Genomic DNA, 72,089 nt, shown 5'->3' on the forward strand with positions numbered 1-72,089 from the left:
ACCCATTTGATATACTCGGCCCAGATGCACTGAGGTAGCATTTCAATTACACAGTTGTTGCATTTTCCGCCAATGAGAAAAAACTATTCTTCCTCCAGGTGGCATATCCATTGCAATTGGAATTATGGTATGGGACGTGTTTGAAGATTGGCATGCACATTTAATGAAGCTTTTGCTTTAATGTAATTTATTCGTGGATCGAATCCTATACGCCGCTGCAATTCTATACTCCACTGAATTCTGGGCTCTGAGAGGCATTATGATGTGAGGCTGTCTAGAATGCTCCCTGTGGAGTTCTGAAGAACTCTGGTTTTGTTTGTACTTTTGTTAAAGCGGAACAAGGTAGGATTTTTCTTTTTCTTTTTTAAAGAAAGCTTAAATTAAACTTTTAACGTAAAGAAAATCATCTGATCTTTTGTTTTAAGAAACAAACAAACAAACCACCCTGAGCTCTTCGGTAATCCATAGGCAATATTTCTGACAGCTGCACTTCTTACAAAGCTAAGAGAACCAAGAGAACTATAGAGAACCTGGTCTGACATGGGGTGGGGGGTATTGACATCATGCTTTAATTTGGGAGGGAGGAAAAGGCTGTGCTATCAGCCCAATTCCCCTTGTTATTCAGCCCCCATACAGAGTGATGTATGCCTCTAGAACACATGCTCTCCAGAGCAAGGTTATTCTTATAATCCATTATGTATCAACTGAAAATCGTGCTCTTTTCTTCCCATACATAGTTGTGGAATGGTGGCACAAAGGCCAAAATGCAGTTTGAACACATGTTCACCAGTAATCTGAAAAAGAGCCTTTAAATTATATTCTGTATACCTGAAGGAGCATCTTCGCCCCCATTGTTAAGTCTGGACACTGAGGTCCACCTCTCAGGGCCTTCTGGCGGGTCCCTCATTGCGAGAAGTGAGTTCACAGGGAAACAGGCAGAGGGCCTTCTCAGTAGTTGTGCCTGCCCTGTGGAATTGTCCTCCCGTCAGATGTCAAAGAGATAACCAATCATACGACCTTCTGTAGACATCTGATGTTAGCCCTGTACAGGGAGGTTTTTAATGTTTGAGACTTTTTTGTTTCAACATTTGGTTGCAAGCCACCCAGAGTGGCTGGGACAACCCAGTCAGGTGAGTGGCATATAAATAAATCATCATCATCATCATTCACACACACATTTCCTTACCACCAAGGTGTGAGTCTTTTAAGAGCTGACTGAGCAAAACAACAACATACACAGTAAAGTTAGTTACGACTAAGTCCAAATGAAACCAACGATATGGGACTTAGCAGAAACTTTTTTAGTCCTATGGATTTTAATGGGATTAGTCAAAAGAGCCCCCCCTCCCAAAAAAAACCCAGTACATCTAAGAAGGGGCACTAGGAGAAGGGGACGACAGAGAACGAGATGGTTGGACAATGTTCTCGAAGCTACGAACATGAGTTTGACCAAACTGCGGGAGGCAGTGCAAGACAGGAGTGCCTGGCGTGCTATGGTCCATGGGGTCACGAAGAGTCGGACATGACTAAACGACTAAACAACAACACATCTAATTCTACCTCCCTTGGAGATTTGTCCTTGTCAAAGAGCAGCCCAAGATGTCTTGTGGCAGAGCACTTTTGAACCAAGGGGACTTTCAAAGGCAGATTGTGACAAGGCACAGACCCTCACAGAACCATCTTAGGGGGAGGGAAGTAAAATACTCCAATGAACATTAAGAGAACTGGTCTACCATTTCTAGTAGATCTGTTGACTAAGCAGCTGTGAAGCCTGAGTACACCTGGCCTCTGAGAAACTACTACTCTCCAAGCACCCTCCAAGTGAGTGCACCTCCTGTTCATCTAGGGGCAGTGCTTGCATCCGTGTAGCGATGGAAAAGAAATTAGATGCAGTTAGCATTTTAAAGCCAAATCTAACAAATTTGCAGTTTCTGAAACAATATGAGAACTGGAACACAGCCATCCTTCAAAATTTGCACTTATCCGAATTTTGTAATGCAGTTCTCCAACCAGTGTTTACAAAAATATATATATGAGAGATGTGTAAAAATGAATATATTAGTGAAAATAACATACAAAAATGCACTGCATTAGGGCAAATGGCTTGCAAAAATAGTACATTTGTCAAAACTGCACACAAAAATACGTTCAATTGGAGAAATTTGCAGTAAAATGCTGGTGAATTTTCAGGATGATAAAAAAAAAAAAACACCCACAAATTTCTGAAGACCTGAATTTAAGATTGGAAAAATGAGACATGTGAGAGGACCAAAGCTGACAGATCCTTCCATCCTTACTTCCACCCACAGCCAAAACTCATTAATCGATTAAAAGTTTTAGGGAGATTAATAGTGAATTGTGATATGCCCTGTTGCCTCTGATTTTAGCCTAAGCTCTTGAACTGAGCTTGAAGGGACAGCAAAGTCATTCCCCACTTAAATATCTGGCAAAAGTTCCCCCTTATCTGGCACCTGTAAGCATCAAGGAACTATTCTTTCATTCATTCATTCATTTAATAAAATTATGAAATCATTCATTCATTTAATAAAATTATGAAATCAAGAGAAAATCACAGCCACATTTTAAAGCATACCAATGTTAAAATGCTAAAACAGATTACCTCAACTTTCTAAACATCTGAGTAGGCTTGTCTAAACAGGAATGTCTTTAGCAGGTGACAAAAAGCATACAGTGAAGAATTTCAGTCATAATAAATCTAAAACTACATTATATCATGTGAGTGAGAAATCACTGATACACACAAACACAAAGCATAATTTCTTGGCTCAATTTGAAAATGAAAGCATGATGGTGTTTGTAACCTTTAGCCATATTCTGCAAGATAACATGCTGAAAACAATGGGTTTTGTAAGCTAACCCAAATTTATTGGTGAGCATATTTCTACACAGGGACTCACAACGTATTTTACGTTAGAAGAAGAAAAGGTTTTCTTTGCACTGTCTAACCTAGAGGGGGGAAAAAGTGGTATACAATTGAGAAGTATACAATGCGCCAGTATAAATTACGGGCTTATTGTTCATTGCAATGTAAAGGGTATGTGCTGTGCACTTAACTATTGTATTAGAGAATTACAGAAACCGAATCCACCAAGCAGAAATGGCTTATGTCTGAATAAAAAAATATGTATCTTTAAGAGAGATACAATGTGTTTGGAACCCCGAGGGTTAATGAGAGGTAAGCTGGTGAAGGGGGAGATGAGATGAAGGGAATAAAAGAAGCTGAATAGATGAAAGAACTGATTCAATGGGAGGTATTGTTGGTCACAGCTAGGTGTCCGAAACAAACAGAAAAATTGGAACTGCTTTAACATTGGAGGGAAATAAAAAAAAAGAACTTATACCACATATTAAAAAGGGCGGGGAGGAGGAAATAAGTAATAAAAGGCTTTCAGGCTATTTCAGTAGAGCTCTCTCTCTCTCCCCCCCCCCCCGCCATATATATATATGAGAAAGAAAGCAGATAAATTGAATTCCTCTCTAACAGTATCTCATACAGAAAGGTTCATTGTCCCCCTTTTCACATCAAGAATTTAATTTTGCATTCCCTTTCTCCATCTGGAGATATGTTCCCAGTTTTCTTGCTCTAACTTCTATTACGCTCCCCCCACGGTGCCCTCTGTTTCAGATAGTCTGTATTGATGGATGTTCAGTTCAAATTTAGTGAGAATATCAGAGAAACATTATGCAGTCTGCTGCCTCTAATTTTCAGCTAAAGTCTTGAGCTGAGCTTGAAGAGACAGTAAAGGGTTTTTTGTGTGTGTGTTTTTGTTACTGGCAAAACTTTGGCTGATTTACTTCCCCTTCCCTTGAAACTGTAAGCATCAGGCAACACTTTCACTCATATTCACACCTAAACATAGGTTGTATCATGTGAGAATCACTTATTTTCCAAATCGTGTTCCTGGCAACCATATTTACTTGGAAGAAGTCCAAGTTTCATGTATAGAGGTTGTGCACCACTCCCAATCTCTGCTGAGCAGTAGCAAGATTCCAGGGGCGTTCCACGCACTCACTTAGGGCATAGCTGCCAAGTCTCCCGTATTCCCCGGGAAACCCCCGTTTTTCCAGCCGTTCCCAGCTGGAAAAACGGATTTTTTTGTTTTTTCCCGGTTTACTTACCGGCCGGGGGAGGCTCCTTCTGCACATGTCTGGAGTCTCTGGACATGTGCAGAAGCGATTTCTGGTGGGTGGCCATTTTGGAACTGGGCAGAGCAGCATCGAAAGTCGCTTCTGAGCATGCTCCGCCCAGTTCCAAAATGGCGGCAGCGCTACTTCCGGTCTGCCGATCCCTTATTTTTCCGGCAGGAACTTGGCAGGTATGACTTAGGGTTGTGTATCTCATTCATGTGTGTGTGTGTGTGTGGTTTTTCAGATTAAAATTTTACAGTCACATGTCTGTAAACAAGATTCCAAGGAATGTCTTGGATTTCCCTCCTCCGCTTTCTGGGTCCTATCGTTAATCATTTCCTCCTGCATCTTTTATTATAATCCAAATCTTTTATCTCTCCAATGTATCCAGAATTGATCATTAAGCTACAAGTGATATTCCAATCTTACTAATGATTTTAACTGTTTACAATGGTCTTTAAGATAAGTTATACATTTCCCCCATTCCTTATAAAAATTTTGGTCTCCCTGATTTCTGATTCTTTCGGACACTTAAGCCATTTTAGCACAATCCATCCACTTGATCTGCCATTTTTCTCTGATGGGGACTTTATCTTCTTTCCATCTCTGGGCCAATAACATCCGCACAGCCACGGTCGCATACATAAATAGTCATTTCTGCTCCCTTCACTCAGGGTTGAGTTTCCATTGGGAAACATAGCACAGTGGAGACTCATGTTTTTAAGAAATATGGCTTACTTACCCTCCAAGTGTCCTGATTTCCCAGGGACAGTCCTGGAATTACAAAAGTCTACCCTGGCTTCTGATTTGATCCCAGAACGTCCCTATTTCACCTGAAAGCAGATTTGGGTGTGGCAGAAGGGCTACAGAGAGGCAGAGATGAAGGAGAAGCCCCACTGTGTGTGCCTTAGAATTTCACTAACAGATTTAGGCCCCTGGGAGTCACAGATACCTGACCAAGCTATTCTTACGGGAGCAGAGTGGGTTGTCATTCCGCTGTGCCTACCCATCGTCCCGCTGCTTAAAACTAGGTATGTAATGAGAAGACCAATTCTTTTCTTTTTTAAAAACGAAGAGTGAAGAGATGTTTTAGAATAGGCATTGCTATCAAACTCAAGGATAGCAGTGCTTTCACACCTGCCCAAGAGTAAGCCCCACTGAACACAGTAGGAAAGGCTTCTCGTAAACATACATAGGGTTATGCTGTTAGTTCTGAACAAATGTGCGTAGGATTGGTGTGTTTATCTATTATGGGTAACTGGCAGTTTCTTCGTTGCTGACTCTGTGTCAACAGCTTTGGCTGACATAATTGTGTTGCCGCTTATCTGTACCAAAGATCTCCTCGGCTATTGAAATTTCATGTGGAATAATCAAAATGAGTGGCAAAGCTCAAGTGGCACAGGGTCAGGATTTGACAAGCTATACATTTACACATTTTAGAAACAGAGGGCCAGTGTTCTATAAACACTTGTCGTAGTTTTTTCCTTTAAACATCATGATATATATTTGTAATACTTTCACAATACAATACAGTGGAACCTCAGTTTATGAACACCTCGGTTTATGAATTTTCGGTTTATGAACGCCGCAGACCCATCTGGAACGGATTAAGTCACTTTCCATTACTTTCAATGTGAAAGTTTGCTTCAGTTTATGAACGCTTCAGTTTATGAACAGACTTCCGGAACCAATTACACCCATGCTTCGGGTTAAGTACACTTCAGGTTAAGTACTCCGCGGACCTGTCTGGAACGGATTAATCCACTTTCCATTACTTTCAATGGGAAAGTTCGCTTCAGTTTATGAACGCTTCAGTTTATGAACAGACTTCCGGAACCAATTGTGTTCATAAACCGAGGTACCACACTGTACAGTGGTACCTCTACTTACAAATAACTCTACTTACGAATATTTCTACTTACGAATGGAGCGCCGTCCGCCATCTTGGATGCTGTTTAGATAGGATTTTTTTCTACTTACGAATTTTTAGATAGGGTTGCTTCTACTTACGAATATTTCCTCCCAATGCATTCCTATGGGATTCAACTTACAAATTTTTCAACTTACAAATGTGTGTTCGGAACACATTAAATTCGTAAGTAGAGGTACCACTGTATTTGTAAATCAGAGGTGATTCATGCTAAATGATTTGGCTTGCATTGCTGCTGTTGTTGCTGTTTAAAAATATTTTAGCAATATGACTTAACAATAGCCTATGGTTCAAATCACCCTCTCTCCCTTGGTATGTTTTTTCCACAATCGTGGCTATTGCTGCTGACAACGCTCAGTTGGTGGTTGCACCATGAACTGGAGCCAAGCCCAATCACATCAGTAGGAGCAATATTTGCAACAGGATAGATTCACTGTAGCACCACTGTAGCACCACAGCAATTGTTTTGACAATGAAAGCACTCCTTAAATGTGCTTTTCTGGGGGTTCTCCTGACCTCCCAAAAACAATTTTGGGAAGTAGAGGCCTTCTTATGCTAATGGAAATCCTTGCACAGGCTTCAGCCAGATTCTTAGAGAATTGAGGCAATTTTAATCTGCTTCAGTATTTTAACTTTTGCATGTTTTAAAGTAGGGTTGTAATTTTTCTTTGATTTTCTTGTTTTATGTTTTGTAAACTGCTTTGTGATTCTCCAGAAGTTGGACTTCACCCCCAGAGGCACACTCCATTGTCTCTCAAGACAGACAGGTGTCAGCAACGACAAACCTCTTTGAGGGTTTTCCCCCACAATCAAGTAGGGGGACTTATGTGCCCGTTATTTACAGGGTATCAGGGGGAATCAGTCATACAAGGGCTAAAGAGATGAATAACATCATGTCTAATTTGACCCTCAAATAACTTTCAGCTCATATGTTTTCTTTTCCTGTCTGTCCACATGACTAGGAGGGCTAATTATATGCCCAACAACCATTTTTAAAGGAATGGGGAATGCCTTTGAACTGAGCAGCAGAGGAGGGGAGAGAAAAAAGTACTTAATCCTTTCTCCTATCCCACTACAACTTGCCTCCCCAGTTCTCACCCACAGGCTGCTTTTATCCCATGAGGTTATACTCATATGAAATAGTGCAAATAAAGTTTGCCTTATTTGTTCCTTTAAAAATAATAATCACTGAATGTCACAGATCATGGACAGAACCTGTTACAGCAAAGCCTCTCCTCCTACCAGAGGGGAGGAGTTGTGAGCGGAAGCCGGTTCCGGCGTCGGCAGGGGGGCATATTCGGCCCCCTGCGTCAGTTACCCTGGCTGCCGCGTCGCGCCCATCAGCCAGCCAATAGGGCTGGCTTGGGGGCGGGGTTTAGCCGCATTCAAGCGGCCATGACAGCTCCGTGCCCTCATTCTGCTTCCTGAAGTCGTCGTGTGTTGGAGGGCAGGTTGTGACCATCCCCTCCCCTTGTTGGGTATTCCATTAATCGGACAGGCCGTGGATCCTGTCCGATGCCCTGCTGGTGGCTAGGGGCATGGCACGACCCCCCCCCCGGTGACATCAGGGGAAGCTTCCAGTTGTATTTGCATCAACAAGTTCCTCCCACGGGTTGTTAACCTTCAGGTGACTCCCTGCTGAACAGGGTGGAGTCATGTATAGATTGATTCAATGCCTAAGCCAATACCACTCACATGCTGTAACCAATCAAGTTGTGGCCTTCTTTAGCCCATTAACATAAAATACATGTGTCCTTGTGTCTTATTTATTTCTAAACAGGTGGTGGGTCCTCTACTCACAAACACAGTTTTTTAAAAATCATTTCCAGATAATACCTTTCTAGAACATGAGGAATGCTCTTCTGGATCTGTCCAGCATCCTATTTTCCACAATGGCCCACCAACAAGACATGAGGGCAACACGACTTCTCCCCAGCAACTGGCATTCAGAGGCATGTAGTGTCCAATAGTATATAGTCATGACAGCCAGCAGTCCTTAGGAAGACACATCACCAAAAACAGAGGAAGTGCATTACCAAAAAAGAGAAAACAATGATTTGCACAGATTATACATATTTGTGAACACACCAGAGAGGGGGAGTGAGTGTGCCTGTGCCTGCAACCCCCCAAATTTCTCTGCAAGGAAGCTGTCAGCCACTCATGTCCAAAGGCTGCTTGAACTGTACACACCTCAGCTTAACCACAACTTGTCTTTTCAAATCAGATGGAAGTTGGTTTGCAGGAAAATGCAACAACAAGGAGCAGGATACAGATGGATTTCAGTCAGTGCTTTTTTCCAGGGGGGGGGGACACAGGGGTACGCATACCCCTAAACATTTTGTGAATCTTTGTACTTTTGTCCATCTGCTGTATTTATTTTTCTTGATCTGAACTATAAAATGATTATTTTCTTGAGTCAAAATGAGAGTACCCCTAAACATTTTTTTCTAGGGAAATAAGCACTGATTGCAGCTAATATCATGTGTAGACTACATCAGACACTAGCGGTGGGAATGCAGTGGAGCAGGAGTAAATGGCAATGTGGACATACCCTCTTCTCTCTCTCTTTGGCGATCACTCGTAGCCGAGTAAGATTGTCTTCCATAAACACGGTTTTAACAATGAGTCCGTAAGTGACTGTGAAGGCCAATTCTGGATCCACACGTCCTTCCACAGTGGGGACATTGGTTTCTGGGTGGGAGTTGATCACGGTGTGGATTTGCCAAGCATGCCTTCCTCTTAGCACGTTTCTCCCTTGCGTCCTGAGTTTGAGTGTCTTCAAAGCCCATGACACCTTTGGTAAAAGCTTTTCTCCAACTGGAGCGCTCACAGGCCAGTGTTTCCCAGTTGTCAGTGTTTATACTACATTTTTTTTATATAGATTTGCCTTAAGAGAGTCTTTAAACCTCTTTTGTTGACCACCAGCATTACGCTTTACATTTTTAAGTTCGGAATAGAGTAGTTGCTTTGGAAGACGATCATCAGGCATTCGCACAACATGACCAGTCAAACTAAGTTGATGTTGAAGAATCATTGCTTCAACACTGGTGATCTTTGCTTCTTCCAGTACACTGATATTAGTTTGCCTGTCTTCCCAAGTGATGTGTAAAAAATTTTTTGAGACACCATTGCTGGAATCTTTCGAGGAGTTGGAGATGGCGTTTATAAGTGGTCCATGTTTCACAAGCAAATAGTAAGGTTGGTAGTACAATAGGTTTGTAAACAAGCATTTTGGTTTCCCTGCGAATGTCCCTACTACTTATCTTTAAATTGGACTTGGACCAGACAGTCATTCAAATAAAGGACACCTTCAAACAGAGCACTGTGATGACCCTTCAAATGGAGAACTGTCCTCTGGATTTGGATTTGTTTAAGTTCCTTGTATAAAACCACCTACATTTTGGATTAGTGGATTCCATAGTTTAACTCTGTGCTATGCAAAGTCCTTCCTTAAATTTGTCCTGAAGTTCCCATGGTTCAGCTTCATTGGATAATCCCATGTTGTATTATTACGAGAGAGGTAGAACTTATCAATAATCACTTTCTCCAAACCATGTAGAATGTTATACAGTGGTACCTCGGTTTATGAACACAATTGGTTCCGGAAGTCTGTTCATAAACTGAAGCGTTCATAAACTGAAGCGAACTTTCCCATTGAAAGTAATGGAAAGTGGATTAATCCGTTCCAGACGGTCCGCGGAGTAACCGTTCATAAACTGAAGCGAACTTTTCCATTGAAAGTAATGGAAAGTGGATTAATCCGTTCCAGACGGGTCAGCGAAGTACTTAAACTGAAGCGTTCATAAACTGAAACATGGGTGTAATTGGTTCCGGAAGTCTGTTCATAAACTGAAGCGTTCATAAACTGAAGCGAACTTTCCCATTAAAAGTAATGGAAAGTGAATTAATCCGTTCCAGATGGGTCCGCGGTGTTCATAAACCGAAAATTCATAAACCGAGGTGTTCATAAACCGAGGTTCCACTGTACACCTCTATATGCCCCCTCTTACATGCCTGTTTTCCAAACTAAAAATAAATAATGAGTTTTGCCAGCCGCATGACCATTTTGCTTGCTCTTTACTGAGCTTTTCCAGTTTTGCAATATCCTTCTTGAGACATGGTGACCAGAAATGTACCCAATATTTCACTTGTGGCTCCATCATAGATTTGTAAAAAGACATTGCATGATATTGGCAGTTTTGTTTTCAATTCCCTTTCATAATGTACGCTAATCAGAATTCACCTTTTCACAGCTGCCAACACTGAAGAATTTCTTACAGACTTTGCAAGAAAACCAGTTTTCCTCCCCAGGAGATTTCCTCCTCATTCAAATCATGTTGGATCCGATAAATTAAAAAGGGAAAAACAATTTCCTATACTTTTGAAACTAACTTACACTAACAGCCTGATCATGTTTACTTTCTGCCAAGTAAGTCCCACGATGAGTTCTGTGCAACTTACTTCCAAGTAGGCTGGAGCCAGAGCCACACTTACATGGGAGTAACCTCCACTGCATATACTGGGACACAATTTGGACTAAGTATACATTAAAAACTTGGTAGGTGCTGATATGTATTTATAATTATAGCATTGCATGCAGATATAATGACACAAGAGAGTTGCTGATCAGTTAAAATATAAGTAAATACAACAGATCAGTCTACATCCCAATTCCAAAGAAGGGCAGTGCCAAAGAATGCTCCAACTACCGCACAATTGCGCTCATTTCACACGCTAGCAAGGTTATGCTTAAAATTCTACAAGGCAGGCTTAGGCAGTATGTGGACCAAGAACTCCCAGAAGTGCAAGCTGGATTTCGAAAGGGCAGAGGAACCAGAGACCAAATAGCAAACATGCGCTCGATTATGGAGAAAGCTAGAGAGTTCCAGAAAAACGTCTACTTCTGCTTCATTGACTATGCAAAAGCCTTTGACTGTGTCGACCACAGCAAACTATGGCAAGTTCTTAAAGAAATGGGAGTGCCTGATCACCTCATCTGTCTCCTGAGAAATCTCTATGTGGGACAAGAAGCTACAGTTAGAACTGGATATGGAACAACTGATTGGTTCAAAATTGGGAAAGGAGTACGACAAGGTTGTATATTGTCTCCCTGCTTATTTAACTTATATGCAGAATTCATCATGCGAAAGGCTGGACTAGATGATTCCCAAACCGGAATTAAGATTGCCGGAAGAAATATCAACAACCTCAGATATGCAGATGACACAACCTTGATGGCAGAAAGTGAGGAGGAATTAAAGAACCTTTTAATGAGGGTGAAAGAGGAGAGTGCAAAATATGGTCTGAAGCTCAACATCAAAAAAACCAAGATCATGGCCACTGGTCCCATCACCTCCTGGCAAATGGAAGGGGGAGAAATGGAGGCAGTGAGAGATTTTACTTTCTTGGGCTCCTTGATCACTGCAGATGGTGACAGCAGTAACGAAATTAAAAGACGCCTGCTTCTTGGGAGAAAAGCAATGACAAACCTAGACAGCATCTTAAAAAGCAGAGACATCACCTTGCCGACAAAGGTCCGTATAGTTAAAGCTATGGTTTTCCCAGTAGTGATGTATGGAAGTGAGAGCTGGACCATAAAGAAGGCTGATCGCCGAAGAATTGATGCTTTTGAATTATGGTGCTGGAGGAGACTCTTGAGAGTCCCATGGACTGCAAGAAGATCAAACCTATCCATTCTTAAGGAAATCAGCCCTGAGTGCTCCCTGGAAGGACAGATCGTGAAGCTGAGGCTCCAATACTTTGGCCACCTCATGAGAAGAGAAGAATCCTTGGAAAAGACCCTGATGTTGGGAAAGATTGAGGGCACTAGGAGAAGGGGACGACAGAGGACAAGATGGTTGGACAGTGTTCTTGAAGCTACGAACATGAGTTTGACCAAACTGCGGGAGGCAGTGCAAGACAGGAGTGCCTGGCGTGCTATGGTCCATGGGGTCACGAAGAGTCGGACACGACTAAACGACTAAACACACACAACAGATCAACCTTTGCCAACCTGCTGCCCTCTGGATGTTTTAGACTACAACTCCCAACAGCCCCAGCTAGCCGAGCTCAGTTGGCTGAGGCTGATGGGAGTTGTAGTCCAAAACTTCCAGAGGGCCGCAAGATGGCAAAGGCTGCAATGAATTTTAAATTAATGGGCTTAAGGACCTCCCTTTATTTTATAAAGACACCTTGCCTCTGTAAAAGTACCTTGATGTTGTTTTCTGTCATTTTAAATACATATAGTCACAATAATCTGAATATATATATATATATATATATATATATATATATATATATATATGTGGCATGTGTTCCATAGAGATGCATCTGCAAATGTAGGTAGACAAGATCTATCTATCTATCCATCCATCCATCCCTCCATCCGTCTAGAGAGCTTGAACTGCAAAACAGCCGTGTCAGAACTCAGATGGTTAACATTCGCTTCTTGCTGTTTTATTGCGAAAGGGCAGGATTTCGAAAGGGCAGAGGAACCAGAGACCAAATAGCAAACATGCGCTCGATTATGGAGAAAGCTAGAGAGTTCCAGAAAAACGTCTACTTCTGCTTCATTGACTATGCAAAAGCCTTTGACTGTGTCGACCACAGCAAACTATGGCAAGTTCTTAAAGAAATGGGAGTGCCTGATCACCTCATCTGTCTCCTGAGAAATCTCTATGTGGGACAAGAAGCTACAGTTAGAACTGGATATGGAACAACTGATTGGTTCAAAATTGGGAAAGGAGTACGACAAGGTTGTATATTGTCTCCCTGCTTATTTAACTTATATGCAGAATTCATCATGCGAAAGGCTGGACTAGATGATTCCCAAACCGGAATTAAGATTGCCGGAAGAAATATCAACAACCTCAGATATGCAGATGACACAACCTTGATGGCAGAAAGTGAGGAGGAATTAAAGAACCTTTTAATGAGGGTGAAAGAGGAGAGTGCAAAATATGGTCTGAAGCTCAACATCAAAAAAACCAAGATCATGGCCACTGGTCCCATCACCTCCTGGCAAATGGAAGGGGGAGAAATGGAGGCAGTGAGAGATTTTACTTTCTTGGGCTCCTTGATCACTGCAGATGGTGACAGCAGTAACGAAATTAAAAGACGCCTGCTTCTTGGGAGAAAAGCAATGACAAACCTAGACAGCATCTTAAAAAGCAGAGACATCACCTTGCCGACAAAGGTCCGTATAGTTAAAGCTATGGTTTTCCCAGTAGTGATGTATGGAAGTGAGAGCTGGACCATAAAGAAGGCTGATCGCCGAAGAATTGATGCTTTTGAATTATGGTGCTGGAGGAGACTCTTGAGAGTCCCATGGACTGCAAGAAGATCAAACCTATCCATTCTTAAGGAAATCAGCCCTGAGTGCTCCCTGGAAGGACAGATCGTGAAGCTGAGGCTCCAATACTTTGGCCACCTCATGAGAAGAGAAGAATCCTTGGAAAAGACCCTGATGTTGGGAAAGATTGAGGGCACTAGGAGAAGGGGACGACAGAGGACAAGATGGTTGGACAGTGTTCTTGAAGCTACGAACATGAGTTTGACCAAACTGCGGGAGGCAGTGCAAGACAGGAGTGCCTGGCGTGCTATGGTCCATGGGGTCACGAAGAGTCGGACACGACTAAACGACTAAACACACACAACAGATCAACCTTTGCCAACCTGCTGCCCTCTGGATGTTTTAGACTACAACTCCCAACAGCCCCAGCTAGCCGAGCTCAGTTGGCTGAGGCTGATGGGAGTTGTAGTCCAAAACTTCCAGAGGGCCGCAAGATGGCAAAGGCTGCAATGAATTTTAAATTAATGGGCTTAAGGACCTCCCTTTATTTTATAAAGACACCTTGCCTCTGTAAAAGTACCTTGATGTTGTTTTCTGTCATTTTAAATACATATAGTCACAATAATCTGAATATATATATATATATATATATATATATATATATATATGTGGCATGTGTTCCATAGAGATGCATCTGCAAATGTAGGTAGACAAGATCTATCTATCTATCCATCCATCCATCCATCCCTCCATCCGTCTAGAGAGCTTGAACTGCAAAACAGCCGTGTCAGAACTCAGATGGTTAACATTCGCTTCTTGCTGTTTTATTGCATATTACTGTGCGCTCCTGAGCAGCAGGAGCAGATTCGAGCAATTACAATCAAGTCAGGGCACACGCCGTGGCTGAGCAACACGATCATGATGAGGATACTGATGAGGCACTTATCGAAAACCCCACATCATCCACACTCATCAGCCACAACATGTCACCCCAAATGAGGCATCAGCTGCCTTCAGAAGGCTCATTGCACACTGTTTACAGCTTTCTCTAGGCCCACTTTTGATTTTGCAGTCAGGGCTTAGTTCAAACAGCATTGGAGGACGGTTCCAGGGCTCAGGGCAGCATCCCTCTCAGGCTGCAGGCAGGCTCCAGCACAACAGCCGGAGGAGAGTTGCAGCAGGGAAAGTGGCTTTCCGTTTCCACGCGAAGGAGAGTCATGGGCCCTTTGCTGTAATTGCTCCACTATTTAAGTGAGAAATTAATATTAGCTGCTGGGAAATAAAAGGAGAGGAAGAGAATGCACACCTTCTGTCGCCTGTTCTTTTTCTTCACATTTTAGCTTCTGCAAGTAGTATTTGAATTAACACAAAAGGGAAGAAAAAGTTGGATGTTAAGTGCATTTGAGACCAACGCATTAGGCTGCAATCCGATACACACTTACTTGGGAGTAAGTTCCGGGGATTTATTTCTGAATAAACGCATAGAGGATTCCGCTCTTAGTGACTTAAATCCCACTATTAAATAGTTAGTGTCCAGTGTGATATACATGCCTGGGTCTGGGACAGAAAACCTGATTATTTTGCATCCATATCACTTTCACATATTTTTACCCATCTTTTAGTTCTGTGCCTTTTGCCCATTGGTCTGTGCTCCCCTCAAAATAGACACCTTAACACATAATTAAGTGTGCATTTTCTCTCAAAATACATATTTTCTTGTGTGTTTTGAGTTGCTTAAACTGGAGAGCCATGATGCAACATTTGAAGAAGTGCAGAGTCTGTTGACTGGCTAAGTTCTGAGCTGCACATTAGTCACAGAGATCAAGTCCATGATCAAATCATTTAGTATAGGAATTTGCAAAGATCTAATTGCCCAGGCATGCCTAATATTTTCAAAGAAGTGTTAGGGCAACCATAGGCAAACTCTGGCCATCCAGATATCTGGGACACTACAATTCCCATCATCCCTGACTACTGGTCCTGTTAGCTAGGGATGATGGGAATTGTAGTCCCAAACACCTAAAGGGCTGGAGTTTGCCTATGTTAGGGCAACTGTTGAGATCCTTGGTCTTCACTAATACAACCCTACCCATTTCAGTGGGAATTGTGGCAGCTCAGCCCAGCAATTAAGGAACTGGGCAGTTTTATTATCCTTACTAGAACACGTTTCCTAAGTTTGAACATCTGGAGCATGAAGTTGCCTTAGGCTTTGATGTCAAGTATATTTAGTGGAAATTCCATCAATGCCAATCACTGCAGATAAATAATCTGAGAAGCATTGTGTCATCTTCATTGTCAAGACAAGGACTCAGATTTACTCAGATTGGCCAAATGTTTAGAAATCCACTGAGTAAATAATACATTAATTAATTATTATTGATAGTAATAACTGGGCTATTACTAAATAATAAATTTATTGTTGATTAAGATGAGGAGGAGGACGTACAGATTGCAGCACTAAGGCTGCAATCCTATACATACTTATATACCTGGATGTAAATCACCTTGAATTCAATGGGGCTTACTTCTGAGTAGACAAGTATAGGCTGGCACTGCATGTCTCACTGGAGGATGGGGACAAATGGTCCAAAGGGATACAGTGCACTGCAAACCCTAAATTACATTAATGATGGACAGTGTTCATCAGAGCTATTTTCAAACATTTGTAAGAACTCGATCCACCCTTGTCAGAACTCACTCATTGAGTTTGGCAGTATCTACACTTCGGAACTCTCTGCCAATTGATATCAAGTAGGTGCCTTCACTGTATTCTGCTTTTTGATGCCTGCTAAAAAAAAGAATCTTGTTTAGATGCTTAGAAATGCTGGTGTGAGTTGTAATCTGGTTTAGTATTTTAACTTCTTGTTTGTTTTAATGCATTGTAACCCCACCCCCCACCCCCCCGATTTTATGATTTTGTCTTGTAAACTGCTCTGAGGTTTTTCCAATCAAGTGGAATATCAGTTTCATTAAATAATATATAAAGAAATAAACAGTCCAAACATTGCTGAACATCAAGAAGTACTGCTTGGTCCTAACCCTTGCTAACATATGCTTCATCCATAGCTGCCAAGTTATCCCTTTTTTAAAGGGATTTCCCCTTATGCTGAATAGGCTTCCTCGCGAGAAAAGGGAAAACTTGGCAGCTATGGCTTCATCATTGTGGCACTACAAAACAGGGCGACAAACAGGGCAAGGATGTGACAATACGTAGTACCATAAGTCGATCTATGTGTGTAAAAATTAAGGAGCAGCATGACAACCCCTTTTCTAAATGCATTCGGGCTGCAATTCCAAGCACACCAACTTAGGTATGGATCCAAATTAAATCATTGGGATTTATTTCAATGCAACATGGTTGGATCAAGAAACTACCGATATTTGAGGTCCAGTCATCACAGTATTCTTTCCTGCTTATGATCCAGCAGAGGCGCATTTAGTTTCCTGGCTTATCTGACCTAACAAGCCAGATCTCTCATACTTAAATTACACTGAAGTGCAAGTACTGTGCGTTGATCTAATTGTTTCATGGATTACAACCAAAGTTCCTGATCAAGAGCCCCATACATTTCCCAGTGTTCATACAGAGATTGTGCAGGCGCAGACTACCATTAACTTCAATGGAGAGAGGAGCTCCATTTGAACACAAGGTAGATCCGCCCCAAGACATTTAGGCACTTGAGGCAAACCACAAAATGGGGCCCCTCCTCCCTGTCAGGGAAGAAGGGGTGAGTGAAGAAATAGATTCCAATAGATTCAAGTTAGAAGAAAAGAAAATTTGACTAAACCTTAGGAAGAACTTTCTGACAGTAAGAGCTGTTCAGCAGTGGAACAGACTACCTTGGAAGGTGGAATGGAGCACCTTCGTTGGAGGTTTTTTTTAGCTCTGATTCCTGCATTGTTGGGGTTGGACTAGATGGCCCTTCCATCTCCACCATTGAACAGAATTGAGTTCCTATAAGCTGGAATTGCATTCTTAAGATGAGTGCTGAAAAGGCCGTGGAGGAGAACTTAGCTATGTTATAACGTGGGATAGTGTGCATAGATATACATTTAAAAAGAATTCAGCTTTGATCGTATAACAATATATACTGCTAGCTATTCTTACAAATGCACACACCTATATAAAATTGAATTATATGCCTGGAGTGTGTGTGTGTCTGAGATCTGTTTTGGGGTCATCATCTCACTCTTTGTGATGCACATTCTAAATTAGGCAAGAGGGATGCGCCTTTCAAATGCAGATCATGTTTGCCTTAGAAGAGCAATGAGAACACTTGCCACTTTCAGAACATTTATGTGCTAGAAGTACTGTTAGCAGAAGAGCAGTTTAGATAAATTCAAGACTTTTTTTTTTGCTGATCACAAACATTAAGCTTCACACCTGAAGCCCTCAACCCCCTGCTGTGCTCTAATCCTAGCATCATTCACTGCTAGAGACTCAAAGCGCTGTGCCACTGCTCTCAAACATTTGATTGCCCTTCGTTTGAATGCCACCACCTGCAAAAATGCGTTTTTTTATTCCCTTTTGAGCCTCTCGAGGAGGAAGTAAAAAATGATAATTCATGGCAAACATTAATTAATTGTTTACAAGATGATCTTTTCTTTTTCTAACTTATGTTCGGGAGACATATTGAGCGGCGAGATCCTACTCTTCATGTCAGAGTTTGTGAAGAGGCCTCCGTTGTTGTTTATCGCTCAAGCATAGGATAGACTGGAGGTCATTGTTTCTTCAGCTCAAGTAGCCCTGTCTGGCTCTTGTTTGAAGAATGGAAGCGACATGCATGATTTCCCCGTTGCAAAAAGAACTACCGGGTCTAGGAAGGAACAGGGGATTTAACAGTGTAAATAAACATTTCCCTCCACCTTCTGCTCCGTGTGATTTTTTTAAAAAGGTCAAGAGGCACCGTTGCTGTATTTTAAAAGCCTCAAATTATGTTTTAAGAAACATATCACTAAACTCACAGAAACCTGATCAGAACTGTTAAGGAGCTGCTGTGATTGTATTCACCCTTGAGTTCAGCAACCATGAGAAGACCCACCAGAAGATGCTAAGGCAATTAAATCTCTTTGGAGTTTTCTAGAAATCAGTGGGGTTTGCTGCCTGGCAACTGTCAGTAAGCTCAAGAGTCCAGATTTGTAAGCTTGGTCACACCAACCTGGGTCACACACAACCATGTTTCCCACAGATCAGGTAACTTCCAGCAACTGAAATGCTGATTTGCCAGGTTCAACAAATTAATTTCAGTAATCAGTATAGCTTGGGGGCAAATGTTTGGAATTAGGATCTTACAAATGAGACCAGCAATGACATGTCACAGTGTTAGGTGTTCAACTGTACCTTCTTTGGCAACAGCCTATTCCATCTCCACCACCACAATTTTCCTACTCCCTCACAAACCCAGTTCTCATAAGAATGTGGGTTTTGGAGTTATTTTTTTGTACCCCATAGTATTTTTCCCTTTTAAAAAAATTGCCCTCCTTTGTAAAACTTGCGTTCGCCGAAGCTTGTTATACCTCTCTTATGTTGCTCTCCTTTGGCTTCATAGCCATCACCTGAGTTCAGTATTAGTGGCGCTGCGGTCTATACCACTCAGGCTCTTGGGCTTGCGACGGAGGGAGCTCACATTGCTCTGTCCCAGCTTCTGCCAACCTAACAGTGCAAGTATGCCAGTGCAAGTAGATAAATAGGTACCGTTGCAGCAGGAAGGTAAATGGCTTTTCCGTGCACTCCGGCACTTCTCACGGTCCTCCCTGTGCCAGTAGCGGTTTAGTCTGTGTCTCCCGACGCTCCCGAAGAGGAGGAAGACTGTTCAAGGGGAGGGGAGGGGACAAGCAGGCGGGCGAGGGGCAGGGTGTGCGCACCCCGAATTGCCCTCTCAAAATGTTGGGGGGTATGAACTAGGAGCAAGGGTAACAAAGATCTACGGTACATCGGGTGGGAGGAGACCAGCAGCACCTCCTATTCGCCAAGAGGTTGCTGCACTGGCCTCCAATGAGTGTGCAGCAGATGTTGCTGCCACCACAGGCGATACATTTCTTGGAGCAAGCTCTGCAGACTGCTTCCAAAAGCCTGTTCTTCTGTGCAGTGATTCATGTCTTGTGTCCTCCCTCCTTTTTCCTCTTTCCTTGTTTCCTTTTGTTTGGCCCTTCTTTTCTTAGCTTTGTTCAGCTTGACACTTTGCTGCTTGAGGTGAAGGACAAAATGGTGCCCTCCCTCAAGGCCCATACAGAAGGCAATCAGATTGGCAGTTGAATCTTACTCCTTAAAATCACTTGAGGGCAGCAGGCTAGCATAGGAGGTACAGGTCAGACCACATGGCACTCACGGTTCTGTCCACTCCCCGCACCTCAGCATTGTAAACCACTGTGATTTTATAATACAGTAGTTAGTATATAATGCAAGTGGATTAATAGGTACCGCTCCGGCGGCGCTGCTCTGGTGTCGGTGTTCCATTGCGCCAGAAGCGGCTTAGTCACGCTGGCCACATGACCCAGAAAAACTGTCTGCAGAGCGGACAAACGCCAGCTCCCTCGGCCTGTAAAGCGAGATGAGTGCCGCAACCCAGAGTCGTTTGTGACTGGACGTAATTGTCAGGGGTCTCTTTACCTTTACCTTATAAATTTTTTTTATACATAAACAAATAAATCTGCTTTCTGAGGCAACTGCTTCACTCTGCTTCATCACAGGGCTGGCCCTGCTGTTCAGCAATACTCCTTCCAGTCCTGGTAAATCAAATTAGCTTTACTACACTTTTTCTGTAGGTGGTCTGAGCTAGACCAAGGGCACGTTGAAAGAGGCACACAGCCAAATACAGGTATATGCATTTTTGTTAAATGCACATTGATCAGGCTGCACTGTAGACCAGGGAGTGGGGAACTTTCTTCAGCCAGTGGGAGCCATTCCCTCACGAATAGCCTTCTGAGGGACACATACAAATTGTAGGCAGAGTGGGCAGAGCAAAAGATGTGACTCTTACCTTTGCATAGCCAGCTACTTCTGTTGATGCAGCCCAGAATAGTATTAACTCCATCTTCCATGTGACAGCCCTTTAGATATTGGAAGATGGCTATCATATCTCCTCAGTCTCCTCTTTATCAGGCTAAACATAGCCAACTCCCTCAACTATTCCTCATAAGGCTTGGGTTCCAGGCCCTCAATCATCTTAGTCACCCTCTTCTGCACATGTTCTAGCTTGTCAATATCCTTAAATTGTGGCACCCAGACACTGGACACAGTATTCCAGGTGTGGTCTGACTAATGCAGAATAAAGTGGGACTCTTACTTCCCTTGACCTGGGCACTATACTTCTGTTTTTGCAGTCTAGAACAGCGTTAGCATTTTAATATTTTATTTTATTTTATTGCTGCTGCACCACACTCTTGGCTCGTGTTAAGCTTGTGGTTCACCAAGATCCCAATATCCTTTTCGCATGTACTACTGGTAAGTCAGGTGTCTCCCATCTTATATTTGTGCAGCTGGTTCTTCCTGCCCATCAAGTCCATTAATTTCAGTGGTTTTGCTCTAAGTCTTCTTCTTCTTCAACAATCACTCGTAGCAGAGTAAGATTGTCTTCTATAAACATGGTCTTAACAGTGAGTCCGTAAGTGATTGTGGAGGCCAATTCTGGATCCACACGTCCTTCCACAGTGGGGACATTGGTTTCTGGGCAGGAGTTGATCACGGTGTGGATTTGCCAAGCATGCCTTCCTCTTAGCACATTTCTCCCTTGCGTCCTGAGTTCGAGTGTCTTCAAAGCTCATGGCACCTTTGGTAAAGGCTGTTCTCCAATTGGAGCACTCGCAGGCCAGTGTTTCCCAGTTGTTTGTGTTTATACTACATTTTTAAAGATTTGTCTTGAGACAGTCTTTAAACCTCTTTTGTTGACCACCAGCATTATGCTTAGTTGGACACAACCTAATGTTTTTACTGTTTTGGTTTGCTCCTAGGGAAACCTCGGGCACTAAACCATCAGGTGTGGCTTTATACGAGTTCTGGGATTGGTGCTCTATTTTAGCAGCTGATGGGCTCATGTTCGGCCACTTATAGGATGGCCACTTATATGAAACCAGAAAAGAAGACAAAAGAGGGCATCAAACTGCATATAATCTGCATGTGCAAATTTCTGTGTACTGTTGCAAAATTAAAAAATAATTACGGTAACTTAAATAGCCACATCCAATACACCTTATTTGGCCAGAAGAACTGTCAGTCTGTTGTCCAGGTGCTAATCACTCATGAGGACCTTCAAAGGCCTTGCTATCTCTTCTTATGGATATTTCTCTTTAAAGTGGACTTGGACCAGAATGCCCTTCAAATAGAAGACTCCTTCAAACAGAGGATCTTCCTTCAAAAGTGTGTGTCCTGCTGGAAAGTCAGGTGCTAATTTCAAGATTGGCTGTCCTGTTGTAGAAATGTGCCATATTCTACAATCTGCTGTGGGTCGTCTCGAACTCAAGCAGTTTTGTTTTGGAAACACTGTGCTGCATAACAGTGTACAACAAACTGGAAGTTAGTAAGATCTAACTTCTAGGAAGCGTGTAGCCCTGCGGCTCCCAGAACAACTAAAGGTTTTCAGATTCCAAATTAGAAACCCTTCGATCAGGGCTGTAAGGCTAAAAATCAATTTCATATTTTCTGAGTTAATACTACGGCTTGCTCTTAACAGACATAGAGACTAATAAGGTATGCAGAAGGAGTAAAAAGCAGCACACAAAAAATTGAGGCCTTAGCCTTGGCGATGATCCAGCACAATGATGTTTCAACCAGATTTGAAAAAAGAAATCAATAACATCTGTGGTATAATGGTTAATTAAAGAAGCTCTTCAGCAGAGCTCAAGATGAGAGGCCCGGCCTGCAATTCAGGCAGCTGAAGCTTGATTATCAGGAAAGAATGCTTTTTAGCTATGAGTGGATAGGCCAAAAGCTGCAATGTGTAGAAATGGGGAGAGAAACCGCTTTTATTTTAACTTTCTTTAAGTAATCAATACATGGTTTTCACCTGCATTAGGAGCCAAACCCCACTCCCAAACTTCATCAAGAATGAAAGTGTGTCCTCCAGACAGTCGACAAAAAGCAACTGGGAAATGTGCCATTTGGGCCCGTTTTCTTTTAAAATCATGAAAGCCTGCCAATTTCCATCTGTACATGAACTCTATGGTTGCCACCTCTCGCACAACTGTTTGTGAGTGTGTGCACCTCATGCAGTGAGACCACCAATGTGCCCAATTCATTTTACCAGGGCAACATTTGAAGCACCACTTTATTTTGGAGAATATTTTTGTTGAGGAGAGTTACCAGTATGCTTTTTCATGTGGTATATAATTTGCAGGCATTGGCTGTCTTCCTCTTTCTTGTTCCTTATTGTTGCATATGGTGGGGCAAGGGGTTGTTTGCTATTACAGTGGTACCTCAGTTTAAGAACCGTCGGGTTTAAGAATGATTCGGTTTACAAACTCCACAAAACCAGAAGTAGTGTCCCGGTTTGAGAACTTTACCTCGGTGTAAGAACAGAATCCGAATGGTGGAAGGGCACTGGCGGCGGGAGGGCTAATTAGGGAAAGCACGCCTCGGTTTAAGAACGGTTTCGGTTTAAGAGCAGACTTTCAGAACGGATTAAGTTTGTAAACTGAGGTACCACTGAACAGTGGAACCTCGACTTACATACGCCTCATCTCGTGGACATTCCAAGTTGCGTCCACGGCAAACCCAGAAGTAAACACCGGGTTTGCCATGATTCGCACATGCGCAGAAGTGCGCTACCACCAAATGCGCACACGCACAAGACGCCTCTTCTAGCGTCCCGTTTTGACCAGCGGATGGACCTCTGGAACGGATTATGTCCGTTAAGTAGAGGTTCCACTGTATTCATTTCTCAAGAAGGAGGAAATGTGAGATCAAGACTCCTATGAGAGGCGGACTTGAAGGACCAACCAGAAACACAGGTTAAGGGGTGTGGCCAACAGCAGAGAGAGAACAACAGGGAAGGTTAACCAAGGCTGCATACAGACAATAAATTTAAGGCACATTCAAAACACACACCTCAATCAAAGAATTCTGGGCGCTGCAGACCCTCCTTATTTTCCAGGGACAGTCCCGGATTTACAGAAGCTGTATTGGTTTCTGATTTGATCCTGGAATTATGAGACATTAGTATCCAAAATGCAAAAATTGTTTATTGCAAGGGCTGTAGAACTCTATGGCATAATACACTCTGTTGCAATTATGGCAGCTGAACAGTCTTAATAGTTTGAGTAGCAAGTATGTTGTGTTTTGCTGCTGTCCAGCTCAGGGTTGGTTAGTTTGTAGCAGTTTAATCTATGTAAGATGTTTTAGCAATTTAAGTATCACCCACCTGAATTGTACATTTAATCTTCAACGGCAAGTACACTAAGTAAAAGTTATTTGTTCTTTAATCTTTAAAAGAGAGTGTCTTGCGTAATTTTTATAGGAGGAGAAAGAGAACTAATTAAAGGATCAAACGACCAGGGCTGACTTCAGCTTACTTTGTAAATGGGAACTAGTGTCATTCCTACAGGACAGGAGTGTGCCACATTTCCTTAGGACGCCCCTATTTTCATTGGAGAAATGTTGGAGGGTATGGAGTTATGCAACCCCCAAACTAAGGAGGGAAGTAACTATACAACCTTTAGAAGACATCTGAAGTCAGCCCTGTATCAGGAATCTTTTTTTAATGTTTAACTTTATTATGTTTTTATATACGTTGGAAGCCACCCAGAGGGGCTGGGGCAACCCAGCCAGATGGGTGGGGTATTATTATTATTATTATTATTATTATTATTATTATTATTGGAATAGGACATCTCTATTTTCATCAGATAAATGTTGGAGGTTATGGCATCGTAGTTTACCCTAACAGAGGTACAAATCCCAACATCCCTTAACAAACTACATTGCCCATAATTCTTTGAGGGTGGAGATGTGTTTTGAATGTGCTTTAAAAAGGTAGCCTTCGATGGAGTACTCTTATCTTAAAGTGCAATGAAGTGTTTTTGTTAACATACAACTGTTTCCAGAATTGCTTCATAATACAAGGGAAATTACTGAGCTCCTCCAGATGACCTGTTTATTCAGCATTTATCCTGATTTGCTTGCATAAAGCTTGCACGGTAGTTAGGCTATGCCTGGACTTTACTGAACATTCCCTCTGATTTGTTTATGGGGGAGTTATAGGACAATGAGCATTCGCCCTGCATTCATTCTGATTTGCTTGCGGGGTGTTTACTTGCTTTTTCATCAATCATTCATTCATCCCATACTTGCCAATGCATTTATAAACAATAACAACTGTGTGTGTGTGTGTGTGTGTGTGTGTGTGTGTGTGTGTGTGTGTTGTGCTAGGACTTTAATTGTACAAACGTAAAGCTCCAGTATGCATTTGAATCCCTCCTGCAAGCTACCGACTGTCTATCTGGAAGTGCTCACAGAGACAATGGGCTCTTCCATAGCTGCCAAGTTATCCCTTTTTTAAAGGGATTTTCCCTTATGCTGAATAGGCTTCCTCGCGAGAAAAGGGAAAACTTGGCAGCTATGGGCTCTTCTGTATAAAGCTGTCATTCTCCACCCACCAAGCACAATCTATATAACAAATCAATCCATATAATCAGTGCTTTTTTTTCAGCCGGAGCACAGTTCCGGCTCCTCTCAGGTGGGCGCCATTGTGGGCTGGCAGGCCCCTCGCCTGTTTCTTCCCTTTACGTTTTTATGGCATTCACACATTGTCTTCCTCATCCAAGTGTTAACACTAAATTCAGATTCTCCTCGTCATCAGATAATATGAAAAGGGAAGAAAACACAATATAAAATTATCTGACTGGGGATGGGCTGAAGCACATTTAGTTTTTGTTTTCATCTAACATGTGTGATGACATTTCACTAGATGCCATCGGTTACCACACCCGCTACTTCCATTTTCTTTCCATCACCCCAAAGAAACATAAAGAAAGAAGAGGAGCCTACTAAATTGGCCCAATGGACCATCTAGGCCAGTATCCTCACAATGGCAAACCACATGCCTATGGGAAGGGCCTAAGCACAAGAAACTTGCATTCAGATGCATGCTGCTTCCAGCAGTGGAGGTTGACCATAGCTATCCTAGCTAGTAGCAGATTTAATAAATTGATAAAATAGGCAGCTGCTTTTTTTCCATTGGTTGTTGCTAAACGCATGCCATGGTATTTATATTTTTAAATGCAGCTCTTTTTATGCGGAATTGCTCTTGCAGAAAACAGCTGTATTCAGAATCAGGGCTGATTCACCCATGAGGCAAGGTGGGGCGACAACCTCAGACGGCAGAATCCACAGGTGCAGCAAGGCCAGCCTCCAAGGACTGCATCACCCGCTGCTGCTACAGTAGCAGCAATAACTGAGGCGGGATCCTTGGAGGCTGGATCTGCCGTCTCCTCAGCAGTGCGCCCTGCACTGCCAACTCTACAGCAGCCTCTTGGAGGCACTGCTGGTCTCCTCCCACCCTTGCTTTCTATGCAGATCTTCTGTCACCCCCAGTGTGGTGTAGTGGTTAAGAGCGGTAGACTCATAATCTGGGGAACTGGGTTCGCGTCTCCGCTCCTCCACATGCAGCTGCTGGGTGACCTTGGGCTAGTCACACTTCTCTGAAGTCTATCAGCCTCACTCACCTCACAGAGTGTTTGTTGTGGGGGAGGAAGGGAAAGGAGAATGTTAGCCGCTTTGAGACTCCTTCAGGTAGTGATAAAACGGGGTATCAAATCCTCATGACAACCCTGTGAGGTAGGTTAAGTTGAGAGAGGGTGACTGGCCCAAGGTCACTCAGTGAACATTGTGGTTGAATGGGGATTGGAACTCGGGTCTCTCCAGTCCTAATGTGACTCTCTAACCATAATACAACACAGGCTCGCTGCATAAGGATCAGGCAGGCAGAAACAGAAGTGCAAGCAGGAGATGAAAAACAGGGGCTATTGGTCTTCCATTAAAAAGCCAAGACGTTCAAGAAGAACCAGCATGATGTTTAGTCTGGGCAGCATTGCAGTCATGTGGCAGAGGAGAGGTGCCGATGTCCCCCACCTGATTCATCATGCAGACAATCTCCTATGTGATCTGGACTCTCCATGTGAACAGCCAGTGGTGTGGGTGATACTTCTGCTTTCGTGCTCATCGTCATCGACAAGGGGAAGGAATAATGTGAACTTGGCCTCCATGCTGCCAGCTGTTCAACATGAAGGCCGCAGCTGTTGTGAGGATCTCAGCATGGCAAAGGGAAGCTCCTCGCACCACTCTTTCACCAAGCTGTTTCTCCTCTCCTGGTGAATATATGAAGCGCGGCTTAGTGTTTTCATTGTCGAACTGCGCTGGCTATAAAGAAATAGGCCATTTTAGCTGATTACTCTGAGTCTTTGTTTATTTTTCTTTGCTGCTCTGAGAGCTGTACAAGAAGTTGGGTATCACATCCCTGCTTTAAAAGAGCAGCGCACTTGTTCGCTGCACTGACAAGTCTCCTGCTGAGCTCTCATCTCTGGCAAAGTGCAACGATGTTGTACAAATGAACTACTTGTACAGTAGAGTCTGGGAATCTTTGAACAGTGACGGCAACAGGGCTCTCTAAGTGTCTCTGCTGAAAGGGAAGGCATTCCTAAAATTCACTTCCTGAAAAGGCCTTGCTGTTTGTCTAGAAGAAAGCAAGCCACATATAGCTCTCATAAGTTCACAGGGAGTTCACAAGTTCACAACCCTTATTCTTAAAGCACATGGGTCAATGTCTGTGACAAACAGAAGGAACTGTGCACTCCTTTCTTTCAAGCTATCCATGCAAACCACACCACACAATTGCCAGACCATCTAAGCCATGTTGGGATGTGGTTGGTCTAACCGAGGTTTTCTCTCCTGTGCCCCATTGCCTGTGTGAAGACTCATTGTTGCATCTTCTAGTCCTCTCACTTTGCCTGGTGGGCTGGTTCTTGCTGAGTTAGCATGTGAATCTTTCACACCTAGGCAACAGTTTTGAAAGGGAAACAATTTCATACCAGTATTTGTGTGAACTCTTCCTTTACAAATAGTTGTGCATATAATCATGGGTGTTCGGTATGAGAAGGTTTCATGGGTAAAAGCAAAACGAATGCTAACCTAGCACTGAAGATGCCCGTACCAAAAGCCGTTTCCGTACATTATGGTGTGGTACGCACATGTTTGTTTTTAACATCATACCTGTGCCACAGCTTTTCAGCAATCACTGGTGCTGTTGTGGACACTTTTCTCTACACTTAACCTCAGCCTGGAGCAGGCCTATAAGAGTTAAGAGTCAGGACCTTTTTCAGTAGATGAGAAAACCCTTCACAGTTGTTACTCCTTCATATCCTGAAAATGTGTTTTCTTATGTTGTTCCACATGTGTCTGTTGGGAAGCCTCATGGGTGTGGGTGAGTGTAACGTTGTGGGTTGTGCTTAACAAAATTCACAAGCCCCATCTCCAACCCCCATATTTTACTCAAATCATAGTGCCTCTAGCCTTCTAAAAACAGGGGGCTGGAATAAAATTCAGAGGCAGATCTTTCCTGTGTATGAGCCTTGCTGACGACCTAGACATGCTAATGACCCCCTCACCTTCCCACATTGTCTCTGGGCTGATGGTCTCAATGGCTTTGCCTCATACCTCCAGAGCCCAAATTAATTTGTTCTTGAAGATCTCACACTCCTGCTTAAATCAGGTTATTCAGATAGCAGCACAGTCAAGCAACAATCCAGCATGAAGACACTTGAATTCCGTGCCACAAATGGAAACTCTGAAACACTGTCTGAGTGCTGAGCAGAAAACGTAAAAAAGAACCCTGCTGGACCAGATCAGAGACCTAACTACGGTAGTTCAGCATCCTCTTTGCCACCGTCAACAAACAAATGTCCATGGGACGTCCACAAGCAGGACAAGAGGTAAAATAATGGGATGGAAATAATGTGCTACATGAACAACTCAAGGCCCAACACCCCGGATTTATAAAGCGCTCCAAACAGGAACATTGGGTTGCATAAAAAATGTTGAAGGCTTTTCATTTTAATTGTGCTGTATATTAGCAGTGGACATATTCTCTGAGTGTGGATCCTTTTGTAGCCCAAATGGCCAACATCCACAGACAAGAGGGAGGTACCAGCAGGTTTAAGGAAATCCCAGATTTTGCAAGAGTGCTCTTTTTAACGAAACATCCCCACACACAACTGATGGAGATAGTAAAATGGTAAAATGATGGTGGTGGAATAGGAAATTGGGACAGAGTATTCTGGGAAAGGGCCTCGCTGGTTGGCTGGCTGGGATCCTGCACAGGAGTACTCCACATGGCAATATTTTGTTGCAACAGGTCCTACATGCCCCCACCCAATTATCAACATCTTACTTTTTGACAAAATAGGACAACTGTTTCTAGTTTCAGACCAGTATCAGATCTAAATTTGGTTTTGCAATCCTAATTTCAGAATTGTGCAAACCGTATTTTGACTACCGGTAGTTGGGCACTGAGAGTCTTTCAGAATTGTGCAAATCACAATTTATCTTGTTGGGCACCGAGAGTTTGCCTCAGGATATGTTGGCAAAGAATTGCCACACATGAGAACAGGAAGGAGAATGTCAACCCAAAGCTCCTCTAGGTTTGTTCAGGTAGCACCAAACCATGGTTTAATGTGCTGCTGTTCTTTGCATGTCTGCTTTCCATGCATGTTTAGAATTTCTGTATTTTATCACAACCTTCCTAATATAACTGATGCATTTTTTAATCTGCTTTGTACAAATGTTTGTGTGTTTTTCTGTTTCATGCATATTTTCATACATGGAGTTAATGGCATATTTTTCAGTTTTAATTAGCAGTCCACTGGAGGTTTAAGGTAAGTAGCCATTAGGAACTAGGGAAATGTAATTGCTCCACCATCTGGTCAGCTGTAATATTTTATTACAATCATTTGATAAAAAACAATATTGGTAAAATATTGAAGATGTTTCTCCTGAGATCTATTTTAATGGAAAGCTGGTTTGTTTCAACAGCCTTTGTCACGTACATTCAGCACTCAAAGATTTGTAAACACTTTATTATTATTATTTTTATCCTGGAAAAATGGCAATATTGATGTTATATTTATATTTATACAGCAACCTATTACGAACAATTAATTTAAAGATTACAACAATCACACACACACACGGCTCAACTTGAATAAAATATTTGGGGACCCTGGTAAACCCCGTCCTGCATGGACACAGGGTAAAGGTAAAAGGTAAAGGGGCCCCTGACCATCAGGTCCAGTCGTGTCCAACTCTGGGGTTGCGCCGCTCATCTCACTCTATAGGCCAAGGGAGCTGGCGTTTGTCCGCAGACAGCTTCCGGGTCATATGGCCAGCATGACAAAGCTGCTTCTGGCAAACCAGAGCAGCGCACGGAAACGCCGTTTACCTTCCCGCCGGAGCGGTCCCTATTTATCTACTTGCACTTTGATGTGCTTTCGAGGTGCTAGGTGGGCAGGAGCTGGGACTGAGCAACGGGAGCTCACCCCATTGCAGGGATTCGAACCGCCGACCTTCTGATCAGCAAGCCCTGGACTCTGTGGTTTAACCCACAGCGCCACCTGGGTCCCTATGACACAGGGTACAAACACCCTTTGAATGGCAATGCCCATAAGCTTTGGGGAGCTCCAACCCCCTCAACTATTATATTGGGGGAGCTGAAGGGGCCTCAGCTCCTAGGAGTTATTGCATATAAAGCAATAAATTAAAATACTGATAAAAGAGAATCACAGGGTGGGAGGAAGCCTACATGAATACTAATAAATTTTCACTGAGTTCAAGGAACTTTACTCACAGGCAAATGGTGTATAGCAGAGCTTTCCAAACTGTGTGTCACAACATTAGTTTGTCGGCTGCAGTGTGTAGGTATGTCGTACGAACACTCCCCACACGCCTCCCGGGGCTGGAAAGGGATTAGTTTAACCTCTGTTTTGCTTGTAAAACTGAACTACTATGTTGTGAAATAATGCATGTCTGAAAAGTATGTCACCAACATTAAAAGCCTAGAAAAGGTCTGGTGTATAGGATTGCAACGCAAATAAAAATCAAGCAATGAAGCTTGAATAAATATCACTTGGACTTCATAAAGCACTCTGCGCTTAAAGTCCCATTCAATCACCTTTTTTAGAAGGGGAAGAGGAGGAGGAAGAGGAGGAGGAGACGACAATAATGATGGCATGAGGAAGCCACAATTCGTTGGGCTGAGGCTGGCTTCTGAGAGCGACTGTCACTATAAATGCTCTACCTCAGCCATCTCACAATGTATCTAACCAGTCTCCTGGAAGGAGACCCAGAAGAGAGCTGATATTCAGAGCCATCCTGCCTCTGATTCTGGAGGTAGCATGTAGACTTCATTACTAGTAGCCATTCATAACCTAAAGCCAGGCATCCCCAAACTTCGGCCCTCCAGATGTTTTGGACTACAATTCCCATCTTACCCAACCACTGGTCCTGTTAGCTAGGGATCATGGGAGTTGTAGGCCAAAACATCTGGAGGGCCACAGTTTGGGGATGCCTGCCTAAAGCCATCCAAGTTGGTGATCATCGCCAGTGTTCACATCCTTAGCAAATGCCCTTTTTGCTACTTCAGGCTACATCTCCCTTTTGTTTCTTCAAATCATTGAGAGTAATTAGTAATTATTAATTGCATGTAGGTAGCTCTGTTGGTATGCCGTAGTCGAAAAAAATGAAAAAATTCCTTCCAGCAGCACCTTAAAGAACCTTAAAGACCAACTAAGTTTGTCATTGGTATGAGCTTTCGTGAGCATGCACACTTCAGATTCTTCAGAAGGCATTTTTTTATTTAGTAATTATTAAGGCGTTGATTAGGACATTTCCCCCTTCTTTGTTCACCTGGGTTTCTGCAAATCATTTTATCTCATCCAGATCACTAATCCCTTTCAATCAAGGTAGACATTCCATTGAATTCTGCTGATGTACAGTAGGTGCTGTGGCACGAACCTGTATTGTAAGTCTGTCCAGTAGAGGGCAAACTCATTCACTCTCACTCTCTGTGAGAGAAAAGGGAGAGGGGGGAAGAGAGAGATCATTATAATAAGGTTCTTACAGTTTTGCAGAGCAGTCTCATGCAGATTTCCACAATTACCTGCAGGATTTTGATGACTGTAAATCACTCACCACAGGCTAGCAAATGGTGAGGGTTTTTTTTAAAAAAGCTGTCCTCATTGTATAAAATAGCTTTGCATTTGGAAAATTACTTGAACATTCCATTTTTATTCCACATATGAAGCCAAAGTCACCTTAAATAATCCTATTTCCCCCCATTGGTCCCCATTTGGAGATTATTTCTTTGCCCATCTTATTTCGTACAATGTACAAATGCGTCACGACTGATTATGTGTTTTAAGCTATTGGGAAACGATTCAGAATTCCAAATTGCTGTTTCATTGTATCAAACTTTAGCTAAGATTTCTGTGTATATTCTGAAAGAAATATCCATATTTTTACACCATGCTAGCAATAAAATGCTGTTCTTTTAATGGCCTAAATCTAGGCCACCTTGTTCAATGGCATTCCTGTCTTTGACAATAAATGGATGGCAGTGCTCATCCTCAAAACTCCTATACTTCTTGGAAGAATACTCACTAATTGTTACAATTCATCTAAAGGAATAAATTTTAGACTGCTATTTTGAGACTGCCATTATTTAGATTAATTTGAGCATAGTAAAGTCTGGCATTCAGTTCTTGAGTGAATGTATCAGATTTTTTGAAAAAGCCCTTGCCCCAACAGGTGTAACAGCCAAAATTCAAGATGGTTTTTCACTGACCATTAATACTATACTACTTTTGTTGATACCAGTGGAGCTATACCATTCTACCAATGATGACTGCTTAGCCATTTTGTTTAAAGGGTCTGCTACTGTCTTAAACATGAAGGATTATTTTCATTGCTTTTTGCCTCAGTATCATAAGCATAGCTGCCAAGTTTTCCCTTTTCTTGCGAGGAAGCCTATTCAGCATAAGGGAAAATCCCTTAAAATAAGGGATAACTTGGCAGCTATGATCATAAGGGCTGAAAGGGTGAGGAGATCCAACTGTTTTACTTGTTTGGGAAAACAATTTCCCTTGAAAAACAATTTTACTTGAAATGTGATGGGAATCGAAGATGTTGGCTAGGATTTTGAGATCATGTTTGGGGAAAGAGACAATATTATTCCTACTGATTTCCTGATTGGGAAGATTAGGGACTCAGCTACATTAGTAAAGAAAAAGCCTTTTAAATGCGTTATAATACTGTGATACCCGATGGCGCAGTGGAGTTCCGTTTTTCGCCAACGTGAGATCCCATTATGAGGTTTACAATGCGTTTTGCTGAAACACTTTTTGGATGTGTCTAGATCCAGCCTAGGAGACACTCCAGAATAATATTGTAGGTGTTGTGGGAGACCATGGGGAAAAGGAGAATCAATGAAAAACTATTCTCTCTTCTGCCATTGAGAGCCTCCACTGGATCAAAGGCCTCTGCACCCCTAGTTCTATATTATTATTATTATTATTATTATTATTATTACTGAAGGGATGTCTCCACCTCATCATTGAGCTTGGATACTGAGATCAAGCACCGAGAGCCTTCTGGCGGTTCCCACACTGTGAGAAGTAAAGCTACAGGGAACCAGGCAGAGGGCCTTCTTGGTAGCAGCACCCTCCCTGTGGAATGCCCTCCCATCAGATGTCAAGGAGATGAGTAATTATATATCTTTTAGGAGACATCAGAAAGCAGTCCTGTATAGGGAAGCTGTTTAAGGTTTAATGTTTTTATATATGCCGGAAGCCACCCGGAGTGGCTGGGGCAACCTAGTCAGATGGGTGGGGTACAAATAAATCACTGGGGAACTTTTTTTTTTTTGCATTGACACCTGCAGTTGTTCTAACCTCATTTCAATGTGCTGATTTCATATCTGAAGTCGGTTTTGTTCTGTAAGCTCTAGTTTTTTTTGCAATTCATGTTTATCACTTTTCACCTGAATATTAATTTTTCACAATGCAAGAATTAAATATTTTATTAAACAACCAAAGTAGTACAATGTGATTATAAATGTAAGTGACTTATATAGCATTGAACATGACATATGGCATTGAAAATGACATGTATATCCATGTACAGTTGGAGGTATGCAAAAAAAAAAAATGTATTCCCTTGGAATACAGTATATACAAGCTGTATATTCAGGTAAATTCAGGTAAGAATTTGCGCTTGTAGCTCTTGCGTTTGTGGACTTGCACAGGGGATGAAGATAATCATCATCATCATCACCATCATTTTATTTGTATGCTGCCTTTCCACAGTTAAAACAATCCTCAAGGTGGCTTGCAATATGAAAAGATTTACATAGTTACAAACATAGCAAAGTAGTCATGAAAATAAACAAGACACATCAAAAACTACATAACTAAACTGAACAATTTCCACATAAAAATAAAGATACAAAAAATTAATATCAATAACCGCAAAAACTCCTGACAAAACTTTCCCCAAACTACCCCAGTCCTTGCTCGGAAGTAGCAGCAGCAGTTCTTATGAAGCCTGTCAGGCCCTGCCCTGAGTCAGGTGGAGAGAGGCAGGATTGGGGCCCTCAGGCTCCCAGCAGGTCATATGTCAGCGCTTCATCCACAACTCCTTATAAGTGATTCTTTCATGAATTCAGATTTGACATTACTTCTATAAATGTTAGAAGCTGCTTTCCCCATCAGACTAGAGTAGGATATGGGCACCAAAGAAAAACTGAAAGCAATTGTCAATGGAAACTTTAAAGCTCTCCTTGTACAGATCCAGTCTTTGTTCTTGGAATCTCCCTAGTGGCACTGGCAAAGGAATGGGGTGGCAGTGGATGACAACAACAACAACAACAACAACAACAACAACAACAACAACAACAACATTTTATTATTTATACCCCGCCCATCTGGCTGGGTTTCCCCAGCCACTCAGGGCAGCTTCCAACCGAATATTAAAAACAATACAGCACCAAACATTAAGAACTTCCCTAAACAGGGCTGCCTTCAGTTGTCTTTTAAAAGTAAAATAGTTGCTTATTGCCTTGACATCTGCTGGGAGGACATTCTGTGGCAAAACCACATGGAAATAAAGACACAGGAACAGAGCTCTTGACCAGCAAGCAGCCCTGAGAGAGAGAAGGAAGAGAAAGAAGATTCCCTCCTCCCTCTCCAGGCTATTTTTATTATAATCAAGGTGGCAACCCAGGATTCAAACGCTCCAATAAGATTCTAGTACAGTGAATAATTAACAGAGACCATCCTGAAATCCTATCCCCTTCTCACATTTCCCTGATTAACACTACAAAGCATGTGAACAGGAGCAGAAGCAGGAAATTGTAAAAGCAGTAAAACACACACAGGAACCTGTGAAAGATAGTAGATCTACACCAAAGGCACTTTGGGAGGATGTTGCCAGAGAGGAATGCAGAATGCCCTTTTGGCCAAACAAACACCAAATGTTTATGGCAGCTAGAAGACAAACGGCACAGATGCCTGGTCTTTTGAACCCAGCCTGAAAACGTGACTCTGAGGCAGAAGGCAATGGAGTAGTAACAATCCCAGAAAATCCATATCAGAGACCAAGCATTTCATAACTCAGGCAGCAGAAGTCTATTCAAGGGAGCCACGAAGCTCAGAACATCCTCCCACAGCACACATAATTATAAATACATGATTCCCTTCAATAGATCCCTAGAAAGTTACCCCTACAACATTCCACAGGGCAGGTACCACTACCGGGAAGACCCTCTACCTGATTGCGGCCCACCCCAGGTGTCATCCCTGGGGGGGGGGGTGACACTGCTGCGCTGCCCCCCCCAGGATGCTCACCCCCAGGTGCATAGTATGTGTGCCGCTCCAGGTGCCAGAGCAGCTAGCTCTGCCTCTGCCTAGTGGATCTATCCTTTTCCTGATAGGATTCCCTACCTATGGACATTAAGCAGGTGTCTTCACTATAGTTTTTAATATGTCTGCTGAAAACATATAGGGTCTGACACTTCTGTTTCTAGTGTATCTGAAGAAGTGTGCATGCACACGAAAGCTCATACCAAAATATAAACTTAGTTGGTCTTTAAGGTGCTACTGAAGGGATTTTTTTATTTTGCTGAAAACATGTTTGCTTTAGCAAGCTCATCCAGACATATAGTTTAATTCCCTTGTGTCTCTTTTAAAAGATTTATTGGTTTCATCTTTGTTCATAACAACGATGGTTCTCTGTATATTTGCTTTATATATAGTTGTTTTTATTGATGATGATTTTATGTACTGTAGTGCTATTTTTCTAGAGAAAGAGGTACTGGAACTCGCCATGAATGCCTCCTTTCTCTTATAGGGTGGAACCTCGGTTGTCAAATGTAATCCGCTCTGGAAGACTGTTCGACTTCTGAAATGTTCGACAACAGAAGCATTCAATTCCGGGTTGTTGGCATTCAAAAGCCGAAATGTTCAGTTTCCGAAGCATTCAACAACTGAGGTTCCACTGTAATGGCAATGGTGCCCACCCGAGAGCCCTGGTTTTATGTATAGTTGCTTTTAATTGGGCTGTGGATTTTAGCTGTGTTTGATCGAGGGAATGCTTTATTCAGAGAGTTTTTTGATCAAGTAATTTATAAATATTCTAAATAAATAAATCTAATAGATAATACAAAAATTCATATTCCAATCAAAGTAGTCATTCCCCTTAGTCTTAAAGAACTACTCTGTTTTCATCTGTCGGCCATATCAAATTCAAATTCTCCCACCCCCCATTGTTTTTCTCCATCCAATTATATTTTTCTCCATTGTAGGATCAAAAGTCAATTAAAGACCATGTCCAGTTATCCCTGCCTTGGTCACACACCCCCAAATCCTACCCTGTTTCCAAAAGAAATCTGATGGCTCCATCCCATCTTATTATTTAAACTGGTTGATATCCAATGACGTCTGTCTGTATGCCCAGGAAATCTATTTGCACCCTGTGACTTCTACCTAGTTCATCTCCTTCACTTCTCCATGCCCCCCCAATCTGCTCTGGAAGATACCACAACCCCTGAATGCAGATTTTGGGGGGTATGCAGAGGACAGGAGAAGAGAGTTGTTTATTGCATGAACAATGTTCATGCTATGTTGCATCTCACCCATACTTGCAAAACTCAGACAAAGGGCACAGAAGCTGATGGATTTGCTTAGTTACTGTACATGAGAAGTCAGACCAACTGTCAATCTTGTCAGTAATTGATGCTTAACAATTTCAACCCTCTCCTGGTATGCCCCGCGGAGGACCTTAAGGTCCACAAACAACAATATTCTAGAGATCCAGAGCCATAAGGTGGCTAGATTGGCCTCTACTAGGGCCAGGGCCTTTTCAGTATTGGCCCCAACTTGGTGGAACGCTCTATCACAGGAGACCAGGGCCCTGCGGGATTTGTCATCTTAACACAGGGCCTGCAAGACAGAGCTGTTCCGCCTGGCCTTTGGGCTGGACTTATTCTGACCCCTGTGTTTTTTCCTCCCTCATGGTTTGGATTTATGGACTACTTAAAATGAGGCTGCATTTTAAATTTTAATGTTGTATTTTAATCTGTATTTTAATTAATTGCTTTTTATGTTTTATTGTAATTTTATTGGTGTTAGCTGCCCTGAGCCCGGTTTTGACTGGGGAGGGCGGGGTATAAATAAAAATTTATTATTATTATTATTATTATTATTATTATTATTATTATTATTAAATCTAGTGTCCAATAAATGATTGGTTAAAGAGGCTGGTTTTTAGAGACCGTTGCTCCTTGCTTTAGGTCCCAGCACAGAGTTATGGCTTTAACGCTGGATTTGTGCCCAGGGAGTGTTACATTCCCACTTCCGCTGCTTTCTGGGTGCTTAAATTGCCCTACCTTTGCATCTTAACTCTATAGTGATAAGAAACAGAATATAAACAGCATGCAGCAAAGCTACCTTTGAAAATAGCCACCTTTTTTTACAACTAGCCATGTGTGCAGGTCTGAAGAACAGGTCATTTGCCTCATGTCCTCACATGGCCACGTTTGCATATATATTTCACATCTTTATCCCAGGCTAAATAAAGTTACTTCGTGACACCCATGTTGTATCTATTTCATATTTCACTTCAAAACCTCACCTCTCTCCTAAACCCTCTTTAGCACACTTGGAGTAGCAAGGCAAAATGAAAGGAATTTTCTATTTAAGTAGAGCACTGACATTCTGTTACACAATTCGATCTTCTCTGTATACCTGCTCTCAAAAACAGAAGACACAAAACAAAACAAAAATGCTGAATGCATTGAGTCAGCAATGGCTTAGGTGTCTGAATGCATCCCTCACTGCCTCTATCACTCATCAGTGTAATTGTTGTCATGTTATTCCATTTTTTGATTAGTCTGGTCCGCCAATCTCCAAGCTTTTTTTTTCCTGGCCAAACGTTCTTCTGCTAGTTGCCATGGCGACTGGATTGTTAGAGAGGAGAAAAGCTCTGTTGTCTATCATTGTTCTGTTGTGTTTTAGGTAATGCAGGAGGCATCACGAGTGAAGTGGATGGACCTTTTTCGCTCGACATCGTTTCAGAGTATTGAAAATCTCACATAAAAAAGGAGCAAATAGGCCACAAACCAAAGAAATAACTAAGTTCGCTTTAAAAAGAAAGTGCATGTTATTGTAAAAGGGGGGACGTGGAAGCAAGAAGATAGAGGCAGAATATTATATTTATTACGAGAACAATTGCTGCAGTTGTGAGTGTGGGCATACAAATACCAGCCATTTTGCAATTTAGATTTAATCTACCATTTCTTTACAAAAATGCAGGGAGAGGGAATATGGAGCTTCTTCGCCAGTTGTTTGTTGGGGTTTTTTTTTGTCTTGGCTTTGTGTGTGAAAATAAGAATCACACACAAAAGTAGGCAATGATACGTATTATCAATGGAACTGTCACTCATCCAGATTGGGGGGGGGGGGCTTGGAACACATAGTGCACATATTACGCACTTGCGTTGTGTGTGTGTGTGAAAAGGTTGCATGCTCTGAAGGAGCTGACCACTGGACATGCGTCACAAACCACACATTTTGCATGTGGAATGCACAAAGGACCACCTGAAGATTGAGGGGGCCTGAACCCCTTAAAACAAATATTGAGTGGGCTGAGTTGCCTTCGGCCCCCTAGATTTGGTGGACCTGCACTCATCTTAGAACTTATTTCCATGGATGGGGGGGGTGGTTTCTGGGCAGTTCCTTTTGCTATCCCATTCTGGAAATTAATAAAATGTTGTCTTTTATTGCAGGTTATTGCCCACACTTAAAACACAGAGCTAGAAACTTTCTGTCTTGGGCTTCTCTTCTTCAGGCTATTCCAGTTGCAGATCAGCAACAATATGAAACTAAATGGGATGGCTGGGAAGAAATGAAGATGTGCATTGTTTTGTTTTTAACGCCTTTGAATAGAATAGCAGAACAAAACAAAACAAAACGCTAAAAGGTTTTCTGAAAGGGTTGCCCGAATTTTTAGAAAAAACTATTCACTGGTATAAAAAGCTTGTAGTAATAATATGGAACACACACACACACACACAGTCTCCTTTTTAAAATACATTGGATTGTGCCCCTCTGCTCATAGAACAGTCTTTGCTCCAGTGAGGCTTCCATGTGTGGAAAAAGAAATTTTTTAAAATTCACCCTTTCATCTGCAGTTCCCCAAAGTCTTGTCCAAAGTCTATTCCATTGACCTGGGTCAAATTCATAGCTAAAATCACATTCCAATGGATGTTTTAGAGGGTCAAGTGAGCACACCAATGCACTGAGTAGAATTTTATAGATTGTGGATGCTATACCTGGGTATTGTTGTTCTGTGGATATTACAAGTCTTTCAAATGGGGCTGCCGGTCTTGTGGCTGCCTTACTGATTAGCCAAGCAAATGTGGATTTGGTGAAGTAGCAGCCAAAGGGGCTGAAAGTTTCCAATCTGGTTCACATTTCTTTGTCTGATAGTGGTGTATTTCAGTTCTCAAAGTCACATAACTGGTATAGACCTTTTGCCCTCCATCCGGCCACAGCAAATAGCCATAAATTGTTGTGAAATAGTGGGTGGAAGGCAGTGGGGAGAACTCCTGCCTTCTCTTTCCATGCATTAAGCATGGCTTGCGTGAATCTGTTTTGAACTTTTAGGCTGGTTCTAAATTTTTGCTTTAAGAAAGGGTGTTTGTTCTAGGTTGGAATTCCCTCAGTTAGTTCTGTTTCCAATTGGACCCATTGTTTTGAGGTATCATCTAAAATAATAGGGATGGTGTGTCTTACTTGGTTCGCAATAAAATGTAGCTCTGCGTTTAGTAGCCCCCAGTCTCTTTCCACAGTGGGGAGACACAGAAGTTTGGCATTTATTCTGGGTCTTTTGCTGGGTCTTTAATCCCCCCCCCCATTTTTGTATCTAGCTGAGTGGGATCCAAATTAGAAGTGATTGGTGATTGGGATAAAAATAGCAGTTTGGGTAGGATCATCAATTTTACTATTGCTAATCTGTCCGGGGGAGTAAAATGGGTTTTGCTTCAAAATTTTGAAGCATTGTCTGCTGTATGGGTGTGTGTGTAGTTTTGTGAAATTGTAACCACTGTTATAATGTTTTTAACTGAAACTGTTTTTAGAATGTTTTAACTGTTTTAAAATGCAGGGTGTTTTTGTTTTTTTAAAAAAATGTGTGTGTTTTTTGCTGCCGGGACTCTTTTGGTAAGAAGGACAGGATATAAATTTAACAAGTAAATAAATCTATTGGCAGAACTTTGGAGCACTATTCCTGGTGTTGGGCTTATTTACAAAGCAAATGGGTGGGTGGGGGATACAATTCAGGCACTGAAATATATGCTGTTCACTCTTTTATAGTCTGCATCACCCATAATTTAGAACTCTAAAATAGATCATGGTTTGCAGCCAAAAAGAACCCAGTGGACCTTCCTGCCAAATAAATATGCATAGGATTGCACAGCCATTCACTCTAAATCTATAGCCTATTTCTTTTACAGTTTCCCATACATAGCAAAGATTTGCTATGTATAAACAAAACAGGCACACTTTCACAAGACTGAAAGCTATAGCACTTCTTTCCTTAGGTTCAAAATGCCAGCTATACTAAATATTCATCTTTGTCTTCTTGCAAACAACAGCCAAGGAATGAATCTCAGCCTCAAAACGATGCACCATAGAGTAAGGTTCCACATTTCACTAAAATCCAGAAGCTAAATTTCCAAGCCTGGATTGTAACCATCATCTTGTGCACAGGCATTGAAAAAAGAGAGTGTGTGTAACTCTTTAATGTGAGGCTGGTGCTGCCAAATCTAATGCTAGAGTTAGTTCTAACTAATTAGAACACTAATTAGTTCATTTCTGTTCACAGACATGCTCTTTTTCAAAGCCAATTAGTCCACCACCCCCCCTTACTTCCTCTCAAAAAGCTCTGGATCCTGGGAAGCTATCTCATACATCAGGAGAAAGCAAAGGCCAATGGCAGACAAAGGAAAGAGACAAAAGAGATGTTCTAGCTATACATTTCTGTCCTGGCTGATTGAAGTAATTGGTCCCCATGAAGAAACGTTTGAACTGGCTTCCTAGTACCGGAGCACTCTTGAAGGAGGTCTTGTTAGAATGATTTTCGCACCCATTTAGAACTAGACAGTTTCAAATTCTGTTGACCTGGGAGTGTTTTCCAATCAAAAGATAACATTAAAAGGAGAATATAAGTTCAGTGGGCAAGTGCTTCATTTCAATATGACTATTAGGTAGGGGTTAATTATAGATGGGCTAATTATTAGGTAGGAGTTAATTATTAGGGAGGGGTTAATTATAGATTCCATTCTGAAGGAAATCAGCCCCGAGTGCTCACTGGAAGGACAGATCCTGAAGCTGAGGCTCCAATACTTTGGCCACCTCATGAGAAGAGAAGACTCCCTGGAAAAGACCCTGGTGCTGGGAAAGATGGAGGGCACTAGGAGAAGGGGAAGACAGAGGACGAGATGGTTGGACAGTGTTCTTGAAGCTACAAACATGAGTTTGACCAAACTGCAGGAGGCAGTGGAAGACAGGAGTGCCTGGCGTGCTATGGTCCATGGGGTCACAAAGAGTCGGACACGACTAAATGACTAAACAACAACAATTATAGATCATAAAATCATAGAATCATAGAGTTGGAAGAGACCACAAGGGCCATCCAGTCTAACCCCCTGCCAAGCAGATGACACCCCAAAAGTTGGGATTGATTTCCTATTACCTATCCACAGAGTGGTTTGGGTAGTAATCATATGTGTGTATGCAAGGAAGTACAAGGGAGCATGCTTCATGTATCTGAACATGTCATTAAGGTTTGAAACTTCTCCCCTGTGTGTGCTTGTAATGCAGAAACGGCTCATCCATCTCCTCTCAGGGATGAAACACAAGTCACTTATAGAAGATCTTACTCCCTTGAACTTTCTACACTTATTCATTTATTTTCGTTTTTATAAACTGCCCCACATCCCTTGGAACCCCAGGGTGGTTTACAAAATTGTCATGTACAAATACAAATATTGAAATGAACCCTAAAAATAAACACAGCAAAATTCTGAACACCACAGTGCCTTGCAACAGCAAACCGTGTACTAACTCCAGGACTTGAATGAGTCCTCCCAAAGATCTTAAGGAAAAGATTGACATAAAAAAGCTATTAATGAGGCAGACAACCAGACTTCCAATGGAGGGAGTTTCATAACTGGGGTGCCATCAGAGAAAAGGCCTTGTTCTGTGCTACTGCACAAAAACAGGGTGAATCTGCACAATTGCCAGTATTAGTGCATATTCTTCTTTCAGTTCATGTTAAGCTGCACAGTTCAGCATGGAGTGCCATTTATGTCAATGAGCCTCACGTGAACTTAACTATGCACTGGATTGTGCCCAACATCTGGAAAACTTTTCATTTAAAAAGTAGCATCTATACAAGCCTACCTGAATGTAAGTCACATTACTCTGCATGGAACTTAAAGTCAGAATAGACCTGTATAAGGTTGAACTGTGAAAGACTCAAGATTTAATATGTGTGATAATAGTCTTTTTTGGGGGGGGACCCTTAAAACGCCCTGAGAAATCTGAAACTGAGACCAGCTGGTATCATACGAGAATGAACAAAGACAAAATATTAGCAATAATATAATAGTACTGGGACACAGGTGGCACTGTGGGTTAAACCACAGAGCCTAGGGCTTGCCGATCAGAAGGTCAGCAGTTCGAATCCCCGCAACGGGGTGAGCTCCCATTGCTCGGTCCCAGCTCCTGCCAACCTAGCAGTTCAAAAGCACCTCAAAGTGCAAGTAGATAAATAGGTACCACTACAGCGGGAAGGTAAACGGCATTTCCGTATGCTGCTCTGGTTTACCAGCAGAAGCTTAGTCATACTGGCCACATGACCTGGAAGCTGTATGCCGGCTCCCTCGGCCAATAACGTGAGATGAGCGCTGCAACCTCAGATTCGGTCACGACTGGACCTAATGGTCAGGGGTCCCTAAAGGTCCCATTAGGTCCAGTCGTGACCGACTCTGGGGTTGCACGCTCATCTCGCATTATTGGCCGAGGGAGCCGGCGTACAGCTTCCAGGTCATGTGGCCAGCATGACAAAGCCGCTTCTGGCAAACCAGAGCAGCACATGGAAACGCCGTTTACCTTCCCGCTGTAGCGGTTCCTATTTATCTACTTGCATTTTGACGTGCTTTCGAACTGCTAGGTTGGCAGGAGCTGGGACCGAGCAATGGTTGGCAGGACCTTTATAATAGTACTGTTTTAATGCTGTAATGCCTTTCCAATAAGTGAAGAACTTTTCTAAAAATAAAAATAAATGCAAGTCAACCTTTCTGTGATCTATTGAAAGAAATGCAGCAATCTCAAATAAAAAGAATAAATGCATTTTGTTTGGTTCCTCATGTCATGATTTTTGTTTGTTTTCACTGGGCACATTTTAGGGGCTCATCAACCCTATAAAAGGTCCCACTGCTGTTTGTCTTGATCTTCCTTGCAGCTGCTGGAGGGAAAGCAAACAAACCAGAATTAAGGTCATTCATTAAATCCTTCAGAAAGGAAGGCGAGGACTAAATTATTGCTGAGAATTACATATAGGAAAACCCCAGGATAAGATAACTTATTGTTCCTTATTTGCTAAGGCTCACAGCAGCACTGCATTTACATATTTGTAAAAGAATTACATTATATCTTTTAGAGACAGTTTGGTGTAACTGCTGGCTTTAATGTTTTCAAAGGAATGGTGGTCCCAGCATGCTTTTGTGCAACCTGAATTCTTCAGTACTGGACGAAAAAGTAACCTGATTAGTCAGCCCAGTACATCCTGAATCAACATCTTAAGACAGCACAGTATTACAGCTAAAGATGGCTATGTCCATCTGGTTTATCTCACTTTCGCATTTTCACATTTCTCCAAAAGTTTGCAGATTTTTTTTTATTTTAAAAAACTGTACAAAACTCCCATGCACATTTTTATCCACAATTTGCTCTATATACTCATGTTGATGCAAATGTTGCCTAATATGTGGATTTTGCAAGGAATTTTTCCCTAACAAAATGAATTTGTATGACTTTCATGAATCAATACACCTTTGTATATGCTTTCCCCCAATGTAATTTTTTTTAAAAGCCTTTTTGCTTGATGAATGACATTGCATAATACCGAAAAGTGCAAATCTTGAAGCAGCATTTTGGTTTGGAAATTTCAAATTGGGTAGATTTGCTTTACAGTATGAAATGAACACATTTCTTCCTTGTCCCTACCATTGAGACTTTGACCATTCCTGCACCAGCAACACGTTTTCCCTCCACTCTCCCTCTCCTTACCCTATTTTTAAATTATTATAAAACATTAGAAAGAGATCTGTATACCTCAACATCTGGTATCTATATCTGAATCCCCCCAAATTAGGTTTTATGGCATTGTTTCTATCAGCATCTTGGGCTGTAGTTCTATTCACACTCACCCAGAGGTTGGCCCCCTTTAAACTTAATGGTATTTACTTCTGAGCTGACATGAACTGTAAGAAGATAAATGTATAAATCCTGTGGCTGAAAAGTGGGTGCCTCCATTTTAAAAGTCCTAAAGCAGACTCATTCGCAAGAACAGTTTGAAGGCAAAATCTAGATTGCAGCAAGAAATTAATGAAGAAATAAAATTTTTGAGAAATGCTATGCAGACCAAGTAGAATTTCTGGCTAAATCTGGTAAATGTTCACCATAAGGAAGACATTGTGCACTGGAGATCAGAGCATCAGGGTACTGAACAGTGTTCAAAACTCCCATTGTTCTAGGTGCATTTTGCAACAGGGAATTTCATTAGTGTGAGCAGTTTTTGAGCTCCAGTACTGTGCCTAAGATTTCAGATTAAAACTGCAGCGTGGAAGGAAAGGAGGACCTTTTTCTTCCTCCCCACTTCCGGCTACTCTCTGAAGACTGGAGAAAAGACCCTCTTAAGAGTATTAGGGGGGGGTGAGCAGGGGAAGGGCTAGACCATGTGAAAAATGAACATCATATTTTAGCTGTAGTTCATTCATTTTCAGCTTTGTATTCTTGTTATTAAAAAGCACGCCTAGGCATTCTGTTGTTGCGCCCATAACTTAGGTTTAAGGTGCCATTGAGCTCCTAGCTATCATATCTCAGTTCCTTCCTTCCTTCCTTCCTTCCTTCCTTCCTTCCTTCCTTCCTTCCTTTTATATTATTATATTATTATTATTTCTATCTATCTTTCTTTTAAAAAAATGTATTTTTATTAAATATTTTCTTGATTTCCAAAAGTATGTGCAATCTCTCTCTCTCTTATTCCCTGCCCCATGTAACATTTTTTACAAATCGGTTTCATTTGTCGAGACATTAGGAAGAAAAGGGGGGAAGAAGTGGGGGGGGGAGATGAGTGGGGGTGGAGTCGGGTGGCGATGTTTCTATTTTACTTAATACTGTATATTTCTGCATATAAGACTACTTTTTAACCCAGGAAAATCTTCTCAAAAGTCGGGGGTCATCTTATACGCCGGGTCGTATTTCTTATACGGCAAGTATATCCCAAACTCTATATTTTAACTAGAAAAGTTGGGGGGGGGGTTGTCTTATACACCCAGTCATCTTATACGCCGGAATATATGGTATGGTATATGTGGGGTTTTGTGTCAGCGTTGCTTGTGCAGGTTCTCTGCTGTTGTCTTGTGTTCCTTTGGTGGTGAGGGAGGTTGGGGTTGGCCTAGGGTGTGGTTGTTCATTTGTGGTTGGCTGTGGTGATCTTTGTTTTCATGTGTGAGTGGGGTGGGTGGGTGTTTTGGATCATATTGATTTGTATGCTGCTGTTGGTGGATTTTTGTCATTGTCTTGTTGGGCTGTGTATGTGGTTCTGCTATATTGTGTAGTGTGATTACAATGCATCTCAAGCACTTTAAAGGACAGTGTAGGCTTTTCTGGTCGACGCAGTGCGTATTTAATTTCTTTGGATGTGTTTGAAACTACAGTTTAGTTCTGACAAAGAATATACCACTATCAACCTACTGTCTCCTCAATGTTTTTGTTTTTTAAAATATTATTATTTAAAAAACCAACAACCCACAAGGTTTCCCCTTCGACCTGGGAAATATTCTCTGGGAGCTGTTCTATAAATAAAACATGGTAGCTTTTAGTGTAATTCTTAGTGTGAGAACATGCTCCTTTTAGAGCCAACAGTAATGCCACTTCACAAAGGGGATGCTGTCTGAAGAGAGGATCTTGCCGCTCCTTTCCACTTTAAAATCAAGTACATTGGTGCCACAGTATCCTCAGTCCCCAGGAGCCTGATGAGTGCAAAGTGTGAGTGAGTCAGCTACAGAGCTCAGAGCTGGCAGTGCTCGCGGCCACCATCAAAACACCAGATGCTTGCAGGAATACCTCTTGTATTTCATAGGCTGGGTGAAAGGAACCAAAAGCCTCCTCTGGAATCAAAATCTGCAACTGGACTCAGTTAATACATGAAAAGGGGAGGGTTTGGGTGGTTTTCTTAGGAGTAATCCCCAGAACTCTTCAATATCCAAAAAGACACTGTAAGGACTTGTACAGTACTGTAGTCTATACCGTTTACTGCAGGTTGGTTCCAATCCATTGCACTTCCTAATGGGTGCTGAATCCTGGAGAAATTAGGACCCAGTTGAGCCTGGGAGCCAGCTGACTGCCCGTTGTCTTTGGCTGGATCTAGACACATCAAAGAAGCGTTTCAGTTAAACACATTGTAAATTTAAACAGGGAAATCCAGTAGGTAAATATGGGACTGCCCATCGCCATCTGGTGGAACAGTGTTATATTGCATATACAACGCATATAAATCGCTTTTTCCTTACCAATCTAGCTGAGTCCCAGTGGAGGGAACGTGATCTCCCTTCTTAGCATGGATAGAATCTTCCTGCTTCACTCACAGGACTTAAGAGCACCATTTCCTTCCTGTTGCGTCACCAGGTCTGAAGTTCAGAAGACCACACCTGATGTTTCAGCAGCCTAAACTGCCCATTACTAATACCCCTAATTGCTATAGTTTTTCTAGAGCATCTAATTTCAGCATGATTACTCTGTCCTCATTATCAGTAATCACATCAGACTCCCCATTCTTCACTTTGGGAGTACATTCTCAAGGTTACATACTATTTAAAGCACATCCAATGCACATTTAAAGCATTTGACTCCCCCCAAAGGAACTTGAGAATGGTGGTTTCCCCTTCGCATAGCTACAATTCCCACCATCTTTAACAAATTACAGTTCCCAGGATTCTTGAGGGCATGTGTGCTGTGCATTAAATGTGTGGTATGTTTTTACTAGGGTGGACATTTTCTCATTTCCCCCAATATCCGAAGTACAAAATCCTGTATCTCAAGCCATATATTTTTTATTATGGATGAATTTATGACTAGACCACATTCACAGGAACTAATGCAGTGTACTTGTGGAGGGGCTCTAGCTCAAGAGGAAAAGGCATAGATGATAATAATAACAATAATTTATTATTTATACCCCGCCCATCTGGCCGGGTTCCCCCAGCCACTCTGGGCGGCTTCCAACAAAACACTAAAATACAGAAATCCATCAAACATTAAAAGCTTCCCTAAACAGGGCTGCCTTGAGATGCCTTCTAAAGGTCTGGTAATTGTTGTTCTCTTTGACCTCTAGTGGGAGGGCATTCCACAGGGTGGGTGCCACTACCGAGAAGGCCCTCATGATGATGATGATGATGATGATGCAGAAGTTCTCTGATTCAATCAGGTGATGGGCCTTGAGACCCTGGTGAGTCGCTTCCAGTCAGAATAGGTAATATGCAGTTAGATAAACCAGAAGTCTGGTCTGAATTTGGATTGTTTTATCCAGTCTTTTGGGGGACATTATACTTCTGTTGATGCAACCTAAAATTTCATGAACATTTTTTCCTGCTCATCACAGTGTTGACTCATGTAAAGCTGGTGCTTGAATAAGGCCCCAAATCCTTTTTGCCTGTACTGCTCTCTTAAATTTATATACTGCTCTTCATCCAAGTATCACAGGGTGGTTTACAATATAAAAACACAAAAATACATACCAAAGTAACAATAACTCTGCTGCGTGCAGTTTAAAATGCCATAGATTAGCCAAAGGCCTGGGAGAAGAGAAATGTTATTGCCTGGTGCCTAAAGACATGCAACAAAGGCGCCAGACGAGCCTCCCTGGGGAGAACATCCCACAAGCAGGGAGCCACCACAGAAAAGGCCTGTTCTTGTGTTGCCACCCTCTAGACCTCTTGTGGAGGAGACACAGAAAAAAAGGGCCTCAGTTGATAATCACATGGTCTGACTTGGTCCATATGGTCCCCTATCCTAGATTTGTGCACCTGATTATTCCTGCCTCAGAGTAGAACCGTACATTTGTCCCCATTAGCTAAAGTGGTACCTCAGGTTAAGAACAGTTTCAGGTTAAGAACGGACCTCCAGAAAGAATTAAGTTCTTAACCAGAGGTACCACTGTACTTGCACTTTGGCGTGCTTTCAAACTGCTAGGTTGGCAGGAGCAGGGACCGAGCAATGGGCGCTCACCTTGTTGTGGGGATTTGAACCGCTGGCCTTCTGATCGACTAAAAATAACATTTATACTTTTATAGTTGCAATAAAGTGATGCCATTCGAATTCAGTACATGGGTTCCAATTCTTATTTTCCTGAAAGTAGTTACAATAATTGAGAAGCTGAAAAAAGGCAAAAGGATACAAAGGGGTCAATTCCATTGCAAAGATGCCAAATATAACAACTGCATAAGGGCCACGGTAAGAATTCACATTTACAAGTAGTAAAGACACAATTACAGGGGGGGGGGACTAGATACAATTTAAAACTACTTGGATACAATTATAAAAATTGTTGTTGTTTTGTCGTTTAGTCGTGTCCGACTCTTCATGACCCTATGGACCAGAGCACGCCAGGCACTCCTGTCTTCCACTGCCTCCTGCAGTTTGGTCAAACTCTGTTGGTAACTTCGAGAACACTGTCCAACCATCTCGTCCTCTGTCGTCCCCTTCTCCTAGTGCCCTTCATCTTTCCCAACATCAGGGACTTTTCCAGGGAGTCTTCTCTTCTCATGAGGTGGCCAAAGTATTGGAGCCTCAGCTTCAGGATCTGTCCTTCCAGTGAGCATTATAAAAATACTTGGATACAATTACATAAGAATACTTGGATACAATTATAAAAATAGAGATAGGGTAAATTCAGGAAATAAGGTAATGGGCAGTGCAGGGAAGAAAGAAAAATGCTTTATTCGATAGAAAGGAAAGAAAGGATTCGAGGGAGGCAAATAACAGGAGAAGCGAATTAAAAGGAGAGCAGACTAAATGGCAAAATCGAGGGAAAGGTTTATATATCTCTTGGGCTGTCTTCATTTGGTTTATTTGGTCTTGGTTTTCAGCTTCTTTATCAGCTTCTACATCACTGTACAAAGGTTACAATTTACATTTAATGCTCTGCCCATTTTTTCCTCTGACTCCACCCTCCCCTGAAAAGGAAGCAAAATTTATATCCCACGTTGCAGGGGCACAGAAACAATAACCTTGTTTTGCATGTGACTTCACACAACACTGGAATTGAACCAGAGATACATGTAGAACCAGGCCTCTTTTTTTCCAGCTGGAACTTGCTGAAGCTCAGTTGTGGCGCCTCTCAGGTGGGTGCCATTTGCCATTCTAAGAGGTGTCCGTGGTACCTCTTTTTCTAGAAAAATAGCATTCCACAGAACAAGTGTAATATTCATAGAGAAAAGCTTAGATAACTGAGGAAATGGAAAGACATTCAGCGGTGGTGGGTGGGGGCAAACCTTATTAGTCTCCTGAAGGGGATGTTTCTTACCGGCTAAATTCGGCAATGGCTCTAACATAAAGAAGGCATTATTCTCATGTCATGTCAATATTGACCGACTTTGTAAACAAGTGGCTTTGTACAGCCTTCTTTTTCCAACCAGCGTCTGGCTCAAGATAGCTTTGTGTACTCTCCAGTCTCTTGTAGTGAGCCAGCGACTGATAGGGCAGCAGATCAAAGCTCTGATAGAGAGAGGCCGGGCAATTTGTGCATGAAAATTTGTCTTTAAAAAGTGATAAGAATACAAAAGGTGGCTTAACATACTTTCTCTGCAGTTTGAACTGCAAACAGTTAATTACTTTGACAGCAGATACCGAAGCAGCTTCTGATGCCTCCAGTCGGTGGCGAGTCATGAAACAGACAGAACGGAAGTCCAGAGATAAATGTTGAAAATGGCAAAACGGTGGGTTTAACCAGAACACATTTGATCATGGTACATTTGTTTAATGAAGATGAACAAAACCTACGGCCTGGGAGAAGAGAAAAAAGCAAACTCAGGACAGATTGTGAGGGGAGTGGCTTCTATGGGACATAAACAGGGGAAATAATAATTTGGCCATGAGATTAACTGTACGACAACTAGCCTACTTGTGATAGAGATCCAATTATTGGTAACACACGTCTTAGCTACATCAAGATTGGATTACTGCAATATGCTCTACTTCCATGGTTCCCGAAAGGTGTGATGTGGCAGGAGAGGATGGAAAGCGTGGTGGGAAGATTCAAGGACAATCAAAGACACATTTAAATATTTCAGTTTAGTATAAAATTATTTTTGGGTTGTTGTTTTTTTTGCAGAATATGGATGAATATCTTTTCAAAATAAGAGCAAGAGCATCAAGTGATACTGAGGACAGTCCTTGTTGTGACCCAGAACCACTTTTATGTGCTAGAGAAAACTCATTTATAATTAAATTTTGGGAATGATTCATGAACTTAAGTAGCTGCATTGTTTAATAATTTCTGGATGCCCCATGGTGATATTATAAAGTAGCTGCGTCCTATGCTATAAATGAAGCACTGCTAGGAGTCGTTTCTTTTTGTTTTCCAATGTATTTCTTATCAATAAAACAAAACCTGTGTGGTGCGCGAACAAATTTTTATTCTGAAAGTGTTGCCCAGAAGAAAAAGTGTGAGAACCACTAATCAGCATTGAGCTGCCTTTGAGAATTCTACACATCCTATCTTGTAATGTCTGCCAGTTTTGTTCTGGGTACAATTCATAGCATTAGTGATTACCTCCTAGAAGCCCTAAATAGCTTGGATCCAGGATACCTGGGAAATTGCCTCTTTGTGCATCTTTTTGCCTGCCCCATGGTTTCAGAGGAAAGGCACCTCTCCGTGTCCCACATAAGGTGGAAGCACTGCTGATGACAACAAAAGATAAGACCTAGTCAGTGGCTGTGCCAATATTGTGAAATAACTTGTCCCACTGGTGATTCTGTTCTGGCTATCTTTCTCCTGCTGGCAAAAACATTTTTATTCTGGCATGGTTGAGGGAAGCTGTGGGTTGGTGTTAGCAGCCAATCACCCTGAAAGTGACTGCCACAGAGCTGTGTATGTGCGTGAATTGGGCCCATTAACCATCCAGACTGGGAGGAATGGCATTCTTAGTTTCTTCTCAGAGCCCCATAACTGGCAGACTACATAATTTCATTTCTTTGGAACGGCAACTCTCCTTTAAAAAAAATTTTTAAAAAAAATTGCGACAAGATCAATTTAATCAAAGGTCATTAGAAAATCAAAGATCATTAGGAAATATTAAACAATGACTTCAGTCTTCTAATCACTGGATCGAAGCACATGAATGTGCAAATGCACTAAGTGACATGTGCATTTGGTACATATAGCTGATTTTAAAATTATTTCCCCCCTCATATTTACATGTCCAATCCAACCCTAGGTAACCAGTAAAACACAAATTCAGATTGCAATCCAGCTACAATGCATACCAAGCACAAAAGCTTTCTAATGATCTTTGATTAGTTCTTTATTAAATTCATCAACGGAGCAAAGAGAATTTAATAATCCTCACCATTTGTCATCTTTCTGATTAGAGTTTTGATTAGAACTTTAGGCTTTTATTTGCCTCCTTTCTATCCATTGCCATTATAACGCTGTTCCTTTCTTCCAATTTAATAGGTAGGATGGCAGAGGAGAAGAACATGTGCCTGATTGGTATTCATCTGGAAATGCAAAAGCTAGACTAAAGCTAACGGCAGTTTATTCAGCATACAGATAGCATTGGGGGTGGGGGTGGGGTGGACCTGAATATTGTTCCACTGTAGTCCCAGAGATTGCCTCCGATGACCTGCATGCTTGTTGCCCTCAGAACCAAGTGTGGCAACTTATTAAATTGACAAATGAGATCACAGTAATCACATTTCATGCTAGAAAAGAGGTCCCCAACCCTTTTGGGCCATTGCACATATTTGGAATTTTGTTAAAGTGCTGTTGGGGGCATAGCACTTCACAAACCAGTAGCCATTAGGTTGTGGCAAAATGGTTGCCACAATTAAAAGAGCAGAAAAGGAGGAAGGGCCACAAAATGGTGTGGGCATGGCCACACATCAATAGGGAGAAAGGCATCTAGATCAGCCAATTGGTATCCCTCTGCTGTTAGGGGCAAAGGGAGGACCTTATTGTGGGAATGTTAAGGATAGTAGGAAAGGATATACTGTAATGAATGAATATTATCCTTCCTTCACTCATGCTAGTGAGTGATGCAGCGGAGCTGCTGGAAGCTAGTTTGAAGATTCGTGTGAAGCTCTTAGTTAAGATTAAGATACCGTATTTCCTGGTGTCCCCTTTAATCCCTCTTAAAAGAATAAAGACACAAGAGTCTTTCTGAGTAAATTAACAAAAGGTTTACTCACATTTCAGTTCACGATATGATCCCTGAAAGGCAGGCTTTGCTTAGTGGTTACATAAAGAAAGAGACTGTGAGTTCATCTCAAAAGGAGACTGAACTCATGTGCTGCTGGCTGAGAGCCAGCAGACAGCAAAATTGCATTAAGACAAAATGGCTGCAGAAGAGCAGCATGGCAGCAAAAGAACAGCAACAAGACAATAGCAGTATCAAGACGAACTAGACTGCGAGTGAGAAAATGGCTGCATGATTCGGCTCTTTTATGGAGTCTATCTTTAAAAATGGCCTGGGAACTTCAGTGGCACAGAATCTTGCTGTGGGTTGGAAAGAACACATTATGGCAATTCCTGAATATTCTAACTGGTCACCAATTTACATCCAAGGGTCCAAAGTGCTATTTTTAAAATCTTCAAACCCATATATGTCAGGGATCTTGAATATTTCAGAGAACACTCCTCCCCACCCCCATAAGCCTTTTACAGGATTTTACGATCCACAGAGAGAGTCTCCACTTCAAATGCTATCTTTCTTAGAAAAGGGATCACTTTCTATTAGAAGCAGAGTCTTTCCAGTTGTGGCTCCAGACCTGTGAAATACATTCTTTCTCTTAAGGCATTTGGTCTAATTTCAGAGAAAATGGTACCAGGCACTCGGGGTTAAATGAAGTGGTGCTATATTTATAGTTGTATTGCTTTTGAATGGTTTTCTTTAAACATTTCATAATTTTGAATATATTAAAGGGTTTACATTGTTATTGCATGAAAACCATATCGAGAACATTGATGCTAAAGGCAGTAAAGAGATGTGGCAAGTAAATAAATAAATTCTCTTGTTTTCAGGTGGTACTTATATAAGATCAGAATCTGCCTTTCCACTTGGATAAGTACCTTGTTCCATAAGGCCTTGACACAGTATAATACAATGTTTTATTCATTAAGTGGCAGGCATTAATAATGAGAGTACAGGAGTCAGGGATATTTTGTTATTTCTCAGATTCACTGTGTTATTTTTCGAAAGCAAAAGAATTTTTTCCTTGCATCTTGAAGTGATTGTGTTTAAATGCATGTAAATTGCGAGCTTTGAAGCAGGTTCTGTCTTACAGTCAAAGGTCTTCAGCGACTGAGAAATATATCAAGGAAACTCTTTTGTTTTTGAACAAGTATGAAAAATATCTAGACATGTTTTATTTTGGGACAGCTACCAGACTCCACTATGCTGGGCACAGTGCCATTTGTGGAAGGATCCACATTGCGAATAGCAGAGCGCTGTTTTCCCTCAGTCCTTGCAAACATGCAGGCACTGAACACACCAGGTCAGTACAGGGAATGGGCAGTTTATGTCACCTCCATAATCTGAATCCGGCCAATTGCTCATCTAGTCCAGCATACTCTTCTCACAGTGGCTGACTAGATGCCTGTGGGCAACCCACAAGCAGGACCCAAATACAAGAGCACCCACTCCTTCTGTAGTTTCCCATAACTGGAATTAGAAATATTACTGCCCCTGTATTCACACTTTGCGCTTCACATGGCCAAAGAATGTGGAATCTGATTTACAGTCATACCTCGTGTTGCGTTAGGTTCATGTTGCATCTTTTCGGCTTGTGAACGTGGCAAACCCGGAAGTGTATACTTCCAGGTTTCGCCGTGCATGTGCAGAAGCGTTCTGTGCACTTTGCACATGCGCAGAAGCACTCTATCGCACTCTGCACTTGTGCAGAAGTGCCACTCTAGTTGTGAACTTTTCGGGGTGCGAACAGCACCCCGGAATGGATTGTGTCCGCAACTAGAGGTACCACTGTATTTTTTAAAATGAAGACCATAACAAGAGCTGTGGGAGTAAGAAAGAACGTAAGAATTTAGAAACATCACTGCTGGATTATTTATGACTACAGATCCTGAAGCTGAGGCTCCAATACTTTGGCCACCTCATGAGAAGAGAAGACTCCCTGGAAAAGACCCTGGTGCTGGGAAAGATGAGGGCACTAGGAGAAGGGGACGGCAGAGGACGAGATGGTTGGACAGTGTGCTCGAAGCTACCAACATGAGTTTGACCAAACTGCGGGAGGCAGTGGAAGACAGGAGTGCCTGGCGTGCTATGGTCCATGGGGTCACGAAGAGTCGGACACAACTAAACGACTAAACAACAACAACACTGAAATTCTGCTATATTTTTGTAACTTTTTTGATGTTGCAAGCCACCTTGCACATAGTTTAACTACAAGAAGGCGGGATGCAAATAGATGAAGATGGATCTGACCAATACAGTATTCTTAGACCTTGCATAATTGTATTCAATTGTATCTATTTTAATTCAAATCTATAGAACCCCATTTCTGCCAAGTGCCACATTTCCTTAGAGGTAATATGTCAGAGGCTACAATGTGGGGGTGGGTGAGGCAATAGCCCCAAATGGGCAGGGCACATGTCTCTTCCCCCCCCCTCCGGCTTTCGCTTCCTCTCCTCCTCCTGGTGTCCAGAATGGATCACTCTTAGCAAAAATCTGAACTAATTGCTGGAAAGGACATGTTTTCACTTCCTCTTCCCGTTCCATCCATTCCAGCTTTCACACCATTTCCCTACCAGCCCCCCTCCTCCTGGGCTTCCTCCACCTGCATGGAATTAGACCAAGGGCCACATGAAATGAGTGTCACATTCCTGTTTTAATCGGATGTTTTACATGACTTTTCACACCATCCAGGAGAGGCTGAGGTGGAAACAAAAAAAAAAGAGAGAAATGATAACTGAATAAACAAACAAACAAAGCTGGCTGATGGCTGAAAAGCCGGGGTGTAAAAATGTTGATAAGATCACATTAACAAATCAGAGTTTTACCCTTGCAAGCTGCACTTTATTTAAAAGTCCTTAATTAAATGGGGAAATAGGCTTGTGAGAGTGTAATGGGATTAATCATCTTGTTAGGCGGGGGGGGGGGGAGAGAGAGATTGAAATAACTTCATGGTTGACATGGCCAGTTTTCAGATTAGCTCTGCTTTTCACAGACACTTGTTGGAATAGGCGGGGGGGGGGGCCTGTTAACCCCTCAGACATTGAGCTAATCGGTCCTCAAATATCGGTTCATCTAGAAAAGTGGAATGTGTATATGCTTTCCTTGACTGTCCACCTCTAGCATTTAGAGTGAGAGTAATGGCATTTAAAATGGTCGTTTTTATACAAAAAAAACATGTTGCCATTTTAATGCATTGTTGATGGCTTTCATTCTCCCTCCACCCCTATCCCGCCTTAATTCATACTTAATCATTCCCCTTTTGGAGAGCAGTTTAATGCCTGTTTCGAAATAAGACTTGGCACACCTGGATGTTGCCCTCTAGATCTGATCAGCTGGAGCTCTCACACACTATTCTGTCGCGGACAAAAGCTAAGGACCTGATTAAATGATACAGCACTTTGCTTTCATGGAACAAGCAACCTCCTAAGCTAGACTCGTTGCTTGCACCTTTCTCCATGCTATGGACAAACCTAGACAGCATCTTAAAAAGCAGAGACATCACCTTGCCGACAAAGGTCCGTACAGATAAAGCTATGGTTTTCCCAGTAGTGATGTATGGAAGTGAGAGCTGGACCATAAAGAAGGCTGATCGCCGAAGAATTGATGCTTTTGAATTATGGTGCTGGAGGAGACTCTTGAGAGTCCCATGGACTGCAAGAATATCAAACCTGTCCATTCTGAAGGAAATCAGCCCTTAGTGCTCACTGGAAGGACAGATCCTGAAGCTGAGGCTCCAATACTTTGGCCACCTCATGAGAAGAGAAGACTCCCTGGGAAAGACCCTGATGTTGGGAAAGATGGAGGGCACAAGGAGAAGGGGACGACAGAGGACGAGATGGTTGGACAGTGTTCTCGAAGCTACGAACATGCGTCTGACCAAACTGCGGGAGGCAGTGGCGTGCTCTGGTCCATGGGGTCACGAAGAGTCGGGCACGACTAAACGACTAAACAATAGCCACTTGCTACCTCCAACCAATTTACATTTTAAGACCATATACATAACTACATTATATCACAGGGAAAGGGGGGAAATCATATAGAACTTTAACATTTAATGTAACATTTAAAACAAATAATAATGAGCTTTTTGTTTGGTTTGGAACAGTAATGGATAACTGGCTGCCTCTGGCAATTTTCTGTCCCTCTAAGAACAAGAGCATGATTTCTGTGCTATGACTGAGCAATGAATTCTATAACTTGAAGCCATTTCTATTAGATAGTGCCAACTTTACACTGAGCTGACTGTTATGTATTCAGTGGTCTGTGTTTGCCTGAGCTTGAGCCTGGACTAAGGATTCTGAGCCCCTGTGTTCTGATTTGGTACATGATATCCAAACACAGAACATTGCAAGATTTGGCCCACTGCCATTGGCCCTTAAACTCTGAGTTATGATTCGCAGCTTGGGAGTTTAGACAGCCAATCAGGTTGAGAGTGGCCTAGGCCTTTAGAAATGTATATTCGTTAAGCAGTTGCTTTGCCTCTGTGGTCCAGTTCTGTTCGTTCAATAAAGGTTCTTGCTGTTATCACTGTGTCTTGCTTTGTGGGAACCCACCTACACTTCACTGACCGTGTCTGGTTTAGAAGGACAGAGAAAGATAATGTGGGAATCCTTTCCAGAACAAAAGATGCATAATGGGTAAACACAGCTTCTTCTATCTTCATTATATGATATTAAGAAGATAAACAATCTCAAATATTATCGGCAATGAATAATATTTGTTGCTGCCATGAATTAAATCTGCATGCACAAGTTCCTTTCTGCCTTTAGATTTCTGTCTTTCCTCCATCAATCTAACAGGGTTTTAGCTTCATTGCAGAAAGCTTTCCTTGCATACATAATGTCCCAGGTCACTTTTTGCTGCCTCTACCTGTCTTTATTGTGATTTTGAAGAGTTTGTTTTGATGTTTTATTGCTGTATGAATTCAGTTGTATATATGTTGTACTCTAGTATCAACATTGATGAAAATTGGATTATACATATATATTTTTTTTAAAAAAACATAAAAACAAAGCACAATGGTCTTTTAACTAATGGTTTGGATACAGTGAAGGATTACATCATACCTGGTAGCAGAAATGAGTCTTTATTCAGAGAATATGCTGGTGTCAGTTCAGCACAGGAGTTTTGCTCCATTCCTGGGGCATCTTCTTAAACAAGGACTTTTACTCATTTTAACCATCTACCTTTTTTTATTAATGAGAATAGGTAGGTTTCTAGAGTAAATTGTCTCCCCCTTTCCTGAGCATTTGGTTGCTCAATTAACCATGTCTTAAATTAATCAGTGCGCCAAAAAATAATAATGAATAGTAGTAGGACTAAACAATACTGAAAATTTGATTGTGTTATATTTGGAATGGAGCTATTCAGTGAAATCTTCCGATTGTGATAACTCCTCTCTCCTGATTACAATTACTTCAAAGCTGTAGTGAAGGTATTGTAATATGCCTCTGAAACTGGCTGTTATTGTGCTTTAATTTTCTGTCCTATATGTCCTTAAATAAATTTGCATTAATACGTAATCCGGAACAGTGGCATGCAACAACTATAGTGTGTGTGTGTGTGTTCATATATATATATATATATATATATATATATGAATTTATACACCACTCTTCATCTAATTGTCTCAGAGTATATCCACTTATGTAGGAGTAAGCTGCAAAGAACTCAGTGGGACTTACTTCTGAATACGCATGCATATGATTATGCTGTAATCATAATAATGCCAGACTACAAATTGGTTTGTGTATCGGTCTGTCTTTAACCCACTATTTACAGTCACATACACACCAGCAGGGCAGTCCTGTGTGCATTCGCACAGTGCAGCCTAACACAGACACAAAGATAGAGAGATAGAGAATGCATATTTAGAATTTCTAAGGGAATGCAACAAGGGACCCAGGTGGCGCTGTGGGTTAAACCACAGAGCCTAGGGCTTGCTGATCAGAAGGTCGGCGGTTTGAATCCCTGCAACGGGATTCTCCTGCCCACCTAGCAGTTCAAAAGCACATCAAAGTGCAAGTAGATAAATAGGGAAGGTAAACGGCGGGAAGGTAAACGGCGTTTCCGTGCGCTGCTCTGGTTCGCCAGAAGCAGCTTTGTCATGCTGGCCACATGACCCGGAAGCTGTCTGCGGACAAACGCCGGCTCCCTTGGCCTATAGAGCGAGATGAGCGCTGCAACCCCAGAGTCGGACACGACTAGACCTGATGGTCAGGGGCCCTTTACCTTTACCGGGAATGCAATATGCTTGAATGCCTTTGTTTCTTTCATTATTGTTACGATCCTATACACACTTACAGTGGAATCCCACTGATTCCAGTGTTGGACTTATTTCTGAGTAAACATGCATAGGATCAGGCATCAGTGAAGCTACAGTATTCAAATTATTTAACGCAATCGTAAAAATGCATCTACTCTAAAGGTGAGTTAAGGATTGTAACTACTATTTCACTAATAGACATATGGAAATACTTGCAGAGAACAACCTCTCCCTGCCACTGATGATACGGATCCTGCGAGCCAGTAACTTTTTAAAATAAATGCTCACAACTAAAAAAATTGAGCAACCTATTTACAATTTGAGCTGAGGTGACTCAGCCGTCTCTTGCTTTGTAGGGTACATCGTTATTTTGTTCTCCTTTCAATGGGCTCGCAGCAGCAAGATTCTCTTCCCACCCACCTGTTTTATCCTTACAACAACCCTGCGAGGTAGATTAGAAAGATAAAGTGACTGGCCGAGGATCACTCTCAGTGAGCTTCTCCACTGGGCTCAGAGAGGACTCAATCCGGTTCTCCCATTTCCAAGCCCATTACACCACACTTGAGCTTCATGGTAATGCTTTGCATTATACTGCAAAGCAGTTTTGCAAATATATCCTTCTTATAGCACTTTTCTGGCAGTAAGTTAAATCAAAATCAGATCAGTGAGCAAAAGAGAAAAAAGATGGTAGTATTATTTAGGAGAGAGAAATTTGAATTAAGAAACTGAAAAGCTGTATCACGACATCACACATCTACTCCTTCCTTCAAAGTTAAACCCTTTCCAATTATAAAAGCCCATTTTACTTGTTTCAGGCTTTTGTATCGAAATATTTAAAAACTGCACTTAACTTATTCTTCATTTCTCAGATGGCTGATGCTGCCATTAACTTCGGCAGTCATATTATTAGAGAAATGGATTGTATTTCTTTGTAATCTTCTGCATGCATCTACAAATTGTGTTACTTTAAAGGTCAAGATAAGTCTTTTGTACCATAATGAGAGTAATGATGAATAATGGTACTTGTGTTCATAAATTAGGCCTTGTCCATAAACATCCTTTTACACAGATGCTCAGTGGAAATCTATTAAATATTAGCAGTCATCTGGGGAACTGGGTACAAAACAACCTTAAGGAGGCAGATTAATTGTAGGACTGTTTAGGTATCACAGTGAGGTTAATGCATCATGCTTTGCTAAAGCTGAATTGGGAGGGAATTTATTAGCTCAAAATGTTACACGAGAAAAGGTAAGTGGAGTTGTTGACATTAAACGTGAAGCCTAATCACCTAATAGTAAATATGGAATCATTCTATTTGTGATTACTTCATTGAAAGAGAATATTCCCATCTAGCTTTTTGCAAACGCGCTTAGAGACAAAACAAACATGATGCAGGCAACCTGTGCTTGGGTCTCCCAGTGTTGCTGTTCTTTAAATATAAGCCGCTGGAAAAGGGGGTGCTTAAGCCTCCCCTTTGAGCAATTTCTCCAATTTGTGCCCCGCCGTGGCTGTTAGTAGCCCTATAGGGGAGGTATAGAAGTAATTGTATCATTCCTCATTTTCTCCCCCCGGTTTGGCAGAGGAGTCGATTTAAATTTTGGAAAAGGCCTGTGGGAAAGAGTTAATTTTTTTGTCGCTCAAGGCTGGCCCAACACATTCTGAACTCAATTTCTAAGGACAAGAAGATCCACCCCGTCCCTTACCCACATTTCATGAAAAATAGCCAACCAGACAGGTTGTTTAATCTTACTTCAACCCTGGCCACAGTGTCATACACCACAAGTGTCTCAGGAAAAAATGGGGCATCCCATTTTCTTGCGTGAGAGCACAGTGGCCGTTTTGGGTGCCATGATCTTGTGCCAAAAACAGCAGCACCCCCATATACATGTTTTTGGACGCTGTGCAAGCACAGCTCCGAAAAAGTGTGTCTTTTGAGTTCTGTGATCTTGTGCAGGTCACATGACTTACGGGTGGTAAGATGTGCGTCCCGGTTTTAGGACTCAAGATGTGAGAGGATATGCATGTCCAGCAGTACCACCATACCTGCGGGAAACAGATTAGCTTAGGAGGTGCATGATAGGCTACAGAGAATATGGTATGTACGTAGCTTTGTCTTCCTGAAAGTTATCACCATAGCTGAGCTGCCAAGTCTCCCATTTTTCGCGGGAAACCCCCGGATTTTAATCCGTTTCCCGCTGTTATCCCAAATAGAAACAAATCCCGGAAATCCCCCTGCCAGGGAGGCTCCATTTCGGGTGCCACTCTGCCCATGCCTGGGCACCATTAATCGGGCAGAGCGGCACCAGAAGTTGCTTCTACGCATGTCTGGACATGCATAGAAGCTACTTCCAGTGCTGCTCTGCCCATGTCTGGGCACCAGAAATCGGGCAGCGCCGACACCGGAAGTTGCTTCTACGCATGTCCAGACATGCATAGAAGCGACTTCCGGTGCCGCGCCGCTGCTGATCCCGCATTTTTCAGTGGGAGACTTGGCAGCTATGGTCATCACCACTGACCGCCTCCCAGCATCTGCCATCTGAATGGACACCCTCTTCTGCCTATTATTATTATTAATTACCCATCCTTCACCCTAAGGTCCCAAGACGGGTTACAACATTAAAGCATAATACTAAAAACGGTTTCAAATAACATACAACCACAAAAATAAGGTGGATCCTAAAACCATATACCTCAAATGTCAAAAGCCAGGCTAAAGAGGTGTGTCTTCAGTATTCACTGAAAGGTGCACAGTGAAGGCACCAGAAACAACTCTATGGGAAGGGAGTTCAGCAGCTTAGGGGCCACCACAGAGAAGGCCTTCACAGCCCCAAGCATTTGAGGGTGGAAAAACTACAAAGAGGGCCACCTCTGCCCATCTTAACACTCAAAAGGGTCTGTAGGGAAGATGGTGGTCTTTCAGATAGTGGTCTTTCAGATACAGATATTTGGGGCCTAAGTCATTTAGGGCTTTAAACATTAATGCCAGCACCTTGAATTGGGCCCAGAAACGAACTGGCAACCAGCATGGCTGTTTTAAAACAGGGGTTATTTGGGATCTAAATGGAACCCCAGCCAGAAATCTGGCTGCTGCATTTTGGACCAATTGAAGCCTAATGGTAGTTTGAGACATGCCTAGCATGGCTACTATAAGGTTTAAACAAGAAACCTGTCAGAAGATCTATACATGGATCACTTGCTTTGTATCTGTTTCAGCCTTGGATGCTGGAACCCACACATGTCTTAAGTTTATTGCAAGGTACCTGTGTCCTTTTCTGGTCCCATGGAGAAATCCACAGGGCCAGGTGGCAACATGTGTCTCCACACAGAGCCCATGTGACCCACGTATCTCAGGGTCCCAGACGCAGCCACCTCAGGTAGAGTGGGGGGGAAACAATAGGCTTGATTACCTATTTACTTCTAAGGTAATGGAAGTGACATAGGTAAGCCTGGCAGGACAGCTTACTCTATGGCGTTAACCCCTTCATACATTAACTAGACTTAAGCATGCTGGTTATATGAGGTTGCTTATCCCCCTGCATAATGGCACAACACCTCTCTGAGGACATGTCAGCTATTTGTTGATCTGCTCTTCGAGGGCTTGTGTGTACACCTTCTGATGCCCCAACAGCAAAGGTTTCCCCTATTTTAAAACTGGTTGCTCAGAAAGTTCAGCTCTCTCTCTGCACATCGCCATTGCCTCTCTGACTATGTAGTTCTTGAAGAAAGGAGTTGAAGAAAGGAGCAGGTAGCTTAACCCTGCTTGTCTTGCTACTTTTATCATCTGTGGGGCAAAGTATGTGTTTAGGCTCTGTTTAAAGTGTTTGGGGTTTTTCTTTTAAGGTAGCTGTGATTCTGACTTTCTAAAAAAAGTATTTCTTTTTACTAAAGGCAAAACAAACAAACAAACAAACACCAAACCAAACAGAAACAGAAGCAGACCTTTGGATTGCTACTGTAAGTCCATCTGTGCTTTTAAATGCTCTACTTGCTATATGTTACTGGTGAACAGATATTTTTGGATCCGTATAAGAAATTTCCAATGCATAAAGGGCAGCTTGAAAGTCATTTAATGATGACTTATTAAGTGGTCATTTAGAGAAGTGGAAGATTAGTAGGCTACCATTAAAACACACACACACACACACCGTAGAGAACCAGTGGCTGGAACAAGTGTGGGAATGTTTGACATCAGAATCCATCAGCAGTCTAGGTCTCTCACCACCTTGCTACCCCAGATCCTGTAACTGGGACTTACTGCAAGAGACCCCTGGACTCTGACCCTGGGTCCTTCCATTCCACCTTCACTTCTTCCTTTCTGCCCATCAAACACCTGGCACAATTCTGTAAGTGATTTGTTTTAATCAAGAGCATTTATCTTTTAATGTTTTAATAGGATTGCATTATTGTGCATTTTAATTGGGGTGTATTTTTAATCATTCTGTATTTTGACAATGGTTTGCAATTGGTTTTCACATTTTGTAAACTGCTTAGAAGTCACCTGGACTTTAAGAGGTACTGTATACAGATTAATAAATCAATAATTATCATAATCTTTGAAGGCTCCACCCTTAAGCTATGGCTGGATCTGTGTGGTTTTTTGTTTTGTTTTTAATACTTCCCAGCTTAAAACTATTTTTGCACCGAATTAAAGTCATTTTTGTAAACTGCTTAGAGGTTTTCTTACAATCAAGTGGTGTGTAAATTTCATTAAATAGATAAATGAAAGTGCAACTGCAGTAATGGTTTTGGAAAGACAATTTTCGACATCAGTTCTCAAAAATGGAAAAAATATCCTTTCATCAGCGAAATGACTCACTCAAAGTAGCATTTAAGCAGAAACATCTACGCTGACCTCATAATGATGCCAATTTGCAGTGCGCAGATTTGCATATTATTTTTCTTCCTCTCTGTAACCGAGGCTGCTAAACCAAACCCAGGAATGATTGTGTATATGCACAGACTAGTATGCACATAAACCAAATATGGGGAAGAGCTAGAAATGTAGCAGTCGGGCTTGAAAGAGAGAACAGCGACGGCACCAAGTCCGTTTATTGTAAGATGCTGTTCAGCAACTTCCCATCAGTAGAGCCAACATTGTTCATATAGTAATGTCACCTTGCCATTAGCTTGTTCCAAATCAAAAAGTAATTTCCTCCCATTTTAGTGGCACATAAAGGCCCTTTGTTGTAGCATTTATGCAGAAGCTACTGAAACTAGCCTTTACCATTTAGGCTTACTCTTAATGCAGCTCCTTTTGGGTTAGCAAATGGCTCATTTAATACCCCTTATTTTTCTCTAATAAGTCTGCCATTCTTAAGAATTTCACAAACACTATGTGTAAGTAATCTTCAGTCCTGTGGGTCACCTATGAACTTTTCATTTGGAATATTTGAGCTCTGGCCTGTGTGAGACTACCCAGGGTCACTTGAGAATTGAGATTGCAGTCCTCAACCCTTATTCCTTGCTAGTCTCATACCCATATAACACCCTCCTCCAGCAGATGAACACCTTTTGCTTGCTGATTATTATTATTATTATTATTATTATTATTATTAAAAGTAGTAGTAGTAAAAGTAGTATTTCTTACTTGCCCTCCACCAGGAATTTCCAGAAAATATCCCAGAAAGTTCCAGGTTACAGCATATAAAATCACAATTAAAACAGTAGAAAACAACCCTATCCTTAGTCCAAAACTAGCATATTACAGGGAGGACACCAAAACAAATTCTTCAGTTTTCAAATGTTGGGATTGAAGAGGTATATGTTCGGCAACAGATGAAAGCTGTAAAGAGATGGTACCAGAAGCATCTCTTTGGGGGAAAGTCATCACTGAGAAGGTTCACCCTGAACCTGGGAGTGGCAGAACCACCAGAAGTTCCACCTCCACCATTTTGGGTGTGTGTGTTGGTCTATAAGGAAGGGAATGTTCCTTCAGATATTGGGGTGGGTGGGTGAAATTGTTTAGGGCGTTAAACACTAACATGAGCAGGGCCGGATTAAGGTTTGATGAGGCCCTAAGCTACTGAAGGTAATGGGGCCCTTTCTATGTCCAGCTGTCCTTTGTCAACAACAGATTGTCACTGTTTTTTGAATATACGCTATATGGTAATTTATGGACCTAAAAGGTATCTAAAGCCATTTACACATGTTGCCATGCAACCAGTCCATGCAGGATGTAGGCACCCTATATATATAGAAATGAGCAAACCAGTGATATTTTAGGGAGCAGGCTAGCAGGCGGGGCCCATGACTTACATCATAGGAGCCTACACAACACAAAACAAAACACTGTTGCTGTATGGTTTTATTTTATTTGCTTTTTATCTTATATTTTGGAAATGCACATCCAGTTTTTTCATTTAATTTTTTTTGGGGGGGCCCAAGAGAGTGGGGCCCTAAGCTATAGCTTGTTTAGCTTATACATAAATCGGCACTGGGTGTGGGTGTGGCTGGGGAGTGGTTGCATGGGGAGAATCCTGAGGGTCAGAAAAGAAGGCTTGGAGGACCAGATTCAGCCCTCAGGCCTGAGGTTTCTCACCCCAGCAATGAGGGCAAGTGTCTGTAAAGATCCCCCTCTTTCTGAGTGGCCTGTCAGTACCTGCAACTTCCTGCTGCCACGTACATACCCCACCAGTCCCTGCAAGTTAGGAATGGGCCTGGCTGCCATCTTCAGTGGTTGACACCAGAGTCCATGGCTAGTGCCAGTTCTTGTGGGTTTGTTTTCTGTCTTTCTCAGCATAGGCCAGCGAGAGCTGGATGGGTAACTTTAAAGTGAAACTTTAAAACAAGATCACACAAATGGTAAAGAATCTCAAAAGCATAAAGGGAAGGATCTGCAAAGCCTCTAGAACTGCACCGTACTAGTAATCTGTAAGGGTTTGTTTTAGCAGCATAAAAATAATTATGGGATCAAGTAGAATACAATTCCCAAGTGGAGGGCAAGATAGCACCTCACAAATCACAGCCATGCAGCAAAGGGTAGTACATTTGCATGTGAAAAGACGGGGGAACAGCATTTATGTAGAATTGTGAAATTACGCCTGTATTTATTATTATAATTTTGTGTCATCCCCATCTCATTTCAGCCTGACCTGTAAGAATAGATTAAATTAGTGCCATTTTCTTCTCTTGTTAACATCTTTATCACAAGAGCAAGCTGTCAGGATTTTAGTGTCAAAAAATAGTCTGGGAATTACCGGAGGCAATTGTTGGACTCTTTCAATGGGGCATGTGCTGATTGGCTACCACAATCTAGTTTCCGCTTCCTTGCGGATGTGCAGGTGCTATATAGCCTGACAAAACAAAAAACTTTCAACAGTTTTCTCCCCAATAGAAAACGTGAGGCACTTTATTTTTTTTAATAAGGAACGGAAAGCATGAAAAAGAAAGAAACATTAAAAAAGGGATGTCAGAGATGGTACAGATAGCTAGGTATCTATTCTACATGTGCAAAATATAAATAAAGCCCTGCCCATCCTGTCATGCAGCTGTTTCTGACTGCTGCCATGGTCAACTGCTGTTCCTGAAGTGGGGACCCTCCAGTACTCTTGGAGATGCTCTGTGCTCAGATTAGAACCTGGATACAGTATCCCAGTGTTCGAAACCCTGCTCCAGAAAGAGCCACTATTGCTATTCTAGGCTGCATCAACAGAAGTCTAGTGTCCAAATCAAGGGAAGTAATGGCACCACTCTATTCTGTGGTCAGACCACACCTGGAATTCTGTGTCCAGTTCTGGGCACCACAATCTAAGGAGGATATTGACAACAGCCGTCTTAAACGCCCCTGCCGCTATGGTGCGCCAGATCTCTCCGGCGCCCTCCTGCCCCGTTTCCCAGCGCGGTGGGTGGGTGGGTGTAGCGGCGGGCGGGCGGGCGGGCGGGCAGGCACAGCGCGATCTCTCTGGCGCCCTCCCGCCCCGTTTCCCAGCGCGGTGGGCGGGTGGGCGCAGCTGCGTGGCGGATCGGCCGGCCAGCGGGCGGGCACAGCTCGAAGCGCCTTTCTGGCGGGCCGGCGCCATGGTGCCCTGCGCCACCGGGGGTCTACCTAGAGCCGGGCCTGATTGACAATCTGGAACATGTGCAGAAGAGGACGACCAAGATGTTAAAGGGTGTGGAAACCAAGCTTTATGGGGAACGGTTGAGGGAACTGGGTATGTTTAGCCTGGGGAAGAGAAAACTGAGAGGAGATATGATATGATAGCCATCTTCTAATATCTAAAGGGCTGCCACATGGAAGAGGGATCAAGTTTGTTTTCTCCTGCTCCAGAGGGTAGGACTCAAACCAATGGCTATAAGTTACAAGAAAGGAGATTCTGACTAAACGTCAGGAATAACTTTCTGACAGTAAGAGCTGTTCAACAGTAGAACGGACTGCCTTGAAATGTGGTGGGATCTCCTTCATTGAATGTTTAAACATAGGTTGGATGGCCATGTAGAGATTCCTGCATTGCAGGGGGTTGGACTAGTCAACCCTTGGGGCCCCTTCCAGCTCTATAATTCTATGATTCCATGATTCTATAGCATCCCATTATATTCCTAAATTCATTTTGTTAAACAGGAGCAATTATACTGTCCTCTAGCTTGTGACAAAGCAGTGCATTGCCGCAAATGATCCAATAAGATGAGCTACCTTATTCTGAATCATCACATTGATCCATCAGATCCTTATTCTGAATCATCACATTGATCCATCAGATCCTTATTCTGAATCATCACATTGATCCATCAGATAGGACCTATCTAGAGGTGCTGGGGATTGAACCTTCTACATTCAAGGCAGATGCTCTGTATCTGAACTACAGCCCTGTTATAAAAGAATACTGTACTCAACTGATTGGCCCTTCTTCCATTACAAAATAACACTCAGAATATGGGATAGAATCAGTTCCTCTAAGCTTTCAATTTCTTTCTCAGGATAGCAGAAAGCCCTGTTTTGTTTTTTGTTGAATTTCTATATTTTTTGTTTTCTTTATCTTACTCTTCCCCCTCTTGTTTCTTTGGAGTACTTTCTTTGTGCTATTGACAGCTGCCACACAATTTCTTTTGAGGGAAGGGGAAAGGAAAAATTATTGTACTTGGTAAAGCAGTGGTGCATAGAGTACTTAAAATATTTTCGATTTTTTACAGCACTTTTTAATGCTACTATTGCCTGATGTGTTTTTTAATCACAGAATTCTAGGTAGGATGGAACCAAGCTCATTATTATGAGAGTCTTCTTTCCCAGCCTTTTTCATGTGCAAAATCAGCTTTGCAGACACACAAGGATTCCCTGTATATTGTTGTCTCCACAAAGCCTTCCACGAGCTATTTTGACCTACTTCTTCCACTTCATGGCGGAAATGGTAGGAGCAGAGAGGAGTAGGGAAGACAAAGGGAAACATAACCACTTTGAGTCTTAGCTTGGGTCCAAATTAGATTTAAGGAAGAGATTGCACAGGTTTCATATACGGCACAAATCTGGAGCTCATAAGAAGAGCCTGCTGGATCAGGCCATCTAGTTCAGCATTCTGGTATCATAGTGGCAAACCAAATGCCCATGGAAAACCCGTAAGCAAGACCTGAGAGCAACAGCCCTCTCCCCTGCTGTGGTTTCCAGCAGCTGGTAGTCAGAAGCACACTGCCTCCAACTGTGAAGGCAGGCAGTAGCTGTTGCCTCTCCCTTAAATCCATCCAAGTTGGTGGCCCTCACTGCCTCCTGTTCCAGGTGACCATTCCATAGGGAGGAAGTACTTTCTTTTATCTGTCCTGTATGTTCAAACCTTCCATTGCATCGATTGTCCCAAAGTTCTAGTGTGTTATGAGAGGAGGGAAAAAAACTTGGAAGAAATTTAAAATTGGAAGAAATTTAAAATTTACTTGAAAAATAAGCGCATAATAGATTGAATTAATTGAATTAATGGAAGCGAGGGAGATACAAAGAGGTTGTAGATAATACAAGGGTGTGAAATAAGTGTTGATAGATGATAAGGATAATTTAATTAAGAAGTAAGATATAGAATGAGGTTATAAGGATAAGATATAAAAGATATAGTAATAAGGTAATATTGAAGTTATAATTAGAGTTTACATAAGATTTAGAATTTACTAAGTATGAAATGTTAAGAACCGCAGTAGGAGGTGGAAGGAGGAAGTCAATAGATTAGAAATAAGGATGATAGGTAAGAATTTTTGTTTTTGCAGTATTGTATTTTTTGTATTTTGTAGTGTTTTTTTGTCTGTGTGTGTTTTGTTTTTTCTGTGTTTTGTATTTCTTTTTTGTGTTTTGTATTTTTGTATACTTTGTTTGTTTGGAAAAATCTTTAATAAATACATTTTTTTTAAAAAAAAAAAAGAAAAAAACTTATTGCTGCCTACTTTATCCATGCCATGCACAATTTGTATGTTTCTTTCTTCTTTTGAAATAATTTTTATTTGATTTTACAAGTGCCGCTACCCAGTCAGTTTTGCCATATTTTGGCATATTCCATATTGGCCATTCCTCTCTGGTACGGGTTTTGTCTTGTTTCCATCTCTGGGCTAGTAACATCCGTGCAGAAGTTGTCACATACATTAAAAGTCTTTTCTTATATGTTTCTATCATGTTGCCTCTTACTTGCCCAATGCTCATGTTATCTTAAATATGGCTTTCCACCAGTTTACTGGGAATAGACGTTAAATGAACCAGCTTGTATTCCCCCTATCCCAATCCCCTCTTTAAAAAATTGGTGCTACTCTTAGATGGATGCCCTCTGGACCCCATGATGTGACCATTATAATTTTGCCAAAATATTTCACCCCTTCCTTCAGTTTCTTTGCTGCAAACTGTCCATGCCTGAGGATGCACTGAAAGCTAGGAACACCTATCAGGCTGAGAGCCAGTGTGGTGTAGTGGTTAAGAGCGGTAGACTCGTAATCTGGTGAACCAGGTTCAAGTTTCTGCTCCTCCACATGCAGCTGCTGGGTGACCTTGGGCTAGTCACACTTCCCTGAAGTCTCTCAGCCCCACTCACTTCACAGAGTGTTTGCTGTGGGGGAGGAAGGGAAAGGAGAATGTTAGCCGCTTTGAGACTCCTTTGGGTAGTGATAAAGTGGGATGTCAAATACAAACTCCTCCTCCTCCTCCTCCTCTTCTTCTTCTTCTTCTTCTTCTTCTTCTTCTTCTTCTTCTTCTTCTTCTTCTTCCAGGCAACTGCGGTTTCAGATTTAGTCTGGCCCCCTTGCTTTTAACACTTGCAGGTGATTGGTGCAAACTATCACAGTCTTAAAGCATTATTTTGAAAGTGTGGGGCATGATCCAGCCAAAGTTGAGCACTTCTAAATTGATTTAAATGGGATTTTTTAAAAGCACCTGCTTCACTCTCTCCCCTGAAACAAATACGACCTAGAGTACTTACCTTTGAGCAGATTGGGCTCTTAACTTTCTGCGTTTTGAAGTTTGGAAGAACGCAAACAGCAGAGTTCGGTGAAAGAAGAACGCACAAGCAATAATCTCATTGTCTGTGTGTGTCTTGAACTCTCACAGTGTGACCTCTGCCTTTGGTGTTTTACAGTTATGTTTGTTAATTTAGATACTGACATTCATCATCTTCTAGGCTGAAGAGCACTTTTACGTGAAATCACGGTTTCTCAATTTAAAGCACAAAAAAAGACAAAGGCAACGCTGATTCCACCTGAGAGGTCTTTAAGGTAAATAGGTGCTGAACTCCAGTTCAGAATATCTATCCATATCATCGGGAAGGGAACAAGAAAGATCAAATCACATTTTGTCACAGGGTGTCTTCTGGGAGACATTATTTAAAGGAGAGAGAGAAAATGTTATCAGATAAAGCAGGTTGTTCTATTAAGCTCCTTGTATGGTTTTCCCTTCAGTATATCATTTATATAACAATTAATTCTGTTTTCTGTTTTATGTAAATGATGATTACCTCTTCAGCTAGAAGAATTCAGCAGAACAGAATATTGTCACAGCATAATAGGCTCCTGCTGTTAGCTAAGTGGGAAGACATTAGTCGGAAAAGGTGGTCACTCAGCACATGAGCAAGTAGGCCCTACATTATTCAGAGGGATGACCCAGAAATCTTAAATGGGATGCAGTTGCATTCTAATTTTTCACATATATATCACATTTTATCCAAGAGAAAAACAAAATTCTCCCAATCTCAAACATGGCTAGCCTTTAGAACAGCTTTTCCAAAACTGGGTCCCCAAATATTGTTCGACCACAACCCCTATCATCATCCCTTCACATTAGCCCAGCTGGCTGAGAATGAAGGAGCTTCTAGTCTAATAACATCTGGCAACCCATGGTTAATTCGGATTTAGAGTAACAGAAGGACTATCTATTTGCATGCACCGTGAGAAGCATGTCCCAAGGGGTTAACTGCATGCAACACAGAGATAGTTTCAGGTGCAGAATTCAGCATCCCGATAATACCAGCTGTCTTTCTTTTCTTTTCTTTTTGAAAAGTAGAGGCTTGAAGGTCTTTAGGCAATGCCTGATGAAATCACGGAAGCCAAAGTATGAGCTACATAATGCTATGCCAGCGCAAACCTTATGACCAGCAGAAGCAGGATAAATTATCCAAGATAGGCAGATGTGTGCAAATTTGCCCAATTTGCATTAGAATCATGGGGCCATAAAGCTGCAAGGGGGCTGGTAGACCACCTAGCCCAACCCCACTGACCTACCGCTCTTAATGCTGGCAGTCCAAAGCTATATATCCATAATAGATTTCAGATTTCAGATTTTCAGCAATGTTCACACCATTATGGGATATGGTGTGAACAGAAGGCTATCAAGTCAACCGTACATCACAGAAGCAAAGTTTTCTAATAGGAACAATTGACATTCAGATAATCATGTTAATATCTCATATATTGTGTTCTTTCCTCATTATATCTAAAGACACGTTTACAGAACAGCAGGCAGTATTATTTAAAAATAAGTCGATAATGCTACTTTTCATGAGGTCGGATATAGGGTGAAAAATCAGGATATTAAAGCTAAACCCCCCACCCAAAAAAAAATCAAAAGCTTTCTATTATTTTCTTGGACGGCAGCAGAAAATGCACACAAAGAGACCAAAAGGGTTGACCATTGATGCTGAAGATGCAATTTCTATTTTTGGAGCTGCTAAAGTCTCTTCTTTGATCTATCTTTCCATTCTCCTCCGCACAGCCCAT

The sequence above is a fragment of the Zootoca vivipara genome, chromosome 1 (assembly GCF_963506605.1).
Source record: "Zootoca vivipara chromosome 1, rZooViv1.1, whole genome shotgun sequence".
NCBI classification, from domain to species: Eukaryota; Metazoa; Chordata; class Lepidosauria; order Squamata; family Lacertidae; genus Zootoca; species Zootoca vivipara.